The 72,089-nt window shown below is 37.6% G+C and overlaps 3 protein-coding genes across 8 annotated transcripts in view; 1 reads left to right on the forward strand and 2 right to left on the reverse strand.

Annotated features, from left to right (window-relative positions):
- Positions 1-9,186: 9,186 nt before the first annotated feature.
- Positions 9,187-33,312, reverse strand: LOC117411113 (PHD finger protein 3). Of its 6 annotated transcripts, none has more exons than XM_034018262.3 (16): positions 33,147-33,312; positions 29,314-29,573; positions 23,015-23,176; positions 20,913-22,470; positions 19,166-19,526; positions 18,064-18,187; positions 17,812-17,950; positions 17,284-17,440; positions 16,698-16,814; positions 15,885-16,013; positions 15,629-15,755; positions 15,189-15,384; positions 14,746-14,893; positions 13,938-14,027; positions 13,385-13,580; positions 9,187-12,975 (listed from the first exon to the last, which is right to left on the reverse strand). In XM_034018262.3, the coding sequence occupies exons 2-16, from the start codon at positions 29,546-29,548 to the stop codon at positions 10,877-10,879; spliced, it is 5,838 nt and encodes a 1,945-aa protein (XP_033874153.1). In that variant the 5' UTR covers positions 29,549-29,573; positions 33,147-33,312; the 3' UTR covers positions 9,187-10,876. The 6 variants fall into 6 exon arrangements, with proteins under 6 accessions (XP_033874153.1, XP_033874152.1, XP_033874154.1 ...); XM_034018261.3 differs by having other exon boundaries at positions 15,629-15,758; XM_034018263.3 differs by having other exon boundaries at positions 15,629-15,758; positions 29,314-29,510; positions 33,147-33,309.
- A 9,211-nt stretch (positions 33,313-42,523) lies between these two features.
- On the reverse strand, positions 42,524-49,406 carry ptp4a1 (protein tyrosine phosphatase 4A1). Its single transcript, XM_034016818.3, has 5 exons — positions 49,276-49,406; positions 48,722-48,814; positions 44,606-44,736; positions 44,185-44,259; positions 42,524-43,940 (listed from the first exon to the last, which is right to left on the reverse strand). Exons 1-5 carry the CDS (start codon positions 49,378-49,380, stop codon positions 43,823-43,825), a joined length of 522 nt encoding a protein of 173 aa, XP_033872709.2. The 5' UTR covers positions 49,381-49,406; the 3' UTR covers positions 42,524-43,822.
- An 18,064-nt stretch (positions 49,407-67,470) lies between these two features.
- Positions 67,471-72,089, forward strand: part of lgsn (lengsin, lens protein with glutamine synthetase domain) — a 5,546-nt gene continuing 927 nt past the window's right edge. Inside the window, exons 1-4 of the mRNA XM_034018009.3 lie at positions 67,471-67,700; positions 68,396-69,116; positions 69,795-69,973; positions 70,639-72,089. The exon at positions 70,639-72,089 is cut by the window's right edge and continues 927 nt beyond it. Of these exons, the coding sequence (XP_033873900.3) occupies positions 67,671-67,700; positions 68,396-69,116; positions 69,795-69,973; positions 70,639-71,823 (2,115 nt within the window). The 5' untranslated portion in view covers positions 67,471-67,670 and the 3' untranslated portion in view covers positions 71,824-72,089. The remainder of the gene's footprint in view (positions 67,701-68,395; positions 69,117-69,794; positions 69,974-70,638) is intronic.

Here is a 72,089-nt window from a genome sequence, read left to right on the forward strand (position 1 = left end):
CAATTTACACTACATTACACTACAATCGCCATTGACATATTGGTATATTCCTAAAAAATTAAAAATAAATCCACTTTTCAATGACCATGTGAATTTCCCCACACCTACAGTATATACAACAGAAACAAATCTTATTTTACTCCACCTATCCTTTTTTTTTTTTTAATTTAGAGTGACCAATTATTTATTTTTCCCGCAAAAGCCAGAATCGCTTTTACGCCGAGCAATCCAGAGCAGAGGTGGGCGGGCTACCGATCCCGGTGAACAGAGATCAGCCCTGCCTCTTATCCAGTCTGAATGTGCTGTGTCTGGCCAGTTGGGTTTGCTGTTGCGCGATGAGGAGAAGGAATCCCTGCTGGTTTCCCATCCCCCACTCCGACAGTGTCGGAGCCAATGTGACAAGGTTCAGCCTCTTTGCACAGCCAGGACACGCACTGGCACCGTCCAAGCTGTAGGACTCATCCAGCGCTCCAAGCGTACCCTCATTCTCCATATGTGTTAACAGTACTAGAATGGATAATTTCTCTGTCAAAATTAGATATAAAGTGCACTCATTCTAATGTTCCATCTTACTCAATCACATCAGTACATACACATACATTTTGTGCCCCATTTCCACTTTAATCTCATTTGGCAATGTCAGTCCTACTGGATAAATGTTTTTCATGTCATAGTCTGCTGTGTGTCACTGTAGATGCTTGTCTATTTTCCATTGTCTCCCTTTTCTGTCTTTTTCTGTATTACTATACTATTTGAGCCAAAACAGAGCTTTGAAAAAATGATTTATAGCCACCAACTGCTGCATGAGCTTTCCTGTCAGGCTTACAGAAAGAGGCAATGGGGCACAAGTTTTAAGGGGGTGGGAAGGCTTGTGTTCCTATAGCTTAATCAATCTTGTTTTGGATCTTTATCATACAAATACACATACTCTTACCAAATATATATGGTTCCTTTAATAATCTGTTATCCATGTCGACATAATAATATTTTAAGCCCTTGTTACTGTAATTATAATGAATTTTAGTTTATTCATAGAGCGATAATGCAGACCTTAAAATCCCGCAACAGCCTAACAGGCATAATTTGTGTGGTAATTACATTCACGAGAGGCAGCTGGGTTTTGCCGCATGGTTCAGTATATAAACTAGGAGCGCAATGCTGTGCAATTTGGTTTTATGCCAAATTATATTGAGATGTCCAGGCAAACATTTATCTATGGTAACAAACATTTTAATAAACATTTGCAAGGACATCAGCTTTTTCAGCTTCGCTCATTTGAAGGGTAGACAATTGATTTGGTTTGAAAAATAATGAAATGTCTTAAAATGGTTAGTATCTTACTCAAATCAAATCAGAGAGAGAGAGAGAGAGAGAGAGAGAGAGAGAGAGAGAGAGAGAGAGAGAGAGAGAGAGAGAGAGAGAGAGAGAGAGAGAGAGAGAGAGAGAGAGAGAGAGAGAGAGAGACCCACTGTGATGGGTTTGAAATGTATTATTTTTCTGTTTCAACTCTTACGATCCAGTGATCAATTTTCCAGCAGCAATGTGTCATCATGGGTGTCATTTACCCCCTTTATCATAAGACACAGAACCCACCTCAGGATGCAGTTCAAGCCTTTGTCTCCAGATGGCATACTATTCTATACAGCTCAGCATCTCAGCCCACGTTCAGGTTGGTGAATTGAAAAACAGAATGTTGCCATATTTTCTTTATACATTTTCTTTTTTTTTTAAACAAAAAATGATTCTGAAAAGGCTCTTCAGGCCTATCTGAAATGAGGTGAGGAAGCACAGAGGTACTGCACTGGCTACTTCACCAAAGGTCTTTAGTGTAAATTTGCAAAAACAGGTTTCCTTACCTCCCTCATCTATGAGTGGTCATTTCAAAACCACATAATCATTGACAGGACAATAAAAGCAGATAAGTAATTTGATATTAATAAAATGTAGATTATAAGAATGCCTTAAATATGCTGTATACATTCAATATAATAGGACACACGTTATAGGTCTGATGCACATAAATTGTGTTTTTGGGGGTAGGAAAATATTTTTTCATAAAGTGTGAATTGTGACAAGGTCTGAAACTACAATACAAAACCTAAAGCTGCTCATCAATCAGTCAGATATCCCTTTAGTATAATCCTGACAAATCAACACAGACTGATGAAAGACATTCTTACAGAAAGCCTTTACATACCCCCTAGTTAGTACCACAGAAGTAAATTGTAAGACATTTAGAGAAGTGTTCTTCTATAAACAATATCCATGCAAAGACAATTATGAAATCCAACTTTTATATTCTCATTCTGTTACAGGGTTCAAGTGTTTTATGTTTTGTTTTATTTTTTCTTACTGCAAAATGTCATAATTTGGAGTTGTTTAGTCCATTGCAAACCTGGAGACACAAATATGTAAGCAGCTTCAGCTGTGTAGCCATTCAGAAATAGAACCCTTCTTCAAAGATAGCCTTTCTGAAGTAAAAATAATACAATATATTAATTTATTGAATAATTATAGCTCATGGCCTTGTCCTTTGGAGCACAACAACTCTGCCACCTCTGCTGGCATAATAATGATAATAATAAACAGCAAAAGCAAATACAGAGTGTAACCAGCTGGAGGTGGAAAGGGCAAGCCGATCAGGAAAATTACATTGGGTAAGACATTTGGGAAGACTTTTAAATGATCCTAACATAACAAAGATGTGCTGTTTCATTAAGAAAACCAACCTTAGTTTTCTAAGAAATAGTGAGGGTGATTTAGATTTTCTAATTAACCCTTCTGCTACGGCGCCGCTAGAAATCGTTCATATATGAATGGTGATGTAATGGGGACATTAGAAATTGGTTGCTTACCCAATGACTGACATTTTCAAAGGCTCCAATAACCAATCAGGGATGGTTTTATATACTTTCTTTTTTTTTTTTTTTATAAATTTAGTCGTCGCCAATTTTTTCTCCCCAATTTAGCATGCCCAATTATTATCTGTATCCTCGGCTCACCGCTCGCAAACCCCCCCCCCCCCCCCCGACTCGGGAAACGGCGGCTGGAACACGCGTCCTCCAAAACCTGCTCCTGCAAAGCCGTCATTTTTTCGCACTGCAGATCCACAGCGATGCCACCAGACCTATAGTGCCGGAGGACAACACAGATCTGGCGGCTCCACTGCAGAACCACAGGCACCCTATCGGCCACAGGGGTCGCTGATGCGCGGTGAGCCGTGGATTCCCCTGCCGACCTAAGCCCTCCCTTCCCGGGCAGCGGTCAGCCAATTGTGCGCCGCCCCTGGATTCAAACTTGAGATCTCCAGGCTATAGGGCGCATCCTGCACTCCGCGTGGAGCGCCTTTACTGGATGCGCCACTCGGGAGCCCCTTTATATACTTATCAAAACAAAAAGTAAACATAGATAGCCAGAAAGCTAAACGAATGAGTTTTTTTGTTTGTCTGTTTACCAGAAATCATACTAAATCGTCCAAAATGTACAAAATATTAACTATAGTGAAATATTCATACGATACATTTTATTATGCGGTGCAGCATTTCAATATCTTAGTAATGCTACTTATTGTAAATCCCACTTCAGCTAGCTATTTCCATGTAGGTGTACATTAAATGTGCTTAAAAACTGTCATTGAGCTGCAGTATTTATAGTATTGCCTTGGTCTCCGGCTGCACTAAAAATAAAAGCTTATTCATTTTCAGTTTTAAGTGCATTGCAGGTGTAACAAGAAAAAAAAAAGTTTATTTGCACTGTGCAATGAGCAAGGACAACAACAGGAATTTTGGAAACCACAAGGGTGGTTACAGTTAAAACATTTTAAATTACTATCCATACTACTACTTTAAATTGAAGCATTTTATGTAGCAATCAATTTTAAGATGTTTAGAAAACAGTTATCCTTATTACTCTGAAAATGCTGAAACACTAACAGAAGCAACAAAAGTTTGCTGATAAATTAAACCGCTTGACTTTTCACATGTAATGTGTTAAATTGAACCTGTATGATACGCAGTTGCCAAGTGACTGCATAAATCAGCAGTTACCTGGCAACAGTTTATACTGCAGTGTGGAAAGGATGGGTGTGTCTACAGCATGTTCCAAATTCTACTAAAGTACTTAGACATGTGTACAATGTAGGCCTGATTCTCAGTATACATATTAGTTTACATACATGCTGAGTAAACAGGTGTCTTATTTATTATCTTTTTAATTTATTATTCATTGGAGATTTTCTCAGTGTATCATAGATGCCAGTGAGAAAAGCCTAGCTCATGCAGGCACAAAAGGCAATGAAGGTTACTTAGCATTGGATGAAAAGACTGTTATTATGCATAATCTCACTGTGGGTGTGACTGCACTGATGTCTATGTGGAAGGAGTGTCCTCTTTTAAATGCAATCTCCTCTAATGCTGTAGAGGATGAACCTGCTAGCTTTACTGGCTGTATATGTGAAGTTATTATTAACGCGCGTGAGCTTTAGTTAAGAGTCTGGGGCACTGTCCGTTGCTAATGTCGGAGGCTGGGATAGCACAGCCTGTGGTTATAAAGTGTGCAAGAACCATGGAAGCTGTCATTTGAACCATTTTAAACAATTCACCTGCACTTGTCCTCCACTGTGCACTGGCTCTAGATGTAAATTTCCATTGGGGTATGTAAACTTTTGATTACAACTGGATAGATAGCTAGATAGCTAGATAGATAGCTAGATAGATAGATAGATAGATAGATAGATAGATAGATAGATAGATAGATAGATAGATAGATAGATAGATAGATAGATAGATAGATAGATAGAAAGAATAGAATAGAATATCATTGTTTTCTTATTAAGTGTTATTTCCTAATTGCATATGCCTCAAAAGTATAGAAAATGGCTATTATTCCCCACAAACTTTGCTTTTGTGACCAGGACAGTGATATTTTGAAATTTACCTATTTTCCAAAACATTCCAGATAGATTCAGTGCCGAGTGAACTTGGAGTAACTTCTAGAACTTTCTAGAACTTTCCAGTAATATAAATAGTAGTATAAATACAGGGGCCTTAAGCCCACCAGTTCAGTTTAGTTCCAGCTGCCTAAGTGGATACATATCTGCATTTTTCTGAGATGGCATCAAGGTCATAGGAGACTTCAAAATGGTGGCATTCCTGATAGGTCTCCAAGGCGGTTTTACCAAGTTTCCCTGCTATCTTTGCCTTTGGGACAGCAGGGACACCAAGGCGCACTACCACAGGCGGGACTGGCCACAGCGGACCGAGTTCTCTGTGGGGAGGAACAACGTCAAGTGGGAGCCACTGGTGGACCCCCGGAAGGTGCTGATGCCACCACTGCACATCAAATTGGGCCTTATGAAACAATTTGTCAGAGCTCTAGATAAGGGGTCGGCAGCCTTCAAGTACCTTCAAGACTTCTTCCCTAAGCTGTCTGAGGCAAAGGTCAAAGCCGGTGTCTTCGTCGGACCACAGATAAAGAAGATCCTGGAGTGCAATGAATTCCCCAAGAAGCTCACTAGTAAGGAGAAAGCGGCTTGGAACAGCTTTGTCGCAGTGGTTCGGGGCTTCCTGGGCAATCACAAGGCCGAAAACTATGTGGAGCTGGTTGAGACTCTGGTGAAGAACTACGGCACAATGGGCTGTAGGATGTCCCTCAAAGTCCATATCCTTGATGCTCATCTTGATAAATTCAAGGAGAACATGGGAGCGTACTCGGAGGAGCAAGACGAGTGCTTCCACCAGGATATACTGGACTTTGAACGCTGCTACCAAGGACAGTACAACGAGAACATGATGGGAGACTACATTTGGGGGCTGATTCGTGAAAGAGATTTACAGTATAATCGTAAATCTCGAAAAACTACTCACTTCTAAATCTTTTGTAGTCATTGTTGTATTACTTTAGTTTAAATACTTGTTAATTTGGATTCATATGTTGTTTTTTTCTGACTTTACGTGAACGAAAAGACACAAATTTGCCCGTTTTCTCATTGGAAATAGGTAAATTTCAAAATATCACTGTCCTGGTCACAAAAGCAAAGTTTGTGGGGAATAATAGCCATTTTCTATACTTTTGAGGCATAAGCAATTAGGAAATAACACGTACTACCCATGAACAAAAATTGTGTTACATAGTGTTATGAATTACAGGGAAAACAAAGATTCGATCTACCACACTATTTACAACAATTGAAAAATGATCTCCAATACAATAAAAAATATATATTTTTCTAACAACATTATAACTTTGCATATGTGGCTAAGGCACACTAATTTATATAACCTTAACAATGGTTTTAATAGCAGGTTACATTTATAAATAATATGCTCAATGGACATAATGTAAAGGAGGATGGACCTAACTATCATGACCTTGCTTAATCTGTATTAAGATTTAAACAACCAAAGTAATATGTACTGTGCAGTTAAAAGTATTGTTGCACTGTATAAAATAATAACTTCTTTCTATATTGAAATATCTTCTTCAGGTAAGTTTAATCAAAAGAGTTTTATTTATGAACAAACAGATAAATAAAAAGTAGTACAGGATACAACTGCAACAGCAATGGCACTGCAAGTAAACGCACAGGTCTCACAGGGTGGAAAATGAGCAACAATGCTGCAGGTAAACTTGCAGGTCTCAGCAGGTGGAACCCAAGCAACAAAATACCTGTTACAAGCATTAATATACCCAGCAATCACCTGCCCACAGAGGGTGTGGAAATTCCCTACTTTTACCAATTACCAGAGTTGGCCCCCCTTCGTAGGAGATGTGTTAGTAAGCATTTCGTGATGCATACCTAAAGTTACAGCGCATCACTTTTAGCAGGTGTGTGGTTTGGAACCAGTTTTAGCTGGTTTGATTGTGGTTTGCACATATGATCAAAACAAGGGTGTTATCATCCCTCCGAGGTCACAGCTGCATTCTGAGTTATGAAAAACGAGTTACTTTTCACAAATTTCCAGCATGGGTGTAGTTCAGGCTATTTGCAAAGCTAGGCCAGGGCAACGTTAGGCAAGAGTTAAAAAAAAAGCCTTACATACCCCCGAACCGAACCAAACAGAACCCTGGACACAGCTACAAAAAAAAAAAAAAAAAAAAAAAAAAAAAACACCAAGTGTTCACACCTGGGCAGCGCGACGGGCTGGTTGTCAGGTCTGTTTTACCCGAATTTACCCTGTCCCGGGAACCTCCGTCACATACATTCTACCCAGGTGTTAGACAACTCACAGTAAGCGTTGCTGTTGGTGCTGCATAAGGTCAAGCTGCTGATGATGGTCACAGAACAAGCAACGCAGACAAACCATATAGAATCAGTAACACAGAAGCCTGAATTATAATCCTAATTTTAAAAAAATCTCCCACTTTCTCCTCAATCTCTCCATGTGCCTTTAATAATTGTCCAATCTTCTCTTCCGCAGCCTTTTGTAGTCATCCAAATCTTTTGGTCTGTACAAATCTACTTTGAAATGATTCATATTTAAAGGCATTTCATTTAAATCAGGTCCTGGTTCCGAATACTTGAATCACCATCAGAATCAGCAACAACTTAATTTCAGATGCAAACTGGTAGAAATCAAGTGCAATATGGGAGGCTGTAAAGAAAAGGGCTAGTAACCAGGAGGTCCCCCGGTTCAAAAGCCCCCTCAGCCACTGACTCATTGTGTGACCCTGAGCAAGTCACTTAACCTCCTTGTGCTCCGTCTTTCAGGTGAGACGTAGTTGTAAGTGACACTGCAGCTGATGCATAGTTCACACACCCTAGTCTCTGTAAGACGCCTTGGATAAAGGCATCTGCTAAATAAACAAATAATAATATTCATTCTTCTGAGAACATCTGATTTCACTCGGACCTCATAACTTTTCCTTTCTTTCACCTGGGAATGCATATCCTCTTGCTATTCATTTGCAAGTTCTTTTTTCTTAACCACAAACAGCTAGCTGAACCAAAAAAAAAAAAAAATGTATTCCTTTTTTACATAAACTTGATATTTTTAGTAGTTATGTATATAAAACGTTTATTTTACTGTGTAGGACATACATGCTAACACACTATAGAGAGAGAGAGTTTGTTTTGTTAATACAACATTTTTAAAAAAAATGTTTTGCTTTATTGTATATGACCATCTAGTACAGTGGTGCCCCCCTCTTCGTGCAAAAGTTTAAGAGAACGCTGAAGCACATGCTCCATAAGAACAAAGACAATGAACAAAGATGGGAAAAATCAGGATGCTTACCTAATGCCCGGGGTGCAAGAATTAATAGAAACATTTGGAAAGGCTAAATATTTTCAATGAAACATGGATTTAAGTTAACACCTTTGATTTATTGCTCTGTAAAATAAAAGTAAATATCACCAATTAATCCAATTGTTGATTCCTGAATTGCACACTTCAATTACCCATTGAAATTTAAATGTTTTTTATAGAAACAGTGTAATTTTATTCATGACTTTGTATGAAATATTGTACCTTTATTGTAGCTTTGACTTTGAACATAACATTGAATCTTTTTTTAATTCATTGCTTAGTAACAGATACATTGAGAAATGTTTTAATTATTATTTGTATGTTTGACTGATTGATTGTAAATTTACATTAAAAACAGCGTGATAGCAATTATATGAAATAACTTATACAATGTAATGTATATACTTATGAGGATATATTCCTACTGTCGGTGAGTAATCAGACCAATACAGGCCACATGATTATCTAATTGGCCGATTATTTTACCTGTATAAATGATCACAACTGTTCCTTGTGTTAACCATTGCGAACCAGATGAAAACATGCTGTTGAAACATGTTTGTTGTGTTTTTTTGTTTGTTTGTTTGCTTTTAAATGGAATAAACTTAACAATTTTTTAACATATTAAATCAGTGATCCTGTCCTATTTTTTGAGAGTGCTACCTGTCTTGGTGGACTTGAAAACTGGAAGCAGCAAATTGTGAGTCCACATAGATTTCTTTCTTTTCTACTTAATTCAGTGTTAACATTCATTGACAAAAATATTTAACAAAATATTCCTGGGTACATATCTTAGTTTGTTACAGATTTCTAGGATCTCCAAGAATTAGGATCTCCAAGAATTTTCTCTCTATGGTTTTCTGGTCAAAGTTCAAGTCCCTCCTCGCAGGAGCTCGCCAATTGTAAAGTTAGTTTTCTTATTAAATAAAATCAGGCAGTCTTCTTCACGTAAGTTTAATCAAAAGTTTTATCCAGGAACAAACAGTTAAAAAAAAGTAGTACAGGATACAACAGCAACAGCCATGGCACTGCAAGTAATATAAGCAACAGAGATGCAAATAAACCTACAGATCTCGGCAGACAGAACCAGAGCAACGAAATACCTTTTACAAGCATTAATATACCTAACAAACACCTGCCCACTGGGAGTCAAACTCCACCTAGAGAATGTGGAAATTCCCTACTTTCACCAATGAACAGAGTTTGCCCCCCTTCGTAGGAGGTGTGTCAGTAGACATTTTGTGATGCTTACCTAAAGTTATACTGCATCACCTTTAGCATGTTTGTGGTGTGGAATCAGTTTCAGTTGGTTTGATTGTGGTTTGCACATATGATCAAAACAAAAACAAGGGTATTATCATCCATCCGAGGTCACAGCTGCACTCCAAGAAAAAAAACAAGTTACTTATCACAAATCTCAGCAATGACTGTAGTTCTAGCTACATGCAAAGCTACAAGGTCAGGGCAACGTTAGGCAAGAGTTCGAAAAGCCTTACATAAATTATACATTCTGCAACCATAATTTTTCTTCATGGTTTTGGTGCAACTGTTTTCTTGCGACCCACTCTCAAATTCTTACAGTTAAAGTAAAAACACAGCTTCCAAAAGCCAACTACAAAATTGTTCAAAATTGAGTTGAGAATTGTTTTTACTCAAGTTTTCTCCACCTGGTTTATGGATATTGTCGTTATTGTCATTAGAAAAAAGGACAAATGTTAGCTTCTATGTTCCACAGAGGCAAAGCAGTAGTATGTTTCAATAAGCACTGCCTTTGAATGCTATTGTTTGAGAAAAAAAAAAACACATTTAAAACAAAACAGAGTTCAGCGAACACATTTTAAAACGATTACCTTTTTAGCAGAAATATAAAACAATTAGGTAATAAACATTAAACATTAAAAACAGACTTTAAATGATAAAGGGGGAAAGAATTAAAATGACAAACTGGATACAAATTTGAAATGTTTAAGCCACAAAGTTAAGGTTGTTTTAGTTTTATTAAAACTAACACATGAGACCTTGGGACCTTTTCCAAGAAAAGCAAGATTGCAATGCAAATATCTTAATTCACAATCTATTACCATTTTAACTTGAAAGGGGTTTATTTTTTTAGTGATGTATTTTTGCAGAGTATAATTTGCAAATATCCGAACATTGATTACAATCCAAATCACAATAGTGCAATTTATAAAGTACACGACTGAAAAAAAAATATACTAGAAATATTACAGCCAGAAATAAAATGTACACTTTCAAACAAATACCAATACCTTTAAAAAATGTACCATTTATTAAAATGTACCTAGCTAGCCTTACAATGTAATCAACATGTCAATAAAAAATGTTTTATTTTGTTTTTTGTTTTACAGTTCCAACACTTCAAAATGCTAAGCTATTGCAAATAGAATGGCTTCTACTTCTAAAGTTGTATTTATGAGAAAGCAAGAGGAAAAAATTATATATATATATATATATATATATATATATATATATATATATATATATATATATATATATAATATCACTTAGGTATAAAAATGCTGTTTTCTACCAGGTAACAATAAAAAGCACTGTTGACACTGCTGACAATGCAAAAAAAAAAAAAATGCTTTTTTATATATATATATCCATCATAAATGTTTTTCATCTTTTGATTTTGTATCTTTGATTACTTTTTCATAATCAAAGTCTTTATGTTTGTCTTTATCTCTTTCCCTGGTCTTCTCCCTTTCTTTGTCAGAACGACTACTGTATTCCTCACTCCGGTGCCTATCTCTCGGTCGTTCAGGGTGTCTTTCCCCTCTCAAATGTTCAACACCGTGTCTGTCCCTGTCTTTAACTCTATGCCTCTCTTCCTGGCTTCTCCTCCTTTCTCTGTCTTTCTCATCCCTGCTTCGACTTCTTTCTCTGGGGCCATCTTTTTCTGAATGACGTTCCCCATATTTACCCCTATCTCGCTCATAATCCCTTTCATGATGTCTTCCTTTTCTTTCATGATGGGATTCACTGTAATACCTTTGCCTGCTTTGGTGTTCGCTCCGGTCGCTCTTTTCAGAATGCTGAGGTTGTCTGTTCCAGGGGTCACTGTAGCTTCTTTCTGGTCCTTTATCCTCCGTAATCGTGTGGGGTTTTGAAGAGCCTCCATATCTTGAATCATAAGGTAAGTGTGGACCAGAAGGTGCAAGTCCTGTGTGGTGTGGTGGAAAGCTTGGTGGAAATGAGGCAGGTGGAGGCCAAGACATGCCATGATTCTGAACTTCAGATTCTGATGGATGAAACACTGGAGGAGGACCTCTTGGAAAACCAAACAGAGGTGGTATTTGTGGATGCTGGGGTTGAAAATTAGACACTGTATTTGCCGAAAAATCTGAATTCGGCATTCTCTGGAAGTGAAACCCAGGACTACCAAGGTGAGCTGGTGGGATGCTATTTGCTGGAAATCCTGCTTGTGGGAAGTGACCTGCAACAGGACCCGGAACCTGACCGTGTGAAGACAAACTGAAGTCAGGTCCCCTTCTGAATGACGGAATTGTGTTAATGTTTTGTATTTCTTCATTTACAGGTAGATACTTTGTACCTTGCTGATATGAAAAACTTTGCTGTTCTGTCCCAGTACTTAACACAGTAGGCAAGTTATATCCTTGACTCTGATCTGTAGGAATGAAATTAGCTTTTGTCGCCAAAAATGTATTTTCTATTTTAATAGTGCCTTCTTTTGTAATGATGTTTCTATTTTCATCCCCATCATGAAAGTTATCTGTGGTGCTGGATTGCAAGTTTCTTCCAGCAGCTTGACGGGGGTCCCTTTTGGGTATCAGAAACAATGATTTTGAAGTAACAGGAGATGTGTTGTCTTCACCAACTGTACAAGATACAGTTACAGGACATACATTTCCATTACTAGCATGTTCCAGATACAAGCTTTCTTTTTCAACTTTTTGTTGATCATACATCTGCTGTTCAGTATGCTCTGCAGTACCTTTATTGTTTTCTTTCTCTGTTTTAACTGGGGATATATTTGCCAGGAAGGCCTCAGTGGAAATGTCTGGTGGTTTATCTTTCAGGGAAACAGAACTTGTTGCCCTTGAGTTTTCTAGATCTACATAATCTTTTTGTTTGGATCCGTCAGTTGGACTGGTAGTGTCTTGCAGATTGTGCTCAGATTTAACAACTTTAATTTCTCTCCTTTTTACTATAAAACGATCTGACCTGGGAGTACTCAAGGCTGGGCTTTTACTGGAAGTGGAATCTAAGACAGTTCCAGCATCTAAGGTGTTCTGTTCTTCAGGTACTTTGTCTGTTGTGCCCAATAAGCTTTGAAGAATATCATCCACAGATAATGGCTTGCTGGCTAGGTCAAGAGGGGATGTTTGGTTCTCCCAACCAACCAACACTCCAGGAAGAAACCTTAAAGGTTTTGTTGGCTCCTGCAAGATACTTTCCACAGCTGTAGTGGGTTCTTTACTTTCATCTTCTTCATCTTTATCTTCACTAGACTGCTGAGGCTTGTTGTGATGCTTTAGCAGTACTGGTGCAAGCGAGTTAAATAAATCTTTTTCCTCATCGGCGGCTGCTTCTGCTTCATTTGGTAAATCAGTTTTGCTATTCTCAGGTAAAGATCTGTTGGATGCCGTTTCAGGGGCAACTACAGGCAGGACTACAAAGTCTCTCTTAACCCTCTGCCGAATGATTAATCCCAGAAGGAGGTTTGGGCGTCTGACTTCTAAACCTGTGAAGAGCCACAAATTCTGTCAACACACACACACACACACACACACACATAGGATGTTTGTTCAAAAGACAAATTAGGACAGGCTATTTTTATTTAATACAAATAAAATGTCATTAACATGTTTATCCCACAAAATTGGAGGCATCAGTGTCATAAAATGTTGTCACACACACAGACAGGCACCTCCATAGATTGAGAAGCATCTTTTTGCTAAACAGTACCCTTACAATGTTTAATTACAATTGGGTAAGTGGATCTCTAGATTTAAAAGTGTAAGCATTACCTATAAAGGTATGCATCTATGTACATGGCTCCAAATATTCTTGTCTTTGGGAATATGTACCCCCCACCAGCTCGCACCCCCCCCCCCCACTATAATACTGAAGATAAACTTATTTGAACTAACCTGGGCCATCAAAGGGCACAAGATGGTGAGGAACTTTTTCTGAGGATGCCAGGGGTATGAGATACATGTCCTTCACCTGCTTCATGTTGTTGGCTACAACACCGTAACGCTTTCGGCTACTGAAGTATGCATATAGTAAAGTGTAAGAGATCTGATCCTCTTCTGTCACGGGGCAAAAGCGAATTAAGCACACCTCCTAGAAGGAGAAATATAATTCATTAGAATATTTCACTAAATATAGCCATCAAGTTTCTATGCATCTCTTTGAATTAATTACTGGTATATTTATCGTTCCTTGATTATACGTTAATATTTTCATAATAATTGGTGTGAGGAAATAGAGGGCAAATAGAGGGAATTTATTTTGCCATTGTGTATTTAAACACTTAAAAAGCTTGTGTTCCACTTTTTATTTTCCTCACTTTTATTATGGGTCTCTTATGATATACCAAGCATATGCCTGGCTGTTTCAGTTTCTCTCAGATTTTGTAAAATGTCAAACAGATTATACAGACCAAATCAAGGTATCAGAGAGCCAGTAAATTGTACTTACTTTTGTCCCAGAGGCACGTATCTTTTCCACATAATCCCATACCATCTGTGGGGATATCCTACCTCCAACCTGAATGCTATCTGGTAGATCCTGTGAGAAAAATAGTGTAATCTTTTGAATATTAAGTTACAATTAAAGGCTGAAACGTATAACAGTTAAACAAATCTATCGTGCGGCAGAAATGAGAATGTTTATTCCCAAATTTGACGATTTGAAGCTAATGAACATAAATCGTGGGTACAGTACACTTAACACACACACTCAAAACACAGTTCTACCAAATTTCTCATCCTTGACTTTTATTATATTAATATAAAAGAAGAAAAATGCAGAAAATAAATCAATTCTAAACTTTACAAAAATATAGTAAAACAAAATACAGCTGTACCATGCATACAGCTACGGCTCTCGTTGTGCAGCTTTTTTTTTTTTTTTTTTTTAAAAGCACCCAAACAAATTATCCTTAAAAACGGGATCTCTTTGGCAAATCATATTTTTAAAAACATTATATAACAATAATTAATTACAACTGTCTTTCTTTGAGTGTATTGTGAAACTAGCTTTCCTGAAATGAGAACTGAAACATTGGTTATATTCTTTTTTTTAACCATATGGCATTTGAATGTTAGCAGCCAGTAAGGATGCGGGGCGCTTTCCAAGCCATTTTATAATAGAGTTTATTAAATATTTGATGTGTGTTCGTAAAATGTTTAAAACAAAGATGTTAATAAAAAAAAAAATCTAAAATGGATCACCAGGAACACAAATGTTTTTAGTTAAAAGGTTAAGGATAACAAAATAAAATTACCTCAGTAAGATGGTCTAATATGCCAGACACCGGATAGGCTTTAATTACAAACTTTGCCACAGAAGGCATGTTGATGAATCCTTTCCAAAGAGACTCTAAACGACCAAGGAATGCAGCTTCATCTTTTGCATTCCCAGATGCATTAAACCTGGAAAATACATTTAAAAAAATAATTGTATGCTGATTTGAGATCACCAAAACTCTTTAATCCATAGGCAGCAAAATGCTTAAGTATAAATGGGCACCAAACAAGATAAAGCAGTAATATCTGTGATTGACCTTAAACTTACAATGTTACAATTGAATACCCTATAAACTGAACAGTTGTACATCATTACGTGTGTATCATAATACTGCAAATAGTCATTTAATACATACTTAAATGTATAAGTAAAATTAAAAAAAACACACACAACACAACTAGAACTACTGCAATATCTTACCTCCCTTCAGCACAGAATGAGGCACTGGGGGAAACAGTGTTTCTCTCATCTTGGGCACTGAAAGGCAGATCTTCTGAGTAGGTAGAAGCAGTATTAACCAGCGTTTCCCCTTCAATATTTGATTGCCTTCGTATGACAGAAGTTGCAACCTTCACTATCTTTGAAGGAACGTCATCTACAGGTGGAGCCATCCTTCCTATAAAACAGAATGATTTACATTATCCTCTATTTTCTCCAGAAACTGCACTCCTAGAATATGTTATATAGGTACTATATAAAGTCGATAGATCATTGAAAAAAAAAAAAAAGTTTTTTGAAAGCAAGACCGCATGTTTATGTATCCATAAACAAAATACTAATTCTATGGGTAGATTTCAAATAGACTACTACTAGCTACATACAGAAGTGTATGTTATTATATAAACAATTTGTCATTTTACCTGTGCAGATTTTGCAGTTAAGGTCAAACAGGTGTTTCTTATGCTGGCTTGTTGTATCTTTGGTACTTTCAGAATCTGCCTCTTCTGTAACTTCCTCTGGTTCTTCTACTGGTTTAGGCACTGGTTCCTGCTAAATACAAAGTTTATTTATTTATTTTAAATCTTGGTATACAATGTGGTGTGTCTCTGCATTGCAAGTTGTTCTGTTACATTATGCAAATCGCACAAAATATGAAATTCAAAATATGCCTCTTACCTCTACCTCCATTACTTCAGGCTCTTTCACTTGCTCTTGATTCTCGATTTCTATTTCTCCTTTGTGAGTAATTTTTGTGATTGGCCGCCTTTCAACATCTCGCTGTTCCTTTTCAATCATTTCAATTGTCTGAGGGAAAAAAAATAAATAATAATTGTTAAAAATAATCTGTCATTTAAAGTAATGTGTAATACCAGCAATGTCCAAGCACTTGATTCATGCGAAAATACCTATTTCTATCTCTTTGCATTATTGATTACATATTCTACTACTGATTGTACACATTTTCATTTGTTAGAATAGAAAACTGAATCTTCCCTACGGATCCATGTCACTCGATATTAAAGGTCTGTAAATAAAGCGTTTGCATGAATCTGTGCATGTGACCATGCTTCCTGATGCTGTCCTGTACAGATGTTACTGCTACAGCAGCATGGTTGTACATGTACTGTATAGGTTTGATGGTTTATATCAGACCAAATACTTTCAAACAAACAAAGTATAGTAAAAGAAGCACAAAAAAAGTAAACTTGGTATTACAATAATCATTGGACAGTATAGAAGTCAGTGTCAGAGTAATTTTACCTAGATTGATAAAAAAAAAACAGAGAATAATAAAGGTTAAAAAAAAGTTATTTGGAGTGCAGAAGATGTTTTTAAAATGAGAAGAATAACCACCACCTAAATGACCATGTTGAATGAAAATAGAAAAAGGGATACAGAAATGTGTAAATTTACCATCACTTGCTGAAAACAGTCCTGTGTTATGAATAGTTAGTTATAATGGCAACATTTATGAAATTTTGTTCTTACATGTTGATTCTCTCTCTTCCTCCAAGCAGCCAGTTCCTTTGAAGCAAGTTCCTCAGGACTCATACGAATCAAATGATCTGGACCAATCTCACCTTTGAGAACACGCTTGAATAAGACCTAGAAAAAACAGAGGAATTCCACATTAACACTGTGTGAAAACACACTCTAAATTAATATACAATGTGTATGCTTCTTGTATTAGATGATTTTGGATAACCTGAATAAAGCAAACGTATTTCATGCATTTTCTGATGTATTTCAAGCAGTCTTATGTTCTCGGGTATCTGGAGATTTAAACAAAAATCACTGCTCTATAAAAAAAAAAAAGAAGAAAACAAACACATACAAACACACTACTAAAATTAACTAAATTCATTGTTTTATTATAAAAAAAATGTAAAAAAAAAAACTTAGACAAGCATATAATATTTATTTTACCATTGATGTACCCCTTAGCACTTTATTTTCTATATTTTGCCAGACAAAATACTTCAAATAAGCAATGTTGGTCAAAAGCTACTGCAGCACTGAAATCTTTTAAATCCAAGAACAAAAATATTTGCCTATTGGTCTGCTTTGTACTTACTTTATTTTTAGCATCCTTAAGGTTGAACATTAAGCTTCGGTATTTGCTCTTGTATTTGGTGTCTGTGTCCCGAAAGAAAGAAAACAGTTCTCTCTCAGTCTTCAAGGCAACCTTTGCAGCTCTGTCTGTAGAAATCTTCAAATTAGATTCAGAGAGTCTGGAAGAAGAGGTTATGTTTTTTTAGTAAGTGAATAAAACAAAAAAACTTTGCTTGCTGCAACTTTTAATTGAAAAAAAATAATATAGTGCAAGAGTGTTTCAAACACAAGCCTAAATCATAATTGTAAATTACATAGATACAGTAGATGTTAATACTATCCCAGACAGCTAACAGTTTGTAAATCAAGCTAAAAAGTTTTTTTTTTTTCAGTGTACAAAGCACACGCAATGGTTTCACTACCATAAGTGTACAACCAAAATGTGGTATTTCCTTACAGCACTTAAAAAAAAACCAAAAAAAAACACACCACACATCAAAATCATGTCAGACTGGATCCCCAGAAGTAATTGTTTGGCACTGAACTTTACCTTTTACTGAGAATTTCCTTCAGAGAGTCACGGACATTCTGCCTTATTTGCTCAACTGAGGGTTTTTTTGAGGAAGAGAGTGTGGAGAAAGGAGACTTTTCTATTTTCTTTTTCTTGACATCTTGCCTCTCACTGACTCCTAAATTGAAAATAAATACTGTTATAAAAAATATGTACAGTAAAATACACAAATAAAAAATATGAATGGTTTCACTGCACCTAACTTTTTAGTCACTTGTTTTCCTTACTCACCTGGTTTTGGTTCACTGTCCCCATGCTCCATCCAGTCCCCTGAGGGGCCTCTCATTCTCCCCACTGTTTGCACCTTTCTGTTCTCCATTTCCCTGGATTCAGAGGAAACTCCCTCTGTCGATTCCTTTAAAAAGAGATAAAATCTGATGTGAATTGTATTAAAAATCTCTCTTAACTGCATAGGTCCTGTATACCCCCCCCACCCCCCAAAAATATATCTATATTTGACATCTGGGAGTTAATTTGCAATAGTGGTTCAGGTAATCAGACATTACTGGACTCATGCAGTTTTGCAGACTAACCATTCCCTGTGAGCAATTTATTGTTGTTAACAAGCACCTAATTTGCTCCATTTCACTGATATGATCTACTCAGTTGAAGTTAATTAAGTAGGGGGCGGTAAAAACAGATAGATGTGAATCTTTAAATTAAAAATGTAGTGTTTCAATTCCCCAGTGACCTACAGAAACCCAAGAATGTCATCCTCCGAATCAGATTCAGGTTGCACACAATGTCCCAAGCACCCACACGTGGATTTGTGGTATTATTTTTAGCCATTACAAACCCTTGATAATTCTTTTGAGAACAAAGGTTAGCTTAAGATCCAGTACCAGAATAAAGCTAGGAGTAGAAAGAACACAATTATTATTATTATGAGAAGTCATCAGCTCTTTTCCTCTTTTACAATGCAGCACCATATTCCAAAATAATCTCAGGGGATTCATATTCAGATGCCTCTCTCTGTGTGCCACAGTGTGCATCTTAATAAACAAAGATGCTGCTCCCTAATGACATGGTACACTAAGTCTTTGCATACTGCAGTGACCTTGGTGTTCTCTTATTTATGTTCTCTTGGTTATTATCCTTTTACATTTTTGTCAAACGTCTAACAGATAAAAAGGTTGAAACGTTTCAAAACATTTTTCATTAGGTAACAGGAAGGAGGTTTCCTTGACATTATCAGGGCAATTAAGCACTTCAAATCAAAGGAACGAATCCTGCATTAAATAAAATTAAGAGTTTCTACTACTCTTGCAAGGAACTACTGCAACCTATGCTGGAAGTATAGCTTATTCAAGCAAGCTTGATGCATTGCACTTACCTTTCTGAATATTTTGACTTTGTACTTCCTAATAACATCTGACTGCTTTGCTTTTTCATTCATCCCAAGGTTAAGGTTACAGACACCTGTAGGGTAGGATGCTGGCTGCCCAAGTTTTTCATGCTTAACTGCAGATCTGCTCTCCTGGTTCTCTGGTTTGGAGTGGCACTCTAAGGAACTGGGTTGTTGTTTTGCACAAGGGTTCTGTGCACTGGATTTATCTCCTTTATCTTCCTCAGCACAGCACTTTAAACATACATATTCTTGGTCTTCCTGCTCCATTTGCTGTGCCTGAGCAAGGCCGAGCCCAACGCAGTCACCATGAAACCAATCATCACAACGTCCGCATCCCACCATAAACCTACGAGAGTAGATCAACAAACTTCAGTGCCTTTCTAGAGTACTTTACCATAAAAAGAATATTACCATGAAAACATTAAACAGCTTAAACAAAAATAAAATAATGCTCCCGAGTGGCGCATCCAGTAAAAGCACTTGCGTAGAGTGCAGGATGCGCCCTATAGTCTGGACGTCGCGAGTTCGAGTCCAGTGTGTGTTCGTCTTCGCCCTCCCGAGTCAGCGCAGGGGTGGTAGCGGTGAGCTGAGCATAATAAAATAATTGGCTATTCCAAATTGGGAGAAAATAATAAAAATAATTGGCAACGACTAAATTTATAAAAAAAATTTTTTTTAAATAAATAAAAAAATAAATGCCTCGGTAAGCTGGATGCATCAGCAGGGCTTTCAAAATAAGCCGGCCACCGTCTAAAAGGATATTTGCAACGGCTACTTTTATTAAACAGATACTAGGATTTTTGGATATTGCATCCGTTATGAGATACTGGGGGAGTTATGTCATGTACAGAGGCTGTCTCCTTTAAGAAGAAAGGCATGCTGGGATATCAGCTGAGCCCCAGCTGACAGCAGAAGACAAATAGATGTATTTTGTTCAGAAGCAGCTTCAGCTACTTGCTCTCTATACAGTATCAATCTTGTTTTGTTTTTTCATTCAGTTCATATTCAAATAGCCTAAGCCAGGGGTGCCCAATCCTGGTCCTGGAGAGCTGATACCCTCCTGGTTTTTGTTCAAACTGTACACTAAATTGCTTAATTGGACCAATTAAGCTTCTAATAAGGGCTTGATTGGTCCAATTAAGTAATTTAGGGGGCAGTTGGAACAAAAGCCAGGAGGACACCGGCCCTCCAGGACCAGGATTGGGCACCCCTGCCCTAAGCCTTGATTCCCAGTGTGTTGAATAAATCTAGGGCTGCAACAAAGGCTACATTTTGACCTTCGAAGGTTCGGAACACATTACCCTGACCAGGGCCTACACCTACTGTACATGTAAAAATGTAAGAGTGAAATACAATTCTGATACAATTAGATATTTTTGGTGAAAAAAATAAATAAGAGAGGAGCCCAGGAAGCATAATGTAAGAGGAACAGCATCTCTTATTCAACAGTTTGTAAACAAAGTAAAAAGAGTAAGTAAAAATGTGTGTGGTCTGTATCATTGATATGGCCAGAGGTTAATTTTTACTGAAACAAAAAAAAAAAAAACCCACACACAAAACACAGTTGTGTACTAAATGTGATGACCATAAACTGTACAGTCTGTAAAGCAGAAACCATCACAGATATTTGTGATTGCTTACATTTAACGTAAAATAAAAGTCACTGTTAATAAATAGGTTTATATGATGCACAGAAAGTACTGTATATAGGAAAATACAATTTAAACTTTACCTGTTGCTGTGAGCTTTTTTACAGAAACCACAGTTCTTGTTGGGATCCCACACAACTTCATTATCGTTTGAATCTCCATCTTCAGGAGAATCCTTTTTCACTGCTGGTGCATTGTCTGGGATGAACAAGGGAGGCTCATTTACAGAGAGGCTCCTGCTGCTTATCCTCTGTCTATACAATCCCTTCTCATTCTTTTTCAATTTATGTTTTTCTCCATCGTCCTCTTCTAGCTCATCCTTTTGAATAAAGCTGGATTTACTTATTGCCACATGATGTTTTTGGCTCATATGAGACAACTGTCTAGTCTGCTGTTGGTACTTATATCTATCTTGAATGACACCAATGGCTAACTTTGCATTTGCTGGTCTACCTGACTCTGGAGACTTTAAACTCATGCTAGGTTGCAGCATCTGTGCTTGCTTCGGATGTGTTTTTTCCCCAATTTTTGACTTCACTTCCTGGGTGCTTCCTTCAGTTTTCAGAAGTTTTGCTGCACACTGTAGCTGGTGCATTTTGACGTCATCTCCTTTACGTTTAATAGCTGTCAAGGGCTGCTTCCGTTTGGGCCCCTGATCATTCTGAATATCTGTCCTCACCTTTCTCTGCTGTGCAAATGTATGTTCCATAAGTAACTCTGTCTGCAACTTTGGTAAAAGCTTAGGATGCTGTTTTAATGTCGACTGCATCTCTTTAGATTTTAACGGTTTCTTTATTGGATATTTTTGGTCCAGTTTGCTCTGAGATTCTTCATTCTTTTGACCTTTAGATGGATGAAGCCTTTCTTCTGCGTTGGTGTCTGTATGCTGCTGGGTTTCATTAACATCCTGACTTTGATCAGGACCAATTCTTTCAACACTGCTGTGTCCCAATGTCTGAGCATCTATTATTTGTTCACAGACATTTTCTGGTTCAATTGCAGATTTATCTGGAATGTTTTTTTTGGTCTGATCTTCTACCTTACGATTGCTCAGTAACATACTGGGGACTTCCTGAACTTCATTAGGGTTTACACACGCCCCTAACTCAGAGGAACCCAGGATATTTATTTCCATCTCATCGTTTGCATTTCCTTTTACTTCACTCATGTTTCCCTCAATATGTAGTCCAGTAGTTGGTGCATTTTCACTGCTGCTAGTTTCATACAATGTGTTATCTTGTTCCCCACTGATTTTCTTATCTGTGTTATGTATCTGACAGATAGAGCTGTCCTCATTTTTCTGAGTCTGTGCCATGTTTACGTCTGTCATAGGAGTCCCACTGGACTGCTCTTCCACCTTTAATCCACTGTTAGAAGCCTCAACAGTTTCTTCTTCCTTGGGAGCTACTGCTGCAGAATTCATTGTAGAAATACCTGTAGGTATAATCTGCCTTTCTCGCTGAACACTATGCAGGCCTGACTCTTGTGAACAACTTTCCGATTCATCCTGTCCAGTTAAGTTTTCGTGCTGTTTTTGTTCCCCCCTTCTCCCTGGGTCACCTTTTGCTGGGGATTTCTTTAAAGCATTTGAAGGACTGCAACGTCTTGCTAAGGTACTCTGTCGTAAATGTCTTACAGGTTCTGAAAAAAAAAATTTATAATAATAATAATAATAATAATAATAATAATAATAATAATAAAGGTATTTTAGCTACCTTTTAAGTTCTTGTTTCATCAACAGTTATTCATGGTTATTTTAGAAGTTAACATTAAACTATACAACTTATTTTAGTACAAAACAAGCAACCACTTTTAAAATGTTTAAATTCAACTAGCTAGCAATTTGTCAAGTTTAGGCCTACTGAAATTGTAAATTTCAAACATTTGAGTCTAACCAGAAAACTATACTTAAACTCCATTCCTTGTTAGACTTATTCCAAGGTAACTTTCAGAGTAAATCAAACCATGTCTTACAGAAACTTTTGCTTTAGACAAACAACTGATCTGGATTTTATGTTCAATGTTGGCATGCTCCATCTTCTAACCTTATCTATTTAACAGCTTTTTTGCCTTTGCCATTTTAAGATCATTTACACCATTTAAAGAATTCTTGAAAGGAACAGAACAGACTTTCTAGTCCTATTAATCTGTGGTCTCTAAAATATCAGTACACCGTCTTGCTGACCTTGAGCCATTAAGCGTGGTGACTTTCTAGGTGACTGCAAAGCAGCATTTACAGATCTGCCTCTTTGGCTTTTGCCGGTAAGCATCAAGTCTTCTTCCTCAATGATATTATGGCCACTTTCCTTTAATTCTCCCTCATTCGTGATGTCTTGAAGTCCTACAACTACAGACAGATAGAGGGACGATAAGCATATGTAATCACTCTGGTGATTAAATTATGGGACGTGGTAAGCCAAAGTGAAATTAAACTGTACAAGCAATCAACTATACTTAAATGTACACTGACAATAGGGATATTAGATTCTGTTTAAAATTCCTAAACTTTGACAATCTTGGTAACTAGTCAGCAAATCCATCATGACAAGATTTCTATTAGAGTGCCGTTTCCTTTTATGTTTTTATGGACAACATCATAATGCTCATGAGACTACCGGACAAATCTATAATAGTGATATAATAAATATTGACTATATAAACAATGAAACGTATAAACATGAACGCTGCTATCTAAAATGGGACTTAATTTTTTGACAATTGTTAAACGTTTAGGAAAACTTTGAAAAAGTTTAACCCTTGGAACACGTTTAAACTATTAACTTCCCTGAAAATACATTACAATTACACAAAGACTTAACTGCCTGCCCTCTTCAACTGCACAACAGTGCATTTACAAAACGGTCATGAAATAGGGAAAACAAAGTTTGAAATGAACATGGCACCACACCATGTAACCCAAAACCTGGGCTAACAACTGAGCTTCTCTCTCTCAAACTAGTTTACAAAAAGGGTTGACTCCAAAACGTTACACTGTGTGGTTCAATTAATTTGACTTAAGCAAATACTGTATGTTGTACTACACTTTGCAGTTCACATTGTTTCGAAAATAACCATAACAGTAACCCCCCCCCCACAAGAAATCACTTATTGTATTTATTTATATTTATATAGCGTCTTTCATCACAAGGACCTCAAGGCGCTTCAGCATATTGCAATGCAATACAAAACTTAAAGGCAAATAATTCCTATAAAATGGTTAAAAAGGCAGTGATACAATTACGGTAAACTTGAGTCTCTTTTTGTATTAGTGCTGCACTATTGAGATGTACCTGTGCCGGCCCTGTGGGCACAAAGTGAATAAACTAAAGTGAATAAACTAAACATTTACAGTATTCGTTTTTCTAAAGATTATTCTGAAACACTAACACGTCAGTATACAACAGGATGTTTTGATAAAGATTTTTTTAGAACTAAATCCAAAAGGAAATCAAAGAAAACCAGTAAGAGATGCAGGTGCATTTTGAAGAGCTTAAATTTGATGTTCTTTCCAGAAAACAAAACAAAACAAAAAAAAACCCTGGAACAAAACCTTAAAAGCAGCATGCCCCTTGCATTAAATACTTCATGAAATATAATGCTTAATTACCATAGGATTGATCAATTTAGGTATTTAAGATATATACACACACGATGCCTTGATGTCCATCATGTTTATGGCTGTACCATTGTCACAGGTATTACAGATCTTGTGATTTAATGTTTGTTACAAAAAGTCAGAGTGCCAATGCTAGTAAAAGTTACTGCTACACCAAGAAAAGAAAACATCAAGTGAACACCACTTTACAATTATCAATAGACTGCCCCAAGTGTGCTGGTAACTATTTTTGTTTATACATAACATCTAAACTACCGTACTAGTATTGTTTTCTATTATTTAAAATAAAATTATACTATATACAACTGTTTGACTGAAGAAAAAAAAACCACTGACTGTTATTGGGGCTACATTTTATATTTTCATATTTATATTTCATAAATGTTATAGTATTTCACTAAACATTTAACTCAATAATGCACTGTTTTATGGGCAGCTTGCATTAATTTTTCAACGAGGCCACGATATATATATATGCACCTGTGTTATCTCCAGATAAGGTTTTGGGTCATTGAGCAATTTATTCTCCAATTTACTCAAAAGTACTTTGAATATACAGTACATATGTTAATGCTAACTTATGGGGTATGCATTAACTAGTGCCTTAACTAGTTAATGCATTTTAACTGTAATGTTACTTTGAACTACGTTACAAAAACTTGGGCTTACAATAAAAACTTCCCTTTCTTTATTTTCCAGCTATTTAGTCCTGCCTTAATATTAATCATTTTACAGTCCGAGAAGTTGCTATTGTTGGTGTCGTTAGTTACTGTCTCCTCCCACAAGAACTAGGCTGTTTTGTTTTTTTGGTTTTCTGTAAATCTTCCTTATTGATCACGTGTTTATGCCAGTTCCCAGGCAAGCTACAATTAGCTGCCCTGGCATTCTCTAGCTACCGCTTGCAGTATAGTAACAATTGAATATTGAGACGTCGGGAACCAACAAAATACAAGAAGATTGATAACATGCAAGCTCAAGCTGTGCAGTAAAATTGCTATGCATATTCTTACGCATTAACTTTAAACATCCGGCGTAATTCATATTTTTTCAACGTGTAAAACACCCAGTACGGAGTTTATTTGGAGTGAACTGAGGCCAGCTGCCAGATATAAAAGGAGAGCAGCCAGTCTGTTCAAGACGGCTGTGTGAAAAGCCTGACTATGTTGTATACTGTAAAAAGGTACTGTGTTTAAAAGTATAAACCTGTTTGGTTTATGTGCATTTGTGTAAAAGTGTTTAGATGTTTTGTATGTCAGGTAAACAGCTTAGCTATCTTGCATGTTAATCAGGGACCTGTAAAAGTGTTTAGTTACCGACTATGTTGTATACTGTGAAAACGTACTGTTTAAAAGTTAAATCTACATTTGGTTTATGTAAAAGTGTTAATGTTTTGTATGTCAGGTAAACAAGCTGTCCTGCATGTTAGTCAGGGACCTGCAAAAGTGTTCAGTTAGCACTCCAAAGTGGAGCTAGGTTTTTGTTTGTTTTGTTATTTATTTGTGCAATAGAAGGGTTCTATTGCAATAGGGGCACAAACCCGAAACAAGGCCATTCCTATATATATATATATATTATATATATATATATATATATATATATATATATTATATATATATATATATATATATATGTATATATAAAAAATCTACCGTGATTCAGGCACAACAACCATAACACTGCACTTTCTTTAAAGCTTTTGTAGACAAATACTGGTTCATTGCAATATCTTACAGATTCTATTCCTAGGCATATCCAAGCTATTATAGTTCTGGAAATCTGGCTCAAGTCATGATATGCAACAACCACTGTGACTGCTATGGTAAGAATATACAGTAATCTGTCGCGTATCCGCCCGTCACATATACGCCCTACCCGTTTACCCGCCATGATCAATCGCTTCAGCAACGTTAGTTAATTATTGAACAGAGTAGATTAGTTCAGAGATTGTAGGTCCACCAGAGTTCTTGTACATTGTGTTGTATGTGCACCGTGCACAAGCATTGCTGGAAGTGTCACGTGAGCTGTTCAGTGTGTTGACTTGATATGTAAATAAATTCTGTTCTCCTGCGGGGGGCGTTATCAACTTCAACCTCCGTCTCACTCTCCTGCCTGTCACTGAGCATCGAATGGACGCACCCACACTGCAGACGGCTACTCTGTCACAAGCATTAATACCCTGCATCTTTCTAAACAAGGGATTTAGGGGAGTTCCCTTATAAAAGCTGAATCTCAAAACAATAGTTGTGTGAATATAATGTACCGCCATCCCTTTTTTTTTTGCAGCGCCAGCAATAAAGTCGCTGGCAAGGTGAGTGCCCTCCACCATTCACACACGGAGCCGTGCAAGCTAACTAACCCCATTCACTCCCAGCTGCGCATACACACTCGCATGCATACCAGTTTAACAATACACACAACGTGTACAACACATAACAACAACAGCAGCGGGTCTTCTGAGCCCCCAGTTCTCCAGGTCGCTACAATTGTTACAGCTGTGTATAATGGTATTTAAAATAGGATTAATTTATCATCCGCCTTTTTACATATGCGCCCTCACTCTGGTCCCACGGCAGGCGTATATGCGACACACACACACACAGTGGTTTACAGAAATATTCACCCCCCTGCAAAGTTTTCACATTTTGTTAGCACCTGAGCGTACTCCACGACGCTTTCAAATTAGACTTTACATATAGAATCTACACAAACTACTCCACATTGATACAGTTTTAAAAAATGCATACAGAATATAAATAAGTAAGATTTACAGGGAAAAACAGATTCATCTCAGTTGCACAAGTATTCAGCCCCTTTGCTACTGCAGCCCTAAATCAGCTCAGGTGCAAATGATTTGTTTGAAAGGTCACAAAATTAGTGAAATGGTTTCAGCCTGTGTGTACTCAAAGTGGTTTAACTTGTAGATAATTTCCCTCAGGTATATAAAGACTTTCAAGCTGCAATTCTTAGTGATCCAACAAAGCAACCATGAAGACTGAGAAGCTTTCGAAACAAGTCAGGGATAAAGTGGTAGAGAGGCACAGAGCAGGAGAAGGGTACAAGAAAATTTCAAAAGGCGCCGATTAACCCTCTCAGCACAGTGAAGTCCATCATTAAGAAGTGGAAGATGCATCATACCACCCAGACACTACCCAGATCAGGTCACCCTCCCAAACTGAGCAGCCGGGCAAGCAGGAAAATGACCTTGCGAGATCTGCAAAGTTCTGTGTCTGAGATGGGAGTCAGTGTTCACATATCAACAATAAGCCGGACCCTACACAAAGCTGGCATGTATGGACGGGTGGCAAGAAAGAAGCCATTACTCAAAAAGCCTCATCTTAAAGAACGTATGGAGTTTGTGAAAAAGCATGTAGATGATACTGCAGACATGTGGAAAAAGGTTTTGTGGTCAGGCAAGACAAAAATTGAACTTTGCGGTCTAAATTCCAAGCGTTAGCCTACATCTGGCGCAAGCCCTACATTACAAATCACCAAGTCAACATCATCCCAGCTGTCAAGCATGATGGTGGCAGCATCATGTTATGGGGATGCTTCTCTTCAGCAGGGACTGGGAAGCTTGTCAGGATGGAGGGGAGAATGGATGGTGCAAAGTACAGGCGAATCCTTGGGGAAAACCTGCTTGAGTCAGCCAAAACTCTGAAACTGGGGAGGAAATTCACATTTCAGCAGGACAATGGCCTGAAGCACAAAGCCAAAGCCAAAGCCACACTGGAGTGGTTGAACAAGAAGAGAATTTATGTTCTTGACTGGCCCAGTCAAAGTCCTGACTTGAATCCAATCAAATTTATGGCAAGACTTGAAGATTGCAGTCCATCGAAGATCCCCAACAAACTTATCAGAGCTGGAGCAATTTTCCTGTGAAGAATGGGCAAAAATTTCACCATCATACTGTACAAAGCTAGTAGAGGCCTATCTAAAAAAAAAATCACAGCAGTAATTGCTGCAAAAGGTGCTTCTACCAAGTACTCAATTAAGGGGCTGAATACTTATGCAACCAGTAAATTTCATTTTGTGCATTTTCTTTGCAAGTTTTGCTGATATTTAACCTCCTCTTCAAATAATACTGTTCAGTTTAACCACTACAGCTTTGAATAAAAAAAAGTTTGTTTGAAAAACTGTGCATACATTATTTGTAATTCAACAAAATGTGACATTATTGGTAGGGTGAATACTTCTGCAAACCACTGTATATAATGATTCAACCACCAAATGTGTGGCACAGTCAAATGATCAGTAATTTGTTGTACGGGTCATTCCTTGTCACTCCAACCAGTATCACCAAAAAGACAAAGTACTCGCCAATAATTAGCTGTTTTTAGGCCCATCTGCTGAAGTGGACACTTGGTCACAATTTGTAGAGAGCAAGTCTATGCCTCACAATGATATTCCAGCCCTGGAAACGACATGGCAGTAATTCAGTATCAGTTTAAATAGATTTGGGATCATAAGCCACCATTTTAGTAGGGGTTCTTTTGAATACCATTCAGTGTAGGAAGTCCTGCAGGGATCCATAAAATACATATTGGCAATAGGGATGGATATTTTACATGCAGGGTTAAAGTATGGTTACAGTGTCAATTTGCACCTTAAAGCCATTTCACAGGCACTTGTATTCATTACAAAACTGTCCATAAATAGAATTATGACTCCTGACTATCGTCATTAAGATGATGCACTTATGTTATAAGCACTTCAGACAAATACAAGCATTTCTGAGTCATGCTGGAATTCTTTTCAACTGGTTGATTTGACATCGAAGTACCCTTGTATACTGTGCCGTCAGCTTTTAAACCTGGAGTAAAAAAAAAAAAAAAAAAAACAACCATACTGATAACTTCTTAATTAGATACCTGTTGAGCCAGCGGCTTGAAAGTTGGTATCGTCATTATCTAAAAGGTGAAACTGGCTGCTAGCAGATCCAAGCATGGGATCCTTGTCACTCAACATGTTCTTAAGAGAGTCTTCTAAGTTGTGACCTGTTCCAAATTCATCACTGACTTCACTTTCCAAGTTCGGCCCTAGTAATAAGGTGTCATCCAACTGGTCACTGGGAATTAAATGGTTAAAGGTGTCAACTATATCCATGAATGCTGTTGCTTTTCTTTCAGTTCTGCAGAAAAAGAAAATATGCATTAAGCAAAAAAAAAAAAATTACGTGCAAAGCTAACTAACATGAATGCCTAAATTCAATATAATATGCAAATGAAAAGCTGTTCCAGACTAATTAAATAGAAAAATAATTCTACAGTACTGTACTGTACTATCACATGCGCCTGTGGCTTGAAGAGCTCATTAAGCCACAGATTAAGAATACTGTTGATACTTTTGGTGCCAGTACCACATTCTTTCAAGCATATAGTCTTTAGACAAAGAAAGAGGGCATGTGACAACTTTTATTGGAATAACTAAATAATTAAATCACGCCTTCAAGACCTCAAAAGGTCTATTCTTAAAGGTGAAAGTAGGCAAGAGAGAATTATGTTTACATTCAAAAGCCTACACTCTGACTGCCACAGGTGACAGACAATTCCTCTATCTCCAAGCGGAATTGTCATTCATTATGCATTTCCTAACACTGGAGGAATCAACAGAAAAACCCACAGAAGAGTGAGTGATACTGAAGTGCACCTTGTGCAGTATAATGGTCATAAACAGCAAACAAAATGGTAAGTTCTGCACCCTAAGGACTTCTAAACTGTTTAATACTCAGATCCTGTACAGCACGGCTTCCCAACCCTGGTCCTGGCGACCCTGTGTGTCTGTCTTCTGGTTTTCATTCCAACTGAGCTCTCAATTACTTAACTAGACCCTTAATTGAACTAAGAATTTGCTTAATTGGGCCTTTTTAATTGTTCTCAGCTCCTAAAAAGTTGCGGTTTAAGTTACTTATAAAATGTCATAGCTAACGAACTCTGCAACTGTTAAGAGCTGAAAACAATTAAGGTCTAAACAAGCAAACTATACATGCAATTAAGGGTCTCGTTAAGTAATTGAGAGCTAATGAAAACCATCAGTCAACTGCAACGAACTGAAAGGTGCACATTAACTGGGGATGTTCTCGTGGTTAGCGACACTAAACTAGAATGCAAGTTAATACCAATTGCAACAAACTAAGCAGCTAGAGATAGTTCCCAGCTTGCGTATTAATTTTTCTCAATTGCAATGAACCCAAACTAACTGTTGTTGCTGAGCAGCGCTTCCCAACCCTGTTCCTGGCGGCACACTGGGTTTGCTGGTTTTCGTTCCAACGCAGCGCTCAATTGCTTAATTGAACCGTATCAACAAACGAAGAGCTTGAAAATAACAGGAAAATGAAGCGTTAAATCACTATTAGTTCAATGAAGGGTTCAATTAAGCGCTGCGTTGGAACGAAAACCAGCAGACATGGTGTGCCACCAGGAACAGGGTTGGGAAACACTGCTCTAGAGCAGGGTTTCCCAATTCTGGTCCTTGGGGACCCCTGTGTCTTCTGGGTTTCATGCCAGCTGAGCTCTCAATTACTTAAACCCTTAATTTAGCCAATTAGATTAATTAGACCTATAAAAATGTAAGTTAAAAAAAATAAGATGTTAAGTTTCATAAAAATAAAGATTTCGATCTTGTAACGAAAAACAACTCTTAATTAATTAGCTGGAACCAATGACCCCTGTTTCTGTTTGTTAGCACACTCCAATAAAGAGCTTAATCCTGAGCTCCGTATTAAAGCTGGGGCTCAGCTAGTCCCCAACTTTGTTCCACATCTTTTTTTGTTGCAATTATTGGTACTAAGTTAGTACTCAGCTGGGGATGATCCTGAGATGTACCTTATTAGCTCGTCTGCAACTTAGTACGCAGCTCCGTATTAAATCTACAAGTTCGTTGCAATTGAACCAGGGTTGGGAAGCCCTGCTGTGCAGTACTTTATTTTTTACATTGGTTTTAGCTCTTCCATACTAAAGGTATCATTTTGAGTTGTGTCCAACTGAGGGATAATTGAGCAAGGATATTCATGTTGCTATTTGATATTCTTTGTTTATCGACAAGGTAAATAGGGAGGCCAAATACTAAGAAAACAAAACACATTATAAAGGTATTTAGATGTAGTCAAGTTTGCAGACATTTTCATACAGTTAAAATACAGTGCAATGAAGCAGTAGGCTACATTACAAGGTCTTAACGAAGATCATGCACAAAGCAAATAGGTAACATGCACCCCAAAAAACAGTGGTATGAGTTACAACACACAACTGCTCACATATCCATTCCACACTTGTATTCAGAGTATGGGAATTCCACCAGCAACTATCACACAAATATCTGGGTAACTAATGTCTGCCAAAAGGCCTTCTGTCTGAAAGAGAGCACAGTAGACGTATGCCAAGCATTATTTTATTTATTTATTTATTTGTTCAAAAGAAGCTGTTATATATCAAAACGATCAACCTAAGACGAAGAAAACCAAATTACTGCTGTTTTTCATTTCATTTTCAGGACAGCATATTAGCATGTGTTGCGTGTGTACCACTAGTCTTGGGCACTTTCAGCAGTACTGTAAACATTACATGAATGTTAAACATGACTAATTAACATAATAGTGCTTTTCTGTTTCAGTTTAATTTTACTGAAACAATCAAACAACTATGTTGCAATGTTGGTCTAGTTGATTGCAAAACATTTTAGAAGCTCAGAACACTGTGGGGCGTTTATTTGTCTCCGTAAAGCCACGTGTGCTGCAAGAGAGGAGGCGTCACGCGTTGCTTTTTTAATGTTCCAGAGTCAGCACAGTAAAGCAATACCAACAAGATTCACACATTTTCTATAGTATAAAAAAAAGTTATTTATTTGTGTGATGTGGGTACTAGATTGAAATGTGTGTACTCTATTCGCACATTTGTTTATGGTTTAGGGAACCAACACATGACATGTGCTGCTGCTGCCTTAACAGCAGAAAATATATATTAAAAACAAACTGTTTACACAATACCGTAATCGACCAAATGAATTTAAATATCTACTATTTATAATCACAGAATAAAAACATTTACGAGTTAAAGGACCTATTTTTTCAACCGGAAACACAACCATATTCTCAATTTTCTTACGAGGCTGACATTTATTTGCAGAGACTACTACATAAAACGTAGGTGTTTCTACTAAACAGTATCGTACATAACAGTAAGTAGAGATTAGAATGCACTGCCATGCCCAAACAACTGAGAAAAAGACAGGCCCCACACTGAAGAATTTGATTCACAGCAATTTAATTAAATGCTCAACACATTGGTGACAATCATTGTTGGTCTGAAACTACAAGAACAACACCGTAGAGGTTTTAAAAAAAAAAAAAAAAAAAAAAAAGCTGGATGTAAATGATGGATGTGCAACTGTAGAGCTAGAGGGTGAAGAAGTGTATTAACATAGAACTTGTGGCAGGCCTGTAATAAATTCTGATGCCATGCACTTATCAACATTACCTTAAGCGGTGTAACAAATTCCCAAAACATTACACATTACTGACATGAGTAAAGCTTTTAACAAAATACAAAACAAATGAAAATTGAATAAGTGAGAGAGGCCTGCATCCCACACAGGAACCAGGACCAAACATTACTCATTAACCCAGCGAAATCAACTCGAAGGCCCCGACTAGCTGATTCTTACAACCACAAAAGTACCGCTATTTATAAATATCATCCACACCTACCTCCTTCCTACAGTGCAGTGGCATTTCTTTGCGAAGTTGTTTTTAAATTAAATCCGTTTGCATGCCCTTTGCTGGCAATGTAAAAGTCTCTCCTTCCTCCGTCGCTCGCCCTGACTGCAGCCATTCGCGTAGAGCAGATCTGCAGTCACGTGATCAGTGTTTACTGTGCTCTTCAGGAGGTTTATGAACTGGCGTTAATCACCCTCCTTGCAGCTAATGACGTCACGTTTCAGCTATACATGTATTATCATTATTAGTTTATTTAGCAGACGCCTTTATCCAAGGCGACTTACAGAGACTAGGGTGTGTAAACTATGCATCAGCTGCAGAGTCACTAACAAGTACGTCTCACCCGAAAAACGGAGCACAAGGAGGTTAAGTGACTTGCTCAGGGTCGCACAATGAGTCAGTGGCTGAGGGGGATTTGAACCGGGGACCTTCTGGTTACAAGCCCTTTTCTTTAACCACTGGACCACCCAGGTATCTCAGTTTCTGGCGAGTGAGCGACGTATTCGAAATCCTGTTTACATTTCGTCTGCTGCTGTATTGAAGAGAAAGATGATGAGTTGTACTTCTCAGGCACAACTGTGAAACTGAACTAAGATGAACCCTAGAAGCTATTGCCCCTTGGTCGAACATTTCTCACTGCTATGTAATACACGGCATTCCCAGCCGTGAAAAACGGTTTCCCCTTGGTTTCTTAATACAAGAGTCACATTATAGGCTATGCAGTGTTTATAAATGCTTGCTGGAATGTCAGAATGGACACTGCATTTTACATTTCCTAAGTGCCCTAGTAAATGCACTTAGGGGAAACCATTTTTCACGACTGCCATACACAGCATATCCAGCCGTGAATAGTCCCCCTTGTTTTTATTTTTTTTAAATAATACAAGAGACATTATAGACTATGCAGTGTTTATAAATGCCTGCTGGAAATACATATACATAAACATGTTTCTCTTTGACCATCGGTACGATACTTGTTTCGGTATAGAATATACCGGTACGAAACCCTTGTGTACTAACTCACTTTTCAATGCCGGAACAGTACCGATACAGTTGCGATATAAATCGACAGTGTACGGGTTCTGAACTCGTTTCCATGACGACCGCTTTCCAGAGACATCGATCTTTTCAACCCTCTCTCTCATTCCAGAGCAATGATCCATTTCACCTGAAGATTTCCAGCTCTCAAAGACCGTGCCTTTTTCTTTGTATTTTAAATGCATATAAAGTGGCCAGTTAACACCTGATTTAATGCACATCTGAGGTGTGCTAGACTTAGCAACAGCTGATAAAAAGAAAGAAGAGACTGAAGTGAGGCTCTTCAGAGATACAAAGGCAAGTATGCACTTCATTAGAAAATGTATGTGGTTTCATTGCCTTCAACAATAAATAACACCCATCACAAATTATAGTAGTCACCGCCCGGGGATGCCTCCAACACACCACCCGGGGATGCTTGCACGTCACCACCCTGGGATACCTCCATGACACCACCTGGGGATGCCTCCACAACCCCGTCCGGGGACACCTCCACGACACCGCCCGGGGATGCCTCCACAACCCCGTCCAGTGATACCTCCACAACCCCGTCCGGGGACACCTCCACGACACCGCCTGGTTATGCCTCCACAACCCCGTCCAGGGATACCTCCACGACACCGCCCGGGGATGCCTGCATGTCACCGCCCGGGGATACCTGCATGTCACCGCCAGGGGATACCTGCACGACACCACCCGAGGATGCCTGCACGACACCACCCGAGGATGCCTGCACGTCACGGCCAGGGGATGCCTTCACGACACCACCCGGGGATGCCTGCACGTCACTGCCAGGGGACACCTCCATGACACCACCCGGGGATGCCTGCACGTCACTGCCAGGGGATGCCTGCATGTCACCGCCCAGGGATGCCTGCACGACACCGCCTGGGGATGCCTTCACGACACCACCCGGGGATGCCTGCACATCACCGCCAGGGGGTGCCTCCACAACACCGCCCGGGGATGCCTGCATGTCACCGCCAGGGGATGCCTTCACGACACCGCCCGGGGATGCCTTCACGACACTGCCCGGGGATGCCTGCACGTCACCGCCCGGGGATGCCTTCACAACACCACCCAGGGATGCCTGCACGTCACCGCCAGGGGGTGCTTCCACAACACCGCCCGGGGATGCCTGCATGTCACTTTCAGAGGGTCCGGAGCTGTCACTGTCAGAGGGTTCACAGCTGTCGCTATTGGAGGGTCCTGAGCTGTTGCTTTCGGAGGGTTTGGAGCTGTCTCTGCCTGGGGGTCCGGAACCACCACTGTCTGGCTTGGGGTCGCCAGCTCTGCCTCGACTGGGGTCGCCAGCTCTGTAACATTGCATATTGATTACTGTAATGCATTGGGCTGTCTTCTCACCTGGTGAATTGGTTACAATTGGTCCAAAATGCAGCTGCATGAATAGTGACTGATACAAAAAGGACTGAGCATATTACACCTGTTTTGGATAATTTGCACTGGCTGCCCGTCAAGGCTGTTCTGGGAATAGGGCCTACATATGTATCTGAACTGCTGCATCCGTATATCCCTAGACGTCAGCTACGCTCTTTCAAGTTTTAAGTTGCTGACCATTCCCTTATTTAGGTATGTCACTCTGTGAGGTCGGAGTTTTTCTGCTTGTGCTCCCTCCCTCTGGGATTCCCTGCCTCCAGTTGTCAGAAACTCTGACACTGGAGGAATATAAGTCTCTATTAAAAACGTACAGTTTTTTGCAAGCTTATGGAAAATAGACATTTTATATTTAATTGTTAGTATTTTTAATTGTTGTAATTTATATTTTAATGTTTGCTTGTTTTGTAAAGCGCTTTGGGGTGGCTTGCCATGAATGGCGCTATATAAAAAATCATTGATTCATTGATTGATTAGACTCCAGAGCTCGCTGGAGCTGTAGGATGTCCGCCTCCAGCTCTCTCATGGTTTTACATAAACTCCTTGTACTCCTTAAACCAAATTTCTAGTGTTTTGCTGACAAAATGATTGAACCTGCGCCCTCCCTACATCCTACCATTGGTGCATTCCCTTATTTTAGCCCTCCATCTCTCCCCAAAAAAATAAAGCTGTGTTAAAATGCCAGTATGCATATTGTAGTCTCAGAGAGGGGAGCAGGATACTAACATAAACTAAGCTGTGATCAGACAGGCTTGTAAAGGGGAGCAATGTGACCAGAGACGAAAAGGACCACTAAGGCAAGAAGGAGAACAACAGTTGCAGTGAAGAACAGCAATTTATTATCAAGGTGCCAAAATGGAGAGAACAAAACTATATACAGCAAAATAAATTTAAAATACGAATATGATACCAGTAATATTCTAGTGACTAGTGGTGCAATAGCTGAACATCCTTCTCATAGCTCAGAGCTACTATGCATCTTTCAAATGAACTCCCACAAGGTATTTATAGCAGGTTACCCAAGTAGGCTCCTCCACCCTGGAACAATCTAACTAACAAATGTAATTTTTTAGAATAAACAACAGATAGTTTTCATTTTCCTTACTTTATATAATACATTTTACAAACGAACATATCCAAAAGCTGTTTATTCCGATAGCAAAGGTAAAAAACACATTTCCCTTTTTTTTATTATCCAAGGTCAAAACCTTCCCCTCTACTTGTGAAGGTGTGCTTCCCTGGCCCTTTAATAACCTCGGACTCCCAGTCACGCCCTACCCAAGATGGCCACCCGCGTAAACCTTCCTTACAACTTTACCGGTAAATAAATACATTTTCCCCTTACAACTTTACCGGTAAATAAATACATTTTTACTTTTAGCTTTACTTCGATAAACTTATCATTTCTCCTGTTTTTTTTTTAAACAATAGGCTTTTTGTTTACAAGTAAAATGATAATATGTTCTTTCATACCAAAATAATAACTTTTTCTTTTTGGGTTATTTTTATTTCATCAAGACATCTCCCAGCTCTCACAGCTGTGGTTCCACACTCAGGTAAGTACATTGTGTTCTTTTAACTTTTGTTTTTTAATTTTATTTAGTTAAGCATCATTGTCAGCGATTATGCGATTTTATAGATATGTAAAAAAAACATTTACACAGCACTTTAAATGTTTCAGAGTACAGTTCTATTTATTTAAGTCTCCACACATAAACTCATTCAACATGCTTTCAAATTCTAACCAGTTCCCTAGCAGACTCAATGTGGTTCCGATCTAATCTACTATTAGCTGTAAAATTAAAATCTTCACATAAGAATAGAACCTCTTCCATTTTACACTCCGCTAACATTTCTTCAAGCCACTGGAGTAAGCTCCCTGTCTCCCTGCCGTCAGTGGGTGCATAAACATTAATAAAACTCTGCCCTGTATGTCCACCTGCACTTTGATTAGACCTCCTTGTGTACCGTCACTGACTATTTCTGAGCTGGGTTTAAACTTCTCAGAAAACAAAATCCCACCCTCTGCACTAAAATTGGTTCTGTTACAGAAAAAAAAAAATTCCTTTCCAATCTTTTTTGCAATCAGCCTGATTTCCCCCATCTGTGTGAGTCTCATGCAAAAAAATAACATGCAGACTTTTCTGTGAGATATATTAATCAATCAATCAATATTTATTTTATATAGCACCTTTCATAGTGGACCACCATCACAAAGCGCTTTACAAGATAGTGAGGAACAAAGCATAATACATTAAATACAGTGAAATACAGGGCATAGTACATTAAATACAAACAGAAAAAAACCCAATGCAAATACATTAAAAACAGGCATAATAGATTAAATACTAGGCTAGGATGTGAATTCTAAACATACAAATAAGATGAAGTGAAAAACCTGAAATAGCAATTTAGACGAGCGAATTTTTGAAGTGAGCGACTGTGGGAGCTACATGCACTGAAGCAGGGAAAGAGTTCCAGAGAGTCGGGGACCATGAAGCTAAAAGAGCGCTCTCCGAGTGTGGTGCACTTTTGCTTGGGTATAACAAGCAAGCCAGAGTCAGAGGACCTCAGCTTGCGTGCAGGGACATAGCGTCAGCAGGTTGGAGAGATACTTTGGACCTGTGTGATGAAGAGCCTTGTAGGCAAGCAGGAGAATTTTGAAAGTAATCCTGAACTTTACATGTAGCCAGTGCAGCTGGGCAAGACGGGGTAATGTGATCATGTTTTTTACATCTGGTAAGGATCCTAGCAGTGGCATTCTGAACCAGCTGCAATCGGTTTATGGAGCGTGACGGAAGACCACCATAGAGAGAGTTGCAGTAGTCGAGTCGAGAGGAGATGAATGCATGACAGAGTATCTCTGCATCTTGGAGGGAAAGGTAGGGATGGACCTTTGAGATGTTTCAGAGGTGGTAGAAGGAGGATTTGACTACAGAGGAGATTTGGTCATTAAAGGAGAGGTTACTGTCCAGAAGTACACCAAGGCTTCGTACAGTGGAGGAAAGCAGCAGCAGACAGTTTCCGAGGTTCAAGGCAGCAATATTGAGATTCTTGAGTTGAGTTTTCGATCCTATTATTATTATTATTATTATTATTTGTTTATTTAGCAGACGCCTTTATCCAAGGTGACTTACAGAGACTAGGGTGTGTGAACTATGCATCAGCTGCAGAGTCACTTACAACTACGTCTCACCCGAAAGACGGAGCACAAGGAGGTTAAGTGACTTGCTCAGGGTCACATAATGAGTCAGTGACTGAGGTGGGATTTGAACTGGGGACCTCCTGGTTACAAGCCCGTTTCTTTAACGACTGGACCACACAGCCTCCTATTAGAACTTCAGATTTGTTAATGTTGAGTTGGAGAAATTTGGCAGACATCCAGGCCTCTGTCTTGGATGCAAGCTGAGAGCCGGACCATGGCAGCAGGACATCCAGGGTCTAGTTTTAGGTATAGCTGGGTGTCATCTGCATAGGAGTGAAACATGAGGCTATGTTGGTTGATGAGGTGACCCAAGGGAAGCATGTAGATGTTAAAGAGAAGAGGCCCAAGAACAGACCCTTGAGGGACACAGCAAGTGACCGGGTTTGCGTCCACACTGCTTCCATCATAGAAAACAGACTGCATGCATCCAGATAGGTAAGAGGACAGCCAGGAGAGACAGGTTCCAGAGATCCCAGCATAGTGTCAAAAGCAGCAGTTAGGTCAATGAGGACAAGGACAGAGGGAGCAGCAGCATCAGCATTAAGCAGAAGATCATTTACAATCCGGAGCAGAGCAGTTTCAGTACTGTGATGCCACCGGAAGCCAGACTGCAGAGATTCAAGCAGATTGTTATCTGTGAGATGTTTCATCAGCTGGTTGGCTACAGCCCTTTCAAGAGTTTTGGAAAGAAAAGGAAGAATGATATGGGACGGAAATTAGATAAGACAGCTGGGTCAAGGGGGGGGTTTTTGAGCACTGGCGTTACTCAGGCAGTCTTGAGGGCAGCAGGGATAGGTTGAGAGTGTGCATAATGGAAGGAGCAAGATCAGAAGCACAGAGACGGAGATGGCACATGGTAGTAGTTGATTTCAACAATAGACTTGAGACATCAGTAATGGTGAGAAGAGAGAAGGAAGAGAGAGCAGGAGGGGCAATCGGAGGGGAGTCAAGGTGGTCAAGTACAATACTGGGTTTGTGGTAGGAGAGCGTACAATAAATGGTGTTGATTTTGTTCCGAAAGAGGAGAAATCATGGCAGGTAAGAGAGGATGATGAATGGAAGATGGATTTATCGGTGGCTGGATGCAGGATTTGATCAATGGTTTTGAAGAGAATATTTGGTTTTAACTAAATAAACTGTTTAATAATACACTTTAAAATACACACAAAACCACCTCCACACGGCAGTCATTCCGCCAGGCAAAACATTTCAATATATATGATTTCCATTACATGAGAGTAGGTGTTCATGCTGATAACTTCATGCTGATATTGGACTCTGCTCTCGCCAAGATAAGAACCAACTAAGCCATAGCTTCTTTTACTGTTAACTAATGTGATCCATCTACGTTTCCTTCCATCTGATGATGTAGATATTCTTCTGCCTGGTGTTGATGGCTGACATGTAATGCAGGCTCCAGGGATCATCCTATTTTGTATCCCTGGCGCATCAGCACACACAACGGCTGCAATGCTGGCTCCAGGGATCAACCACTGTGCGGCCTCCCTAATGCATCAGCATGACAACCGTCTGGACTGAGCTGAGTAGGGTACTTCTCTGGAGTCTTCAAGTGGACACCTTCCATCCTTTGTGTTTTGTCGACTAGCCCACAACACCCCTCCGTCCCCCACTCAGATCTATCTATCTATCTATATCATCTTCAGCCTTTTTCAAACCACTGCAGGATGAAGGCCTCCCCAAGATTCTTCCACAAAAGGCTGTCTGCTGCGTCCCTCATCACTTTTATGTCAGAAGGCATAGTTTCGCAGTGCATTGATCGGCTGCATGATTTTGCTATACAACTTGAATCCACAGACATTTCTAAAATGTCCCATTTACTCGCCTACGTTCGGTATGTGTGGAATAAGGGAATAAAGGAAGACTTTTTGTTCTGCAAGGAGCTCAAGACAACAACAAAGTCAGGCGATATTTTCAAACTGTTAGATGATTTTATGACTTCAACAGAAATCAGATGGACTAATTGCATTGGGGTCTGCACTGATGGAGCCGCAGCAATGACCAGAAAGCATTCTGCTGTTGTACAAAATATAAAAGTTGTTGCACCTCACGCTATTTGGACACATTGCTTTTTACACTAAGAGGCACTTACTGTGAAAGATATTGAACCAGGTCTTCACAGTGTTCTGAACACAGCGGTAACTCTAGTTAATTTAATTTCACTGAATATGTCTGCGAGGTAACACGTCATCTTTCAGCACTTCAGCAAGTTTGGGTTTCTTATCAGCTAAGAAATTACGTAACTCTTCCTTGAGATTAAATATACGGGTAAACGTTCTGCCTCGAGATAGCCATCTCACCTCGGTATGCATGAGCAAGGAAAGGTGCTCTGCGTCCACTTCCTCACAAAGTGCAGCAAAACTCCTGGAGTTTGTTGCTCTGGATTTAATGAAATTAAAGTCCAGAACTAAACCCCATTGAGATGTTGTGGCAGAACCTGAAACGAGCAGTTCATGCTCGAAAACTCACAAAAGCAGTTCTGCATCATATACTGTGTGTGTATAGATAGAGATATATAGATAGATACTGAGCATCAAAAGAAACATATCACTTTATATTTGGATAAAATTCACTTAATGTGAATGACAAACTCTGTTTTAGAGCAGGTGCAGTGACTTTTTATTGTGCTGATTAACAACTGACATCACGAAGATGCTGCAAAATGATCTGTCGATCTTGGGCAGGTGTTGTGACTCTTGGTCTCCCAGTTCATGGCCTGTCATTGACAGTATGTCTGGTTATACCATCTCGCCAGGTTTGAAATTCCTGGCTGTGAGCACCCAAGATGGCCAGTCACTGTACGCTCCCCTAGTACAGCCTCCAACATGCCGATTGCACGAAGGCGCTGCTCGAAGGCGCTGCTCTCTTGACAGACGTGGCATATTGTGTTTTTTTTTTCTGTTACTTTATTGCTTTATTGCTTGCAATTCAACAGCTGAAATCACTCCATATCCAGTGTCCAATCAACTTTCTCATTAGGTGATTAAGTGCATACACGTCAGTCATAGTCACTCAAGCGTGTCATGGTCAAGGATGAATGATTAAAAAGAAACCAAAAACATTTTGTCAATGTCCATCATTTATATACCTTACTTTTTTTTTTTTAAAGTAAATGTGTTATAATAGTGATAAGTTTCTTTTGATGCGCGGTATATATATATATATATAAACCATATGAATGCATTCACTGTAAGAAACTTTGCTTTCTGGCATGGATAGGAATTTATTTTAGTATTATGTGAAGGCTTGCAAAGGGTAACTTGTCTGCCTGGTTCAATTCTTGTACAGAATTGGAATTGATACACATTTGTAAAATAATGTTCAGCAACAGATACTCGTTAGAGTTTCCTCATGCATTTCAATGCAGCATGTCATTATGCTACTAGGAATCATTGTAGTACTGCAGCAGGGGTACATTTTTTTTTGTAACTGGTGAAGTGACAAAAGCTTCCTAAAAGGCCTTTGAATTGATTTGAATACTGCGCAGTAAAGCTGATCAGGTGAGTTAATAGGCAATTTGTTTAGGAAAGGGTTCACTTCACAAAATGCAAAACTGCTACAATAAACATCCACTCATTATCCTGCAGAACTATTCCATAATTATTATATAAACATTTGTGGACCCATGGACCAAGATTGTTCTGGGTGCTTTTCACTTGTCATTTGCAATATTGAAGCATCACAGACAAAGAAATACCCAGGCAAATAAGAATTCATTTTCAGTGTTTATTTAGAAGTACAAGCTTTTGCACTAGATTTTAAAACAAGCTGGTGAACACTGGCAAATTACTTCTCCCACAGTACTATACCACACGTTCCCATAGACAGTATAAATATTGTTGATCTAACATTAACACACATCACCATTTCAAATACATAACAAAATTATCAAGTATTAAGTTATGCAGATCAAATAAAAAAGGCATACAACATACTGTAGACATTGAAGTCTGCAATTTGAAGCCAAAACCGAAGAAATCACATTTTAGACAAAGCAGTAGCTGGTAAACAAAGTTGATAGATAGATAAAAAAAAATAATAAGTTCAGAAGATCATTGTACAATAAGAATTATTAGCTACAACAAAGCTTTTGTATATTAAATATTTAGTTAAGGGCATACTTCTAATACACTTCCTGCACAAGACAAAAGGCAACAATTTATTTTTTCAGATACAAATATTAAATAGCCCCTCCCAATGTTATGTATCTGGCCCTCCCTATCTAGCTTCACCAGAGTGCCATGTTCCTTTTAAACTAAGGCTTTAATATATGACAAATCCATTAAAAGCATGTGCTTCTATCCAGTAAAACAAAAAGGGTACAGCTCTAAGGTAGTGACTAAAGGATAATATTGGAAAACTGTTAACTGGTAGCAGAAGTGACAAACAATTAAGACAATATACAAAGTGTGTTTTGTGCAAAGATGGCCCACCCACTAGTTTTAAAACTGGTTAGGTGTATAAACTGAGCAGCCGGTTGTGTTTTACAGGTCCCCTCCCCCAAACCATTCCTTCAAAAAAAAAAAAAAAAAAAAAGACCAGTCAAGCTAGTCTGCACCTCTAGAAAATCACCAACTATAAAGCATCATGCAAGAAATGTGGCACCTACATTTTATATGCTCCTAATTTGCAGAGAGAAGGGGAATGCAAAAATAGGTCCTAAACATTTGTTAATGCATGATTTTAATGGGAGACACCAAATGCTTGAACTTTAAAAGTGGGGGGAGGGACTTAAAAAAAAAAAAATAAATAAATAAATAAAAAATAATAATATACAGCAGCAACATATAAAGCCACAAAAAGGTAGATTAATCTAAATGGATATGAAGGTAGCAACAGCATTCCTGCCAAGCATGTGTCCTTCGTACAACTCCTATGGAAGTGCCCAATGACCATTACTGGGGGGGGGGGGGGGGGGGGGTAAACCACATCTATAAAATGAATCCTCAGACAGGGGCCACATATCAACACCAGTCTCCGCTTTTCTTTAGCAGTAGGGATTGCCTTCCCTTCACTGAATGCAGCAGTTGGTCCGGTGACCGTTGGAATCTTTGAATCGGAGCCGCATCTTTGGACGATATTTCTCCAGGTAGAGCAGCTGTTTGCTATTGAATGCACCCCTGCGCTTCCTTGGGAAAGGTTTAAAAAAACAAAATTTAGCCATAAACCATTAGTAACAGGAAAAAAAAAAAAAAAGAAACACACCACCACACACAACAGTCTAGACATGATAAATCGATCAGACTAGTTAGACTGACTTACAAACAGTCAAACACAGAGTGACCATGTAACCCCCCCTTCAACCCAATTAAGATTAAATAGTCAGTGTACCACCATGAGTGGCAGTCCTAAATAGTTAATAAAAATACATACTGTCTTATGAACTGGACTGCATCTTCATATTTCATCCCACACTCAATCAGTGCAAGGGCAACCAGGACTGGAGCTCTGTAATGCAAAAGAGCCATTCAACAGCTACTAGTCACAAACAAGGAAGAAAGGTTTGGACAAAATTGATAGAATCGGTTTCATTTACACTAGATCAAATCAAGAACAGTAAGAAACGATGTCAAGTAGACAAACGTTTCTTGTAGTGCCATAAATCAGTATTACACAACCTAAATGTTTACTTGACTTCAGGGTGAATTTGATTAACCTATACCCAGCCAGGACATGCTGCAGCGATTTATTTAGGAGTAACTGACAGCATCGTGCGGATTGCATACTTGCTCATTTGTAAATGGGTAAAAGTTGATCAAATCAACCCTTTAGGTCTTAAGGAAAAAAAACATACCTTCCAAGTCCAGCTACACAATGAACAGCAATACAACAACCAGGCTCCTCACGGAACTTAACTTTCACAAGGTTCAGCCAATCATCCACAATCTGATTTGAAGGTGGGGCTCCATCATCAAAGGGCCAATCCTTAAAGCCAAGATTTAAAATAATAGTTAACACATAGCAACAAGCTTACACTATACTTTGTTGTCTAGACATTCATAGACATAACATGGGACAAACAAATCCACATCAGGACTGAATTATCAGGACACCAAAATAATATTCTGCATTTATTTCACTACATAAGTTAGAGTTTATAGCTGCTCCGGCCTCAACTACATAAAAGCAATGGCTTGTACTGCCATGAATAGAGACCATGAAGAAACTAACCAAGTATTCATGGCCATATTTACTGATCTTTAAAATTGATGACATTGTGTTTATTCTAGATATAATGTATCCTTGTTTTGTGTGTGTAATATTATATATAATATTACACACACACAGTTGTTGTCAAAAGTTTACATACCCCAATGCAAATTTCTACAAATCTCAAAGAATTTGAAAAATCTTTTGTAGCAAAAGTTTTGCTTTTGTGGATCACGAAAAAGCAACAAGAAATAGAGGTCTACAATTATTTATTTCAGCATTTTTTGCAAAATTCCAAAAATGCTAATTCAAAAGTATTCATACCATTTGATGCTATGATAGTATTGTCTACAAGGTGCTAGAAATTTCTATATGATAATGCAGAACCTAATTCTAGAAAAGTCTAGAAAATGCTGGATTATTGGTGAACATTCTTAGAGAGTATAAAATAGGCATAGGATGATTGCTGTCATTACCAATAAGTCAATATGAGAAAAAAGTAGAGTGATTAAAGACCTTAGGCAGAAAATGATTTATTGTCAAAAGCTGGAGAAGGATACAAGAAGATACAAGCACTTGTGTATCCCAATTTCACCTATGGTTTCTATTATCAAGAATAGAAGACTCATGGTACCGTCACAATGCTCCCTCGGTCTGGAAGAAAGAAGGTTCTTTCACCAAGAACAAGTAAAAGAATTGAGGAAGGTTAATAACAATCCAATTGACTGCCAAAGATATTCAAAGTGAATTGGCTACAAGTAGGACTGGGGTTTTCATTTGAACCATAGGTTGAGTATTGCATGGTGAAGGTCTCAGTGATCGCAGGCCAAGGAAAAAGCCACTCTTAGGAAAACGTCACAAGGACAAAATCGCTTAAAGTTTGCGAAACAGCATTTGAATGATGGACGAGTTGTGGTCAAAGTTTTTGTGGAGTGACAAAACAAAAACAAACAAAAAAAAAAGAGCTATTTGGTCACGCCAATAGTAGTTACGTTTGGAGAGTCTGGTGAGGCGTACAAAAAAAAAAAAAAATGAACACCATACCTACTGTCAAGCATGGAGGTGGCAATATCCTTCTATGGGGCTGTTCCTCTAATGGCACATGAAATTTAGTTCCAATACATGGTAAAATTGATTCCATAGCATATCAAAAGATATTGGCCAATTATCTGAAACCCTCCGCTACAAAACTTGGTTTAAAGCGCAACTGGACATTCCAACACAACGACCCAAAGCACACCTCAAAATCTACTACAGAATGGTTGAAGAATAAAATCAAGGTTCTAGAATGGCCTAGTCAAAGTCCTAATCTAAATCCGATTGGTTGAAGACGACTGTGCACAAGAGAAGTCCTCGGAATTTGAATGAACTACAACAATTTTGTTAAAAACCAAAACTAAAGAATCATGCCAAAAGCTCACTGACAAATATCCTAATAGTTTAAAAGAGGTTATTATTACTATAAAAGGCGCCTCAACTAGCTATTAATTTAAATTTTCCTTGTCGGGGTATGAATACTTTTTAATTAGCATATTTTGAGTTTTGCAAAAAAACTGCTGAAATAATTGTAGACATCAATTTCTTGCAACTTTCCTCATCCACAAAAGCAAAACTTTTGCTACAAAAGATTTCCTAAAATTTGTTTGAGAAATTAAGAAATTATAAAAAGGTAGGGGTGAGACGGTTCATGTGTATTGATGCATCGCGATACTTTACAACACAATATACCTTTATGTACCGTGATACAAGATTGAAATGAGTAACTAATATGCCACATTTATTAAACTGTAAATCATGAAAGAAAAGGTCTTGTTGTTTGAACGTAAACTCCACTTGATTCTAGACATATCCTATTGTGCAATGAGCCGGTCAGACGCTTCCGGAATTTAAGCAGGAGTAGAGGCTGCTATGGCTAATTTTACTAAAGTTACTAGTTTTTGTATTCAAATGCTATATTAGTCTCCTTTTGTGAGAGCATTTTATTTCATATAAATACGAGATAGCTATATGTTTTTTCTTTACTAGTTTTAATGTATTGCTCTCTTTTAATGTTTCCTTATAATCTGGTGTAAATGATTTTTATACACACAAGAATTTTGAAGTGTATCTGACTCGACTTTCTGTGGAAAGAACGTGCATTTCCTGTAAAGCTATTTATTATAGATGACAGAACATACAGCATTTTTACATTTCTTATGAGTTTTTATATTTGTTCACATTTCAGTGCACCCTAATACTGTTATTTGGTTGAATGATCTTTAAACTTTGATTTGGTTGAATATGTTACTGTCTTTAAAAGGAATGTGTTAATCCTGATGGAAAGTACTTAATTTAAATCTAATAATTTACATTATTTCTAATCACATTTAAAAACAGAACAGTATAGAATAGTATACAAAATAATTACTCAACCTTCACTTAAATACAAATGGTGATAAAATGTATGGTATAGTAATAATAATATATTGAGTTAAACGCATCACAACTTAATGCTGAAAGACTTGATATTTAGATTTTTCTAAAGAAATACATGAACAAACTTTGTACTTTAATAGTTATTAAACACATTGCTTAGTATTTTTGTTCCCCTCTCAGAAATGAGGTGAGGAGCTTTGGTTAATTAAGTTAAATCCGATATCCCAGAAACTCTAGCCGACATATTGCTTTGTCTTTAAACTCAAACAAGTGCTATACTACCTTAGTGGTAAATAAATATAAATTGATTTTCAACTGAATCTGTGTATAGATCTGAAAAATGTTCAAGTCCGTCAAGCAGAGATGAGTTTTTCATAATCGTGATATGAATCGTATCGTGGCATGAATCGTATCGTGGCTTGTGTATCGCGATACGTATCGTGACCTTGGTGTACCGTCTCACCCCTACCATTGGGGTATGTAAACGCCAAAAATCTGGCTTGTATGGTAGGGTGGCAAGAAGGAAGCCATTACTCAAGAAAGCCCACCTTGAATCCTGTTTGAAGTATGCAAAAAACTCAGGAGATTCTGTAGCCATGTGGAAAAACATTTTGTGGTCTGACTAAACTAAAATTGAACTTTTTGGCCTAAATGCAAAGCGTTATGTTTGGCGCAAACCCAACACAGTGCATCACCCAAAGAACACCATCCCTACTGTGAAGCATGGTGGTGGCAGCATCATGTTATGGGGATTTTTCTCATCTGCAGGGACTGGGGCACTTGTCAGGATAGAGGGGAAAATGAATGGAGCAAAGTACAGAGAAGTCCTTGAGGAAAACCTACTGCCCTCTGCAAGAAAGCTGAAACTGGGACGGAAGTTCACCTTTCAGCATGACAACGACCCAAAGCACATAACCAAAGCTACAGTGGAGTGACTAAGGAACAAAAAGGTAAATGTCCTTGAGTGGCCCAGTCAGAGCCCCGAACTAAATCCAATCAAATTTGTGGCATGACTTAAAGATTGCTGTCCATCGACGCTCCAAGGAACTTGACAGAGCTTGAACAGTTTTGTAAAGAAGAATAGTCAAATATTGCCAAATCTAGATGTGCAAAGTTGGTAGAGACCTATCCCAACAGACTCACAGCTATAATTGCTGCCAAAAGGTGGAGTATGGTGTGTAGATAAGTGGGGAAAAATCCTCATTTAAATGCATGAAACTGAGGCACCGACAACAAAATGTGAAAAAAGTTCAAGGGGGTGTAGACTTTCTATAGGCACTGTATATATGTGTAATATTAATTCTTCAATACAAATTTTAAAATGAATTTGACCAACTATACTTACTAAAACCTGAATGCCTTCCTTTTCCACTAGAGATGCATCATAGGTGGCTTCACACACCCTCACCACTGTAGTAACTCCATATTTTTTCAGTTCCTTCAAAATAAAAGAAAGTGATCATTATGTACCCTGTAAAGCACAATTAGTAAATCAAAGCAGGTCTGAATATTGAGCTCTTATTCCCCCTCAATTTAAGTTCCACAAATAACATGCAGAAATTCAGAAAGCCAAACACTGCAGTTAAACTAGTATAGCAACATACTGTCCTCTGCAAATATCTAGACAAAACAATGCAAACTTCCTCAGCATTTCAACATAGTAGCAATTTGAACTACAGTGCCATTTTCCTTCCTGAGGTTCTGAAACCATGTTTCATTTTAGAAACAAATGATGCAATATAACTATTATGAATAAAGGAAAAAGGGAGAAGGTCCTATAACCTTGTAAACATCTCCAACTAGTCACAAGCTGAAATTTCAATTCATTAAGACACAAACATATGACTACTGATTGTCTTGATACTGCATCTAAAGTTTATTTGACCCTGAACGTCTTACCTCTATGAATTTGTTCAAGGTTGCATTGGTGGGGTTGTGAGTGATGAGGAATCTCATGTTCTTGTAAGTGATCTCCACTGGGGCTGGGCGATTCATTCGGGCCATTGTTAAAGGTTTTATATAAACAGAACAAAAATTAACAAAACAAAAATACCCAATACAAATTAATGTGGATATATGGAAAACAAATGTTTACTTTCACTATACTCCACTTGAAATTCTCAGTGCTTGCAAATATGTTGAGGAAAATGAGGAGGGGGGAGGGGGCTAATGAACCTCTTAGTAAAAAGCAGCAATTCTTCTAAATTCCAGTTATACTGAGGCCAACAGTGCACTGACGATTACCCCATCCAGGTTTAGTCTCCTCTGTTAAGTGCCTTTTTATCCAGGTTACCACTGGTACTCCGCTCCTAGGGGGGTTTCTTCGTGGAGTAGTAATGAATTTCTACAGTTCACTTGTCTGCATAGACCTCGTGCTGTGCCTGGCAGTAGTCTCCGCTGCCCTTCAGAAACTCCATAAATGTGTGACCAAGAACACCACAGAACTGCTGTAATGAAAACAAAAAAAACAAAAAAAACACACACGTCAATGGTAAAGGCATACATCCCTGCACGTATGTAGCCTATATGCACACCCAGCAGAGGACACAAACTGGATTACTAATTAAGCAAATGCATATTACAGAAACAATCTTAATGGTTGTAGTGACACACTGAGTTGTACACATACACTGCTTGTACAAATTTTACTTCTGAAAAAGAAAGAAAAAAAAACACAATTATACAAATCGTAGGGGTGAGACGATTCATCGTGTATCGCGATACTTTACAACATGATACACTTGTGTATCGTGATACAAGCTTGAAAACGAGTAGTTCATATGTCACATTTATTAAACTAAATCATGAAAGAAAAGGTCTTGGTTGTTTGAACGTAAACTTCACTTGATCCTAGACATATCCCATTGTGCAATGAGCCGGCCAGACACTTCTGGAATTTAAGCGGGAGTAGGGGAATGAATGTTTTTTTCTGTATTCCATTGCTAACAAGCAGGGAATACTGACACTGTACTAAAAGGCATAAGAACAGGCTGCTGAAACGCTGCCTGGCCAATGGGAGTTGAGACAGCTCTGATTCTGGCCAATGGGACTGTAGGAGGAGGAGACAGTCTGCCTTTATTGTGGACAGAGTGGAATCAGGAAGCGAGCAGTGTAAACTTGCTGTTCTGACTAATTTAGTTTTTGTATTCAAATGCTATATATTTCTCCTTTTGCGAGAGCATTTTATTTCATATAAATAGACAGCTATATGTTTTTATCTTTTTCGTTTTACTAGTTTTAATGTATTGCTCTCTAATGTTTCCTTATAATAATCCGGGTGTGTATGTATACACACACACACACACACACATATATATATATATTATATATATATATATATATATATATATATATATATATATATATATATATATATATATATATATATATATATACACACACACACACACACACACACGGAAAGTCTGTCATTTGAGGGAGATAGGCTAAAGAGTTTTGAAATGTATAACTTTTTTGCAGAAAAACGTGCGTTTCCTGTAAAGCTATTTATTATATGACAAACATATCGCATTTTTACATTTTACAAGTTTTATTTTATATTTGTTCATCTTTCAATGCGCCCTAATGTTTTTTTGGTTGAGATCCTTAAAAACTTTGATTTGGTTAAATGTTACTTTCTTTAAAAGAAATGTGTTAATCCTTATGAAAATTAAATTTAATACTAATTTTATCATTAGAGTAATAATATTAATTATTTCTAACCACATTTAAAAACAGTACCGTATAGAATAGTATACAAAACAATTATATACTCAACCTTAACTTGAAAAATACAAATACTTAGTGATAAAATGTATGGTATCATAATAATCTATTGAGTTAAAGTGAAGTATGATGCAATCAAAACACACTGATGTACATTAAAAAAAAAATGAAAATCACAACTTAATGCTGAAAGACTTAATAGTTATCAAACACATTTTAGTTTTTTTTTTCCTCTCAGAAATGAGGTGAGGAGATTTGGTTAATTAAGTTAAATCTGATATCACAGAAACTCTAGGCGACATACTGCTTTGTCTTTAAACTCAAACAAGTGCTATACTACTTAGTGGTAAATACATACAATTGATTTTCAACTGAATCTGTGCATGGATCTGAAATATGTTCATGTCCGTCAAGCAGAGATTAGTTTTTCATAATCGTGATACGAATCGTATCGTGGCTTGTGCATCGCGATACGTATCGCATCGTGACCTTGGTGTATCGTCTCACCCCTACAAACGGGAGTTTGAAAGCAAAACACAACCCCCCCCCCCAGTAGCAAAATCTAATGGGAAGGTCATATCCAGAGGTTAAAAGCAACGTGGCACCAAAACAGTTAACGTTCACTTGACAACATCTTTAATGGAACACCGAGAGAATACACCATGTATCAAATATAAAAGATCATATATGAAAGTATGAGGCCTGTATAATTGATATGGCCAGAGTTTAAAACAATACAGCATTGAAAGGGTTAATTTTAACTGGACAACACTGGTAATAGAATGCAAGCAAGGAAATCAGAATACAGCTGTGTATCAAACATTACAACAAAACTCAAGAGTAGGCTGACTGTCTCCATGCATCTTTAACATAACCATGATATGGCAGCCATATTGGGTCAGAAAGCAATTTTATGGTCAGCAACACATTTTCCACAAAGGGTTTATACAACCATGACAAAAATGAAATCACAACCCCAAATGGTTTCTGATATACAACAGAAGCTTTCCCAAAAAAATAAAAAAGTGGCAGAAATAAGCCAATATGAAATTTAAATATCAACCTTTCTTAGATGTGTTCCATAAAGTGAAACCCGAGAGGGAGGGGGGCTTAAATCATATAGAAGTGTTAAGCATTTGATACAATTCTGACCTTTGGTGCACACCACATTGATATTGAACTGCATTTTACCAGATTCTAATAAAAACTTGTATTTTCATCATCCACCTTAAGACATGTATCTAGATTTTATTCTGATTATGTTGGTCTAATATCTGATCGAATTTAACAGTACCAATAGACCTAGTTATTAATCTGCAATTATTTTTACACATGGAAAACTTAATGAATAAAACAGGAAGACGGAATAATTAAAAGGACAATTGCTTATCGTCGTCCCGTCCCCCCGCAACATCGGATAAGATACAGTACAGTATGTGCCAGCAGCCCAGCCAGCAACAAGTCTCGACTTGTTCATAGTTCAAAGCAAAGTACTGTACTTGACATTTTTATTCATCTAGACCACACTATTTTTTGTATTATTAAATACACAGGCAACATGTCATTAATATATTAGATGGAACTGTTATTTATGCTTTTTGGCGAATCAATTTGAGATTTGTCAATCTCACAGAACTTGTTAGAACATTAAGAACAGCCTCTATCGTCAGGAGCATCATAAGTATTGTTAGCGATGAATTACATGTTAGTCTCGGATGTTCACACTTGACCACGTTTTGTTAAGCATTTTTAATAACAAAAAACAAATAAAAAAAGAGAAACTCCCAAAATTTTCCCCAGGCAACTACAGTACACACCCGAAAGAAATGTTGTTCCTTTGTGTGTATTTACACTTACAGATCTATGCACTGCGTGTTTTTTTTTTTTTTAATCCATTGAGCTCCTTGAGGCTGAACAGTCACCTTCCTTAAACTAATTTACTGAGAAGGATTAAGCATACAAGCCCTAGTTAATTATAATAGTGTGCTCCACCAAGTTATCAATAGTAACATGACTGTTGAAAATACAGCTTTTATGGTTCTATTTGAATAATTAAATTAAGTTTTTATAATTTTGCAACTGGCTGCACATAACAGAGATGCACACGTTTGCTGGTGGGCCACAAAAGCAAAAGCAACCAAGATGAGGGCATGCCGTGCCCTACTTCAGTTCAGAACTAAACTGGATTGAACAGGCTCGTGTATTTAGGAATCCGCATTACGGTCTTTTTTTATTATTATTAAAAATGTAATCAATTGACACAGCCTCCGTCAGTGTTCCATGATACAACTAATCAAACATATATCGAAACACCGAACTAAATACTAGAAATGCAGTTTAGTAAATCAACCGCGCCGATTGTAAAACTGCTTTATTAAAACACGGCTGATCTACTTGTTTAAAATACATTTTAAAATTAAATATGTAGAACGACGCTCGACTGGCATACATTAACAGCCTTTGCTTGCAGGCAGTGGTCATGCGTTTAGAAAAGTCCCTTTGTGTAGTTTTCACCTCCATCATAAAGCCTAAATCATAAACCTGGTGCGGTTCATAAAACATTTCATGGGAATAATCCTTACTTTAACAAAACTGAATACCAATCCATATAGATGCCTAAGTAATCAAGATACGTCATAAATGTATAAAACTTGGAATCACCGTATGTTTAGAATGTAGCTTGACCAAGTCTAGAGAGTCACTTGTTAACAATCCCAAACGTCGCGTTTACGTATATAAAATTCAGACTTAATCCAGCAACACTGGTGTAATTTAGTTCAGTTAAAAATGTAAACACTTGGAAACGAATACAGATTGAATACACATTCCAAATTGTGAGGACAGGCAATCAAACAATACTAACCTAACCGAGGCCACAGTTTAAATTAATATTGCCACAAAATAATCCATTAACAAAACAAAATAAAGCAATATAAATGAACGGGCACTTACAGGGATATGCTTACTCATTGAAGATTGTAGCTTAATCATAAAGCCGGTCCCTAAGAAAAAAATAAAATATGATAAATCTGTACCATACAGCTATCAGGCGGCGTCTGCTGCTGTCTCTGTGCTTGGCAATCGCAGATCAGAGGCTCCCTTTCTCCTATGACCCCTCCCCCATATCTACAACAGACATGACGTGACGTGGAGCGCTTACTCAGTGCGTCACAAATACATATGTGCGTGTAAGGTATAAACCACGACGGGTCGGGAGGCGTCCGCCGAGGTCCTTTAACCACCCAAGAAGTGGTATATATCATCGGAACCGCACGGCCCGAAGTGGTTTATACCGCTTATAACATGGCTATCTGTCATCTGTGGGGAAAAAAATTAATTAATTAAAATAATTAAAACACATTTAAAACCAGAAACGTTTATTGTGTATACATCCGCAGTGTAATATAGTACCAAACAGAATTGAATTTAATTAATTGTTCGCTAATTAAAAATAAATTGCGCATGTTCGTTTATTGTGAATTTCTACGTCAAAAGTGCCATCTCACTAGAAACTAGAGAGGATTGAGCACAAGCTGTGATGATGGGCGGAGTTTCAAATGACACTAAGGAAGTAAAGGGAGCAGTTGCGATAGAGACTGGAGCCAGATCTTGAAGTGAGTTTGTTAACTCGTTATATGCGAGGCACACATATTCTAGTACGTTTTCATGCTTTTGGATCTCAAAATATGTTTTTGTTAGTTGTCGGACACCCTCACGTCCAAATCGTGCCAGATTAAGTTGACGATCGAACCAGACTTTTTTTTTTTTCAGATGGACTGCTGTCTTCACTCAGAAAGTTGGTGTTGTGCCAGTTATGTGGAGTTTCTTCCCCAAATATATTAAAGGAAATGGGTCAAATGCCACTCATTTTTAGCTGTGGTTTTGTAACTAATAACAAATAAAAAGGCAGTTTGTCATGGAATTTAGAATGTAGTGGTGCATAGTGATTTATTCAGTGTGCAGTGGCTCATTAGTATGCAACCAGTGCTATATGCTATATATACACATGGTCATGTGATGCTGTTTAACCAATCAGAGGTTGTTATTGTTACAAGCCGTGTTAACACATAATGTACTTAAAGAAAAATATATGGACATTCATTTTATGGAAATAAGTCCAAAAAATCTCAACAACATTAAGGGAATTTTATGCCAGTGCAATAAGTTCAACTGGGGACCAGTATTCAGTCTCCAGTTTTACAATGCTGAGCTGGACTAAATACATATTTTAACAGTAGAAGTTTTAACACCCTTGCTGACAGCGAGTTTAAAACCAGCAATAATGTATTCTTGTCAGCCAGGAAAACTCTTAGAAAAGCAGGTAAAGACAAGGCCAGGCATCACCCCCCGAATTACCGTCCTGGATTTAAAATGTCTGCGGGAAACTGTGGTATTGTCCCCTGACACCACTGGCGGATTGGTGCGTAAAGTTTAGTTCGATCGTCAACTTAATCTGGCACGACTTGGATGCGAGGGTGTCCGACAACTAACAAAAACATATTTTGAGATCAAAAAGGATGAAAACGTACTAGAATGTGTGTGCCTCGCATATAACGAGTTAACAAACTCACTTCAAGATCCGGCTCCAGTCTCTAGCGCAACTGCTCTCCTTACTTCCTGTTATTTGAAACTCCGCCCATCATCACAGCTTGTGCTCAGTCCTCTAATTTCTAGTGAGATGGCACTTTCAGTGCAGAAATTCACAACAAACGAACATTTGCAATTTATTTTTAATAAGCGAACAATGAATTAAATTAAATTAAATTTGTGACTATATTACACTGCAGATGTATACACAATAAAAGTTTCTGGTTTTGTCTTAATTTAATTGTGTTTTTAATTATTTTAATTATTTTTCTTCCCACAAATGACAGATAGCCATCTTATAAGCGGTGTAAAGCACTTTGGGCCGTGCGGTTCCGATGATATATACTACTTCTGGGGTGGTTAAAGGACCTCGGCTGACGCCTCGGGCCTTAGCACCGCCCCAGGTGTGGTATATATCATGGGAACCGCATGGCCTGTCATATATATATATATATATATTTTAACATGCCCAAACACCATTGTAAGAAAGACATTATGATTCACCAACGGAACAACGCAATGCTTTTTGCACCAGTAATTCTAGATAATTGTCGATATTTTCTTTTAACTTCCTCAATGCAGGCAGTGTTGTGTAATGCATTGCAGTTACAGATTCTGAGCCCTGCCGGTGAGACGGTTAACAGCTCTGAAACTGCACATGAAAACGATCCTTGGAAACTATGTTGTGTTTCTGAAAGGAGAATCCACCCACTAATCACATACGTAATCAAGCTGTTCCTCTAAATAGCAAGACTATATCACTGCAGAACGAAGTCTCACACAGCATAGCTCTCGCAGGGAGCTCACATAGGGTTGTGCTTCATTCGCCCTCAACACCCCTACCACGTGACCATAAACGGTGTGGGAGGGGGAGAACACTGAACATAGTGATTACCCTGTGAGAATTATTTGGTGATCCACGGCCAATACCCCACGAACCTTAGGTTTTGGGTTTGGTTATTGTTGTGTGTATTTAAAGTTACAGCCAATACCCCATGAAGCTTAGGTTTAGGGTTAGGTTATTGTTATGAAATGAACTTAGTTTTAGTACCTAAATTCATCAACCTTATCATGTGATTGGGCTGTCGCTTATAATAATGGTGTCTATTACGAGTGGCGCATGCAGCACTACCCTGCGTGAGTTACGCTGTGTGAGTCTGCATTCTGCAGCAATACCCCTCTCCGAACTAGCCCTCTCGTCTGTCGTGCATATTTAGTAAGATATAATATTGTAGCAATGTCAAGAAGGAAAGCACAAGGCAAGTTCGCAAGGGCTAAATTCATTTTTATTTCTCTAACAAGTTGCATTCCAGTCATGTCCACAGCTTCTTCTTTTCAATTCCACCCTGGTATCCAGCTCCCACTATCTTTTTTTAGGGGAGGTAGGCAGTGCCCGCTCCAGTCAATCCGGAGCTAGATACCTCACCTGGCTGGAAAGTCCCAGGTCGGAAAGTCCCAGGCTGGAAAGTCCCAGGCCTTAAAGTCCCAGGCTGACAGCTGTGGGGAAATTCCCCAGCCCAGGGATCGATAGAACCTTCTAAAAGGGAGGGGTCGGGTTCTCCCGTTCACTCCAGCGCGCTGACCACACCCCCGATCCGCGGGGCGCCCACTTCCTGGTTGGTGACGATCGGTCAGCCTGCCTTGGGACCCACCATTACAATATTTAACATTAATACCTCAACATCCTAGGCAACACGCCCACTATGTTAATAAAATACCAATTTTAGTTAATGTTAATTTCTTAATATAAAGGACAATGCCTCCATTATGTGATTACTATTTAAATATAGGGTTTTAGTCCTCATTTATCATATTCATTATAAAATGATATTCACCATTCCATTATTCTATTCATCAAGCATAAAAAGAACTATGAGTCTAAGTTATACATATATTTTTAGGTTCTGGATCAAGAGAGGTTAACCAGAGTGATAACTATGTCAATAAACTAATATTAAAAGTGTATATATACTGTATATATATATATATATATATATATATATATATATATATATATATATATATATATATTGTAGCATTTCGCAGGCAATAGAATGGAAGGAGACAACACGCTTGATTCAAGTTCAATTGCTTTAATTACTCAGAGACCACTTCTCTGTCTGCTTCACTGCAATCCTGAAACAATAACCAGCTTTGAGAACACACACACACACAACTGGCGGTGCCCTCTTATACCGTAGCTCCTGGAAGTGATTCCATCACTTCCAGGTCAACACAGGAAGTTTATCCTTGACCGATATCCGTCCTTTCATTGGCTTTGAGTTTGAATGACAGTTCCTTGCACACAAGCAATGCACCTCATTAACATCATCCCAGATAGAGATAAAGCTTCATTTTGATATAACTTTAGTTATATTGATCATAGAAGGATACTCATTTCAGTTTCATTCTCCTTTACTGTTACAAGCATGTTAAACACGTTGTACAATAATTCAAGTAAAATCATTTAAGAATCATTTTCACTTTAAACTTCATAAAACACAATAAACATTTCAATGTTATTGGGAAAACATACTTAAACAACACTTAAACTTGTGTCCGCAAGATTAGTAATTAAAATGATTCTAAAACCAATGTAATCATTTAAATTGCTACACATTTGGACATAGTATGCAATCTTTTAATGGTATCCACCAGGTGTCGCCCTTCTTTACCCTTTACTGGAAAAGTGTTCCAGCAGACAGGCATTCTTAATTAAAAGATAAGAATCAGCTATATTTATTTCAACAAGACTAGCAGGTCAGCACAGCAGACAATCTAAAACATTCCCCAATTTAAATATTTACAACCCTGTTACGTCTTGTACTTTGACTTCAGAATGTTTAGGGGGGAAGGAAGGCTTAGCAAACATATTTAACATTGTCAAATGCAATAAAGAATTGTTCATTAAATCTTTTGTGGATGTATCCTTTCTGAATTGGTTAAGATGCTCACTTGTTTGGTTAGCTTCTGCACTTTTACACTCGCTTGGAAACCCTGAACATGGTTGGGAATATATATATATATATATATATATAGAAACAATAGGTGAAATTGGGATGCACAAGTGCTTGGAAATCTTCTTGTATCCTTCTCCAGCTTTATGACAATAAATCATTTTCTGCCTAAGGTTTTTAGATCACTCTACTTTTTCCCATATTGACTTATTGGTAATGACAGCAATCATCCTATGCCTAACCCTTTTATACTCTCTAGAATGTTCACCAACAATCCAGCATTTTCTAGACTTTTCTAGAATTAGGTTCTGCATTATCATATTGAAATTTCTAGCACCTTGTAGACAATACTATCATAGCATCAAATGGTATGAATACTTTTGAATTAGCGTTTTTGCAAAAAAAATTGCTGACATAAATAATTGTATACATCTATTTCTTGTAACTTTTTCGTCATCCACAAAAGCAAAACTTTTGCTACAAAAGATTTTTCAAATTCTTTGTTTTCGAGAAATTTGCATTGGGGTATGTAAACTTTTGACTACAACTGTGTGGGTAATATTATTTATATATATATATATATATATATATATATATATATATATATATATATATATATATATATAACCTGAAGCAAGAGGGGTGTACTAAGTAAGTAGGAAGAAAAGGTAATCTATTTGTGTCAAGATTAGGGCAACTAATTGCTCACATTTGCTATGCCGAATTTTGGTTGAGAAACTACTGTGTTGGAATTTTCACATTAAAATCAATGCAGACATCCACAGCATACTTATTATTTATTATTATTTATTTCTTAGCAGACGCCCTTATCCAGGGCGACTTACAATTGTTACAAGATATCACATTATTTTTACATACAAGTACCCATTTATACAGTTGGGTTTTTACTGGAGCAATCTAGGTAAAGTACCTTGCTCAAGGGTACAACAGCAATGTTCCCCACTGGGGATTGAACCCACAACCCTCTGGTCAAGAGTCCAGAGCCCCTAACCACTACTCCGCACTGCAGCATACCTCTCCTGGAGACTGATAGTATTGCAGAGGAGAAGAGGAATGATGGGTGTTGCTTGGTTCTCCAAGATACTAAACTGGAGTTTTGGCATAGTTATTATTATTATTATTATTATTATTATTATTATTATATACATTTAATTTACCCACTTGGACAGGGATAGTCAAATCCAGGACCTAAGTTTGCTTCTCAAACTCGGTCCTGGGGACCCCCTGTGGCTGCTGGTTTTCATTCCAACTGAGCTCTCAATTACTTAACTAGACCCTTAATTGAACTGATAATTTGCTTAATTAGAAATTTTTACTTGTTTTCAGCTCTTAAACAGTTGCAGTTCAAGTTACTTATCAAATGTTATAGCTAACTTAAATATGCAACTGTTCAAGAGCTGAAAACAAGTAAAAAGGTCTAAGTAAGCAAATTATCTGTTCAATTAAGGGTCTAGTTAAGTAACTGAGAGCTCGGTTGGAATGAAAACCAGCAGCCACGGGGGTCCCCAGGACCGAGTTTGAGAAGCCCTGGTGTAGACTATCACACTCCTAAATATATACATGCATTCTGGGGAAAATTGCAATGCAAATTTAAACATACTAGGTATGACTAGTTTCAGCAGTGTAGTGGAACAGATGTTAATACAGTCAGTCATTAATATTTCATGCAATTGCCACAAAGATGCAGACAGAGGATATCTCATTCAAGTTCATCCCAAACATGCTCAATTGGGTTGATATCCAGGGGTTTTGGTGGCCATGGAAGATGTCTGCTTCTCAAATAGACAACTTTGGCCCAAATGGCTGCATTATCGCCTTAACTCCAGTCCTAAAGGGCTGCAGGGTCTTCTGGTTTTCATTCCAACTTAAGCTCTCAATTAACATAATTGATCAAATTATTTGTTCAATTGGACATATTTAATATTTTTCAAGGTCTTTTACAATTGATGATTTAAAAAATGCACTTGATTCAAGGTACACTATAATTTTGAGGCCTGGAGAGAAAAAAGAGCAATATTGATGACATCTATAATGTAATACAAACACACAATCACATGAACACAATCTACTGTCTATTTAACCCTTTTTGATGCCATTCTCAGCCTACATCTCTTGCTGTGCCTTATTAAAACAAATTATTATAATCTCTGTTTAGATCATTTTACAACCATATAACATAATGACGGGAGAACTAATGTTTGACTGCATTGCATCTTCAGTTATAAAAGCAGTGCTGTCCCAATCACCTCCAGTAGAAATATCATTTCTGAAATGTGTTTCAGAAAATTATACTGCCACATTTGTAATTTATACCCACCTTTGTTTAACTGATTTTCTACAATATCTCACAAGTACACAAGACACGGAAGAGGCAGTGTATTATGAAAGAGACCAGTCACACCCTCTATTTGTATCAGTGTATTTATGTGGAGAATTATGGTCACTGGCACGTTGGAAGAGACAGTACAGTGATGAGACCTCTCGTCTAAGGCACTGAAGAGGTAAAAACTAATATTGTTATTTCTACTTCTGAAGTCATAACTGTGAGGTGGTGGTCCACTATGAAAGGCGCTATATAAAATAAAGATTGCTTGATTAATTGATGTAGAACATACAATTTATATTTGCTCAAATGATAATATGCCCATTAAATTTCTTCCTAAGAAATTTGTTAAGCTAAATCCCCTGCTGTGTCGGTGGGCCAGTCTTAAACTTTTCAAACAAATGCATATCTTTATCAGATCTAAGAACCAGGTTTCAAATGATATATTTTTTGAGGCAATAAATTCCTAGACAGATTTGATGTCTGCCGAATGTGTATTCCATACACATTCCTTACACAAACATTGTGTAATACTGCCATCTAGTGGACGATGAAGATGATTCAGTTTGTAAATAAAATACATTGGGCCTCATGCACTAAACAGCGGTAACCAGTTTACCATGCAGTAAGCCTGTTACTGCGTGCTTTGTACACCTGCTATATTCACTAACCAGCGGCAAATGACTTTGCATGCGAAATGAATCGCGTGGAAAAAGATACCACGTGTGAGTCATTTACATACAATTAATAATGGTAATCCATGGAAATGTATTCAAATTCTCTCCCCTAATACCGCGAAGGAGGGACTTGATATAAAAAACATGTTTACTTAAAGGTGCTAACTTTCCTAAGTGTCTCAGCGCGTATTAAGTTTACCGCGTATTGAAACCAGGCAGTGTCTGTCTAAATGACAATATAAATAGAGTAGACGACAAGTAGTGCTGTGTGGGAAACATGATAAACACGTATATCTGCTCTCAGGTACTGTATAAAATTTTTTCCAGAATAAATGATTGCCTACATATAGGTTACATAGGATATATTTCGTTGGTTTTGTGGATTAAGGGCAATATTTTAACATGCAGAGTTGTAATACTGTACATAATGATATGATTCTGAAAATGCAGCTTACCAAAAGACGACTGCACATAAACCGTATTACATAATGATTTCCTTTTCTCCGATTCCAAACGTGTTGCTTTCTCAATGCAAGATGCATTGTAGGAATAGACAGTGCTGTACAAAATCCCATGATGTACTGTATTTTTTTCCATTATGATGTTGCGCTGCTGAAACGGCCAGAGACAGTTGTGCTCTTTTAACACATGAATTACACTGAATTATTTCGGCCTTTAAAACATTAGCATTTTTGTTATGGAAAAGACAACAGTGAGTACTGCACAAATTGTGACTAGCCTGTACAGCACGTCGAAATCACCGGATAAGCAAATGGAAGGTTGAAGTTTCTCAAAAGAAAAAAAAGAAATAAACCTCACACTTGCAATCACTTTAAAAGAAACACATTTATATTTAGCCAACGTTTCGGTACCGGAGTACCTTCAAAATAAACCAGAGGGGGATAAAGGTAAACAAACAAATATTTGTTTTCAATTAATTATTTTCTGTTTCTCCACTTTGACCCTCTCAAAGCAAGACATTCCCGGTGTTACGCAGAATTCTGTATCCCCGCATGATTCCTTGCCTGTGCAGATGCAGTTTTTCAAAGCTGGACGTGGATGCACGATATTCCTGTGCCCGAGTCCCGCTGTGTTCTCAAGCACTGCCATTGAGTTCTGCTGCAGTTTGCAACAAATATTGAAAACAAGACCAAACTAATTCTATAGCAAAATAAAACAGCACATTTAGCACCACTGATTTTCTACAGTACGCTCAGCCTCCTGTGTTGCATCAAATTTAAGGGGATACAGAATTCTATGGGGATACAGAAATCTGCGTAACACCTGGCCGCCTCCCCTCATCCTACAGAGACCCACTGAAGATGTAGTACGCAGACAAGCTAAAAGAATTGAATCTATTCAGTCTTGAACAAAGAAGACTACGCGGTGATCTGATTCAAGCATTCAAAATTCTAAAAGGTATTGACAATGTCGACCCAGGGGACTTTTTCGACCTGAAGAAAGAAACAAGAACCAGGGGTTACAAATGGAGATTAGATAAAGGGACATTCAGAGCAAAAAATAGGAGGCACTTTTTTCACAGAGTATTGTGAGGGTCTGGAACCAACTCCTCAGTAATGTTGTTGAAGCTGACACCCTGGGATCCTTCAAGAAGCTGCTTGATGAGATTCTGGGATCAATAAGCTACTAACAACCAAACGAGCAAGATGGGCCAAATAGCCTCCTCTCGTTTGTAAACTTTCTTATGTTCTTATGTAGCTGGTGCCAGCTGAGGCCCATTGTCTTACCTGGAGATTTAAAGTAATTGTTATTAAAAACAATATTCTTGTGAACTCGTAAATTTACAAACATTGAAAATATAGTGTATTAAAAACCTTACTTAAATCACTAAATTAAGTAATTTATCATTCAGGAAATTGATTACAATCTAATTCATTAGAATGATAATTATTGTACATATATTATTTATTTTGGTACTGCATTATGTGAAATCACATCAGGAAAATAGAAATGTGATTATTAAGTAACAATTTATAGTTTAGGAAAAGTTATTTCACAAAAGACTATTTTTAGCTGAATGCATTTTGTAAAATGTATGACTTTGTCTGAATAAAGATGGGAGTGAACTTATAATGTAATCTTGCTTCCATTTAAAACAGCCAATCATTGAACTAAAGATGGAAAACATGCTCTTCTGTTATTTGATAATCTTGACTATGTCCTGCCCATTCGCAATGTTATAAAAACGCAGACTGAAGTGCTGGCAAGACAACAATACTCTCAACATTACAACTTCATGAAACAAACACAGCATCTGGAAAAAGACTTCACGAAGAAAATATCTTAATTCAGGCAATGAATAAAGACTTTGTTGCTACTAAATTTAAAAGTATGCTAAACTACATGAAGTAAAGAGAAGTTACTTAATGCCAAAGTGCTTTTTTAAATCTGCTAGAATTGGTGCTGCTTTACTAAAAACAAACAGCATTGTGACACACAGGAAGATGAAACCATTTGTTGTGTGGCTTCATTGCATTGTGGGACATGGAGTCCTGAAGAAAAAGCCATCTTGATTTTTCTTCATAATCCTTTAACTGAAGAGAGAATAATAAGCTGAAGATCTCAACTTTTAACCACAAGAAAAAAGCTATATACAGCAATTCTACATTGCGAGACTGTTTCCACCCACTTCACTTTTAAGGACTGGTAACTAAACAACTTATGTGTTTCCATGGTGCATAAATCAATTGTATGATTAAGTCTGTTTAAATTGATAATTATGAACCTATGTTGAATTATTACATGAAAAAATAAATTAATGCAATATTACATTTTGGATATATTTAGAATCTTAATTATAACTGATATATATGGTTAATTTTCTTAAACATACTTAGTATAATACATTATTCTACATTGGAAACAAATTATTACAATCTACTTTTTATTTTTGTAACTTTTCAAATACAAGAAGGTATTACTTTCAACAGGATTTATTTGTTTTGATTTTGGGTTGAATAGCACTGATAACATTGAATTGAATATTGTCTAAAATCATATGTATAGCCAGGATCCGATGATTACTGTAAAATATATATTCATATGTTCAGTGTAATCTTTTGATTGCACTTAGATATGAATATAGTTTTGATGGTAAGATAGAAGGTATTGTAGTAACACCCTTGATCATTAATAGTAAAATATTGTTTATACATAACTAAAGACGTATCTTGAGATAGTATCCAAAATCATGTTTACTTGTCTCACGATAGCTTAAAGTTTAATGTTACAATTACTTTATCATAAAATTCTTTTTTTCTCAGTCTCAGTATTTGAGGGCTCATTGAATTATCACCACATAAACATTATTTTGTGGCTTGATATATAATTTCTCCTAAAAATATATATATACAGAAAATTGTAAAGACAGGCTGTTATTTAAATAAATGATCTGCTATGGGTCCATGAAAATCTCCAAATTGCTTTTCCAATATAAAGACATTCTTGGCAGATTCTGTGCAATATATTAAGAGTCCACTAGATGGCAGTTTGTGTCCCTGTTAATACTAAGAAGGCTGGTAGTTCAATTTACTGAAGCATGCTTCGACAAAAACAAAAATTTTTCATGTCCAAAACAACAGTTGTTTGACGTGTTTACTTGACTGTACAGTCTATAGACAATTAAAATAAAAACAGCTGCCTTTTAGACAGTATTGTGGGACAAGGTCCACATTTGGTATTATCCAGAATCTTGAAAATTATATAGTCATAAAGGCCAAATTAGTTCTGGTCTCACCGTCTATGTGCCTGCACAGATGACAGTTTGATGAATGTTTTCTATCAATTCAGGGAAAGTCTATTAAGCTGCCAGTCAAAGTACCACTTTTTTTTTTTTTTCAACTGGAGCAGTAAACAAAAAACTTTTTGTTCCTTGACACTTTGAGCCAGATTTTATAAGCTTTAGCACCAATAGTCCCTGTTTTTGTTCAATAAATCAACATGCCACTGTGGAATGAAATAAAAAGGTATTTATGCCAATTGTCTATAGCAAAATGAAATTAGCCAGATGGGTTGAGGCATACTGGGGTGGCTTGGCAATTGTCACTTTCATAAGTGTCTAATATATGAACCCAAAATAGCAGCATACCACTTTACTTGCAATATTCTCAGGTGACATGCGCATTTTGTGATTTTGGGATAATATTTCACAGTACTTTTTTTTTTTCCCCAGACAGGATTTTTAACAGGCAATTAAATATACTAGCCTATGGAAATCAGCTTGCTGTGCCTCAGGGTATATATTTAGATCTCAGTTTGACTGTGCACAATATGTCTGAAGCAAAATACTTAGTGGATTTGCATAGATGTTTGTCTGACCTTTTCCACTAAATAATAAGTTGTCTAGATGCAATTCATCTTATTATAATTTATCAGATGCAAAAAATCTATTTAAATGTTATGTTATTTATTTTTATTTTTTTATTTTTATGAAATTCAAAACGCTACATACTGCTCAACTATTTAACTAATTTAAATGGCCTGTATGGTTCCAAGTGCATTTTCATAGTGCACCACCAACAAATGAATAAATAAAATTACATTTACAATTTTTTTCATGCCAATAAAAATATTAATAGTATATATTGGCTTTACAGTTTTATGTAGTTTGTATGACGATATGTGACTTATTTATTTTTTTGCCCAGTCTTGAATATTTTTAAAATGCGTCTTCTTTTAGGTTAGTACAGTATTGGAATTGAAGATCTTACTTAAAAAAAACAATATCACATCATTCTTGAGGTGAAGAACATTTCTGACTCCATGGTGTCATCTAGTCATGATTTTCACATATTTTCTATATTGGCGGTAGCGGTAGAAAAATGAGGATAAACAATATACACTCCACTTTATTTACAATAACATGACCTTATAACTAAATTGAACATATCTTTAGGTTTTCTCATATGAATAGAATCAGTTTTCAAGTGTTGGAAGTTTCTAACAGTCTCCTTTTATAAGAACATAATAACATAAGAAAGTTTACAAACGAGAGGAGGCCATTCGGCCCATCTTGCTCGTTTGGTTGTTAGTAGCTTATTGATCCCAGAATCAAAGTTTAACAGTATAGGAACGTTTCATTAATATACTGTATATGCCACTTTATAATACATGTATTACAAAGCAGCTCTTTATAAAATAATATTAATGGGAAAACATTAACGGAAATCACAATCATGTAAACTGGTCCACATAGGTGAAGATAAAAGTCTGTGTACAGTATACAGGTTATTTGCTATTTTAGGAAATACAATTGTGCCAATGGTTTTCTCTTCTAGGATACAGACTGAGGCATCTAATATAAAAGCATATACTGTGTTGCCATTGCTGTTACTCTGCTATGGTTGGCGGACAGTTAGATAGCTAATAACCATGTACTATACACCAGTCTCATTATATCAGTATACATTTACATTACAGTACAATATTAGTTCTCAAAACCATGAATTCTCTTAATTGCAGTTCAGCACTTCAAAAGCTATTTAACAAGCCACATTCATTTGGGGGAAATACCAGTGTAAAAACAAATCCTAAAGCACACAAGTAATAAAGTCATGCAGAATGAGAGGTAACACTTTCTTTTGTTTTTTGTTTGTTTTTGTTTTTTTGTTTGTTTGCTATAGAACACTGTTTTCGAGAACAGCATTAAATAAAAGATCCTGGGAGTGCAGTACACAAAAGGCTGAATAATGTTTTTTTTTTTTTTTTTTTTACCCTAGCACAATGACTCGCTGAGGGAGTCAGCTGTCATCTGCTTGTCATTTCTGGTTCAGCTAATTGACCATGGGACGATCACCAGGGCAGCGCTCTCTTTAATCCCTATCAGTTACCATCTGTATGTGCCAAGAAGAGGCAATAGAAGAGCACACAGAATTTTCCAACATGTCACTATTGTTCAATTATCTATAAAATATTCAGGGCTCACAACTTCTTTTTAAACAAGTTCTCTGATTTGCTATTTTCTGTTACACAGTTCTTAACAGAATGGATGAGGGAGAGGATCCCAATTTGAAGGTAAAGTTGTTTTATTTTTTTTACTGAAGATTATGAAATCCTTCAAGAGTAATATGCTTCGAAGCAGTAAATAACATTTCAAATGTTTTATGCCTTTGTTATTATATTGGAGAAAGAAAAATGGACATATATTTTGAAAGTTAATGTTATACAAGTTCTAATAAATAATTAAGCTTACAGTAAGTACTTTATTATTATTGCTTATAATAAGGTTTATTTATCTAAACTGATGTACTATGAAAAAAAAAAGTTTTCATTAAGATATGTATATATTTAAATCACTACATATCTCATCACCCAAGAATTTCTATTGGTGACAATTGGGCTGCTTTTTTGTTGTTGTTTCATAACTGGTAGAGCAAAAGGGGGTTGAAATACTTATAAATACTTAATCACAAAGTAAATTCCCCATATGACTGGGCCAAAGCGAATTCTTTCTGTGCATATTTCAAATTAATTATGTCCCTGTTCAGATCACATTGATATCGACCTGCTACCAATGGAAACAAACAAGTTTGAGTTTAAAATATTTTTAACTAGATCCCAGTGTCAGATGAAAGCAAGGCATAATTTAACCAGCCACACTGCACTGCTGAAACAACTGAGTTTAAAAAAAATACATGATTATATTCTGTTATACATAATCAACATGTAAATGATCTCAGAATGTAGTACATTCCGTTCATTTTCTTCAGGAAACACCTGACACTGGTGAAGATGAAATGGATGGAAGTGGGGTTAGCATTGGAAAGAGAAAGGGAGTGAAAGTCAGTGGAAAGCACCTGCCTGCCATGAAGTGGGAGGGGTTGGAATCCTCTCCACCATCCAGACAGTCTTACATTCACAGGTTGCAAGACAACACGCCAATAGGATTGGACCCTCTGTGGAAAACAAACAGCCACCCACAGGGATACGAGCAGCCAGGAAAAGGAAATCAACAGGAAGCCACTAATGAAAGCAAGGAAAGACCTGGAGCACCACAAGCACAATGGGAGATTTCAGATCAATGGAGCACAGACGGGGATACAAACAGAACCCCTGCTTCAGATCCAGGAATTTCAAAACAGACTTTAGCAGAACTGAAGAGTCTTTTAAGAGAGAGTGCAGTTAACACCAGAGGCAGAGACAGCAACAAACTGGGGAGTGCATATACCTATTTGCATGTAACAAAGCCTGATAACAAGGCTGATGAGGGACCCATTAGGTCTTTTACTACTTTCAAACCCCATTCTGAGGTGTCCCATGTGCAGGGGATACAGAAGCCCAAGGAAGGAGCTAGTAACATCCCCCAACTTAAACACAGCTCAAGCCTATCAAGTTCCTATAATCCTGATGTTAGCAGTCCTAAACCATCCATTTTAGGACCACCAGGTGGCCACAGAACATGTGATACAGGATCAAAATCCAGTCAAACTGGTTAGTACTGTTGATATATCTCCTTTTCTGTTTCAAAGAACAACAGTTTTTGTAATCCTGTTTATACTGATCAATCAGATGTTAGTTTGTCCTTTTAAACAATTACGACTGGTTCAGTCAGGAAACTCATGCAATAGATTATTTATTAAAGCTTAAACTAGAAGACAGCACTACCACATTACATCTTTTACACTACATGGTCTCGCCTTTCAAGGTACCCCTGTCAATAAATGAGCTCCACAGATAAGTGGAGAAGCTGATCGTAGGGATGCAATGGGCAGGGGGACAGAAAAGCTGCCCTCCCCCGTTAAACAAAGCCAAAAAGCAGCTGGAGGCTGGGGAGGAGGAGGCATACTCTGGCGCACAGTAGGGATGTAATGGATTGAGGTCAAATATAAATATTTTCCTTGTTGATCATTGGACGTATTGTTTATCGAAGGACAAATAACATACTGGCTATTAGACTGATGATTTGATCTGGTATTATAGCACCTAAAATATTCTTGATGTTTATGTGATTTGCTTAATTTTCCTGGACTGCCTAATGTTACCTTAAGTAAAGCAGTCCAAGATTAGTGCTGAACGGGATCTGTGAAACAAGATGTTGAAGTTAAAGGTGCATATCATACAACAGTAAAAGTATTAATGTTGTTGTTTGCTATAAAAATGTTTTATCAGATAACGCGAAGGATCCAAATATGAACACCCTTGGAATTCAAAGTGATATACAACTAACTTCAGGCATAGATCACATAAAACAACAGATTGCAAGAGAAGACATCAGTTTTGTCCGTTTTGAAGCAACAGATCTGCATGGGGTATCAAGATCCAAGACTGTTCCTTCTCGGTTTTTCCAGGTAAGCAGAATGAGGTATAAGCTTTAACTCAGGCTAAAGCATACCTCTAGTAGGCTGTGAATATTTTTATATAAAGCTCCAATTCCAGTTATTATTCCAATAATTATTATTCTGTTAATTTCAATGGGAGGTTCTGATGTCCTTGTTGTGCATAATTTCCAACAATTGTGTGGATAAGGATTAGAGTATGCTAGTAAAGATCTAATCACTGCCTGCACATCTGATCCAAGTCCAAACTTGAGGTAGAATTCCCTTTTAAATCCCCTGTTGTAATTATTACAATTAACTGGATTTTGTATAAACCAACATAAAACCACAACACACAAAAAAGTCATATGCATTGAATGCTGCCCTGTGGTCAGTTTCATAGTTTTATACAGAATATGAAGTTGTATTATAATCACAATAAGACACTGCAATCCATAGTGGTTACCAGCTGACGAGGTGTGCAATTGTTTCATAGCAACCCATAGCAGCATACTTTACTGTCTTAGAAACACAGCAAACTACATGTAGGTCTTGGATATCAAGATAATTTATTCTAAAACACAATGAAAACATACAGAAGTACAGCATAAGCAGGGTAGAATGACCACAGTATACTTCTATAAAATAATGCAAACTCTTATGTGGCTTATTTCCTAAACATGTTTTCTGTCTGGCAGGAAAAGGCCATATATGGTGTTACAATGCCACGGAGCTACCTGGAATTAACACTGAGTCCTCAAGATAATGAAGTGGACCATATCAGTGCTGCAAATTTCAACAGCGATGTCCTGCTTATCCCTGATCTTCTCACATTCCGAATCCTCCCATGGGCTGATAAAATGGCCCGAGTGATTTGTGACTCTTGCGCAATTACAGGAAACCCTCTTCGCACGTCCCCCCGACACATAGCAAAACAGCAGCTGAGTCAGCTCAGGGCTATGGGCTTTTCCTTGCATTCATCTTTCACATATGAGTGCTGCATTTTTGGGGTTCCCGAGAAGATCAATTCAAAGACATTATTTTTCCCAGCCGCAACTTTACTGAGCAATCATGATCTACCTTTCTTCCAGCAACTTATTCATGGAATGTACTACATGGGAGCGGATGTGGACAGTTTCTCTTCCGCGTGTGGTCCTGGCCAAATTGAGATCTCCTTTAAACCAGAATTTGGCATCAGTTCTGCAGACAATGCCTTTACTTTTAAAACCGGCATAAAAGAGATGGCCAAGAAGCATGGGTTCATTGCCAGCTTTTTCACAGATGATGGATTTTACAACTCTGGAGTCCTGTCTCATAGCCTCTGGGATGTGAATGGCAAGAAGAATCTCTTGAAAACTGTACCAAGTGAATTAACAGAGATAGGAAAGAAGTGGCTAGCAGGGCTTATGCATCATTCTGCAGCTCTAAGTTGTCTGATGGCCCCTGGAGTCAGCTGCCGCAAGCGTTTCGCTACAGAAAACAAAGAGGCCGAGCAGCTTATCTATGCAACCTGGGGATTCAATGACAATAGCTGTGCCTTCAATGTTAAATGTCATGGAGGAAAAGGGGCGTACATAGACAATAAACTTGGCTCAGCTTCAGCCAATCCCTATCTTGCCCTTGCAGCTACAGTAGCTGCTGGCCTGGATGGTATCAGACGAAGCCTTACCATTGATAGCGGAACACTCAGCCAAAAGCAGCTAAAGAACTTTGCTATTCCCATAAAGCTAGAAGATGCTCTTGTTGCACTGGAGGAAGACCACGTTATGAGAGGTGCTTTAGGAGATCCCTTTGTCCAATATTTTATTGCCATGAAACGTTATGAGATAGAAACAAAAGAACTGGATGCTGAAAGAAACAAATGTCTTGAATACTTCATTTAGGCTTCCATTATATTCCATTTGTTGATATTTTACCCAGCCTCAATTGACAGTATTGTCCTTCTTTAGTCATAATACGAACATTGCTGCACTCTATAAAGAGTTTAAGTAAGAAACTGTGTTTTAAGAACATTTCAAAATGTGGCTATTTAGAGTTAATAGTATTAGATTTTAAATAATGGCATGTGGTTGAATGTATTTTTGGTTTTCGGATGTGGGTATCATATTTAATAACACTTTAATTAATCTCTATCAAATGTACTCAAGTA

This window comes from Acipenser ruthenus, chromosome 6, assembly GCF_902713425.1.
Source record: "Acipenser ruthenus chromosome 6, fAciRut3.2 maternal haplotype, whole genome shotgun sequence".
Lineage (NCBI taxonomy): Eukaryota > Metazoa > Chordata > Actinopteri > Acipenseriformes > Acipenseridae > Acipenser > Acipenser ruthenus.

Coding starts and splice junctions, on each gene's coding strand:
- LOC117411113 (XM_034018261.3), bottom strand. CDS start 29,548: ATGGATATAGTTGACACCTTTAACCATTTAATTCCCAGTGACCAGTTG. Junction 23,177..29,313: donor TCAAGCCGCTGGCTCAACAG/GTATCTAATTAA, acceptor ATCTGTCTGTAG/TTGTAGGACTTCAAGACATC. Junction 17,441..17,811: donor AAGGAAATTCTCAGTAAAAG/GTAAAGTTCAGT, acceptor CTCTTCTTCCAG/ACTCTCTGAATCTAATTTGA.
- ptp4a1 (XM_034016818.3), bottom strand. CDS start 49,380: ATGGCCCGAATGAATCGCCCAGCCCCAGTGGAGATCACTTACAAGAAC. Junction 44,737..48,721: donor AGGAAGGCATTCAGGTTTTA/GTAAGTATAGTT, acceptor CTTGGCTTTAAG/GATTGGCCCTTTGATGATGG. Junction 44,260..44,605: donor TGTGTAGCTGGACTTGGAAG/GTATGTTTTTTT, acceptor TTTGCATTACAG/AGCTCCAGTCCTGGTTGCCC.